Source organism: Cheilinus undulatus, linkage group 18, assembly GCF_018320785.1.
Source record: "Cheilinus undulatus linkage group 18, ASM1832078v1, whole genome shotgun sequence".
Taxonomy (NCBI): Eukaryota; Metazoa; Chordata; class Actinopteri; order Labriformes; family Labridae; genus Cheilinus; species Cheilinus undulatus.
This window is the reverse complement of record NC_054882.1, coordinates 37,249,189-37,321,277: the sequence shown is the minus strand read 5'-3', so window position 1 is coordinate 37,321,277 and position 72,089 is coordinate 37,249,189. Positions and strand designations below refer to the sequence as shown.

At 39.6% G+C, this 72,089-nt stretch overlaps 2 protein-coding genes across 3 annotated transcripts in view; both read right to left on the bottom strand.

Moving 5' to 3' along the window:
- dio2 (iodothyronine deiodinase 2) overlaps nucleotides 1-6,836 on the bottom strand; it is a 12,510-nt gene extending 5,674 nt beyond the window's left edge. For both annotated transcript variants that reach the window (XM_041813071.1, XM_041813072.1), the window contains exon 1: nucleotides 6,486-6,836. In XM_041813071.1, the coding sequence (XP_041669005.1) occupies nucleotides 6,486-6,731 (246 nt within the window). In that variant the 5' untranslated portion in view covers nucleotides 6,732-6,836. The remainder of the gene's footprint in view (nucleotides 1-6,485) is intronic.
- A 37,709-nt stretch (nucleotides 6,837-44,545) lies between these two features.
- Nucleotides 44,546-57,254, bottom strand: LOC121525946 (E3 ubiquitin-protein ligase TRIM35). Its single transcript, XM_041812173.1, has 6 exons — nucleotides 56,297-57,254; nucleotides 54,603-54,698; nucleotides 53,546-53,776; nucleotides 50,828-50,850; nucleotides 47,636-47,754; nucleotides 44,546-47,121 (listed from the first exon to the last, which is right to left on the bottom strand). Exons 1-6 carry the CDS (start codon nucleotides 56,810-56,812, stop codon nucleotides 46,553-46,555), a joined length of 1,554 nt encoding a protein of 517 aa, XP_041668107.1. The 5' UTR covers nucleotides 56,813-57,254; the 3' UTR covers nucleotides 44,546-46,552.
- Nucleotides 57,255-72,089: the final 14,835 nt, after the last annotated feature.

Genomic DNA, 72,089 nt, shown 5'->3' with positions numbered 1-72,089 from the left:
CTCACTCCTCACCAGCTTCAGCTACGTTTCCAAACGCGTGTGTGTAAATCAGTGCTCTCTCCGTCCCTCGCTCTCTCTTGCTTTAAAGGGGACTTATTTTACCCTTTTAAGACAATTTTATATTGTTCTGAGAGGTCCTCAAAACATGCCTGGGAAGTTTGTTGCTGAAAAAACACTCCAGTATTAGATTTCTGCATGTCTAAAAACCCCTCTGTTTCAGCCCCACTCAGAACAAACTGTTTCTATGTCATGATGTGGCTTAATGGATTTGGCTCTCCTGATCCTCCTCTCAGCTGAAGATCTGGAGAGGGTGAAACTTTCTTCCAAGAGGGGAGGGCCAATCGAACCTGGGGGCGGGACTAACTCCCCACATGACATCATTAGGGGAAAATCTGAGAACGGCTTGTTTCAGCACACATTTTATGAAAGGTGGAATAAGAGAGGGAGGGAGGGAATGGAATGGATAATCAAATCTTTGTGCTTTTTAAAACCGAGCATTCATGCATTAATTTGTGATCAATTCAGGTTCATTATTGGAGCATTCCTTTTTAAATTGTGGTTAATCTAATCCTTCATTGTTTCTTTCAGTACACTTTGGTAAAGCCACATCAGCAACCACAGTGATGTAAAATAAGTCCACTACTGCTCCTTAATGTCTCATCTCACTTGAAAAAACTCAGACAGCTCACTCGACAAGTCAAAAGTCATCTTCACCTTGTGAAGTTTCACATTTTCTTTCAAGATAAAAGCAGGTCTTTATGCAAACAGGAATTTTTTACCCTTATTTTAAAACAGTATTTTCTAATTTGTCAGCACTATACTTTCACAAAACACATTATTTATTTTTGAAGCACATGGTGGATAGTTTTGTCAAACTCGATATCGAAAATGTTTTCTGCAATTTTTGATGATAAAAAAAAAAAATGCAAGGATTTCTTTTTTTTACCACACAAGACTGAGACTTAATTTACTAGTTGGCAATATCCATTTTGTCTCTGTACTTCTTCAGCATAACCGCAATATTAAAGATTGAATAAACCTTCAGACTATTTTTTTTTCAGATAAAAATCTACATATACAGACATTTAGTAGTACTGTTAATCAATTATGATCCAGATGGATTAGATTTTCGCCCATACTATTAAAATGCTACACTTTGTGTTCTCCCCTTAGGTAACAATTCTCCCCTTAACCCTCAATCTTAACTCTCAGCCTCAAAATGTGCATTCCCGCAAAGTGTGAGGGCCATCCCAATTCTCCTGAGAGTTGAGTAGAGGGGTGAGTTTGAGGGCTTTATATCCCTTAATTTTGAGATGTTCCTGGAGCTCCCTTGGTATTGAGGGTCATCACTCAAAGAAAGATGGCAGCGGATGTGGGGAAGAAATCAAGCTACAAATGTATTTCTTTATTAATAGAGATCTAAAATTACAAAAACCACTCCAATATCTTAGTTTAATGTTATTTTAAAGTGTAACATTTACTTTTATTTTTATGAGCATAAGCCTGTAACCGTGCCGTCTAGTCCGTCTTCTTCTTCCTCTGAATTGACAGAATATGCAGTTTTGGCACATTACTGCCCTCTACAGTCTGAAATCATAACTGCTATTAAGGGGTGTCCCATTTCTGTTGAGGGGCGAGTTAAGACTGAGGGTTGAGCTTGAGGGTTAAGGGGAGAATTGGGACTCAGCCTCTGTGTCACTTTCAAGCAAGGGGACGTCACTGACCACCCCATCTCATCTGGACAACGCTGTCCTTTTCACCTCCCTCCTCTCGGTACCAAAAGGCTCTCTTTCTGTGCTTTTTTTAAATTACTGAAGTGGGCGGAGTTAGCTTTGAGCTGAGGTTCACTTACACTCATTCAGACCAAAGATCTCTCTCCATATTTATACAACCATTCAGCTAAAAATAAACTGTTTATTTATTTGGGGTTACCCAACATTATGGGCATGATACAGGCTTAAAAAGTTGAATACTTCTATCAGTGGTTATGGACATTTGTAAAGTTAACAGTCGATACATATCTGCAGCAGTGAGTGGGGGATATTATGAATGAATGGAAACAGAGGAAGGATAGTATTTTACAGCTCTAAACGGTCTGGTGTGTTGCAATTATTATCAGAAAATTTCTACATACATGGAGTACACTCCCTACTATTTACAAAACAGTTTTCTGCCACAGTTAAACAGATTTTCCTGGTGTGGAAGGCTATCATTATCACAAATTACAGTCACAATGCATGCTTTCAATGGAAACACTAGTACACTATTAGGCTATTAAACCTTGTGGGGTGAGTGACTGAGTAATGATATGCAGATAACTAACAAGCCTGTCCTACGAAACGACCTTTAATGTGAGCCATGGATGCGATCTCTCATTTGAGTACTACTTTTCTTTCCTCCATTTTTTGACATGAAGAGCAGTTTGGAATCAGCTCCACTGAGCTGAGCTGAATGATCCGGATCTCTTAAAGGAGATGGATTCCCGACAGACATCAGCTGAGGAAACAGATAAGATCAGGGTTCAGTGAGCTGAGCCACGACAAAACTGTACTGAACCAAACAAACCGGAAACAGACCATTCAGGAGCACTGAGCGACGCTGCTCATCCCGGCTTTAGACAGTATTTTTTCTTTTTTTAACTCTGTGCCAGCTGCTGTTTCTCTGCGGGCATTTAAACATTCTCTTTTTTAACCTGAATGTGTCCCTCTTTTCAAGAAACAAAAGCAGCTACAATTTTTTTTAATTTTCAGTCTTCGAATGCTTGGCGTGGTTTTAAGCAGCACAAAACGTGGCTGTTTAGAGGTGTTTCTCTTTGTAGAAATCACTTCTAGCCCCCCATCTAGACATCATCTACAAAGAACCTATTAGTGGTCACCAAGGATGCTGCACACTGAAGGACCATCATGAACCCTGAGCCTTTTGACTGAAGCCCCAAATATAAAACAACTACCAGACTGTCTACTTTCTGTTCCTGTTTGAGCTCTGCTCAGACTCTCTCTGCACAAGAGGCACTTGGTGTAAGTGTTGGTTTTGTAATCGGCTAAAATTAGTTTGTAAAAAACAAGCATTTTTGTTACCTGCAAAAATCCAATACTGTGCTTCCCTATATATTAATATTGATATATGTAAATTTAAAAAAACACAAATATTCCATTTGACAGTGCAATAATTTACAAAATAACATTTTCTCTCATGTTTGACCTCAAAAATAGATTTGAGTTTGTCGAAGAGGCCACTTCCTCTGTAGTGATGGGAATTTAGGCTCTCTTCAGTGATCTGGATCATTTGGTTCTGCTCAGCAAGAAGAGATGGCTCTTTCGGTTCCCGAACGGCTCTTCAATCGGGTACCAGTTACGCCCATTTGACCTGCCAGATTTAGCAATGTCATGACGTATGACTGATATTTGTGCTGGTATTTTAGTCCAAATCAGTTTTTTGAATTGATGAGTATATCATGCTATTACTTTTTAAATATACTGCCCCCCCGTGTTGTAGTACTCGAGTCCAGGACTCGGACTCGGGTCCGACTCGAGTCCTGATTTTGAGGACTCGTGACTCGATTTGGACTCGAGCGCTGATGACTCGGACTTAGCTTTCTGCGTCGGGACTCAAGGATGAAGGGGAGGACTCTAGCCTATTTTGCTGAAGACTATTTTATTCTGTAATATTTGTTGTTTTTGTGTAAGAAAACCCCGCATAACTGATCAGTGTTCACGCAGCGCCCGCTGCGCGTTCACCTGCAAGCGCGTTCACCTGCAAGCGCGTTCACGTGAGTCTAATCTGCTGTCTGTGAAAACCTGGAGGAGAGAGAGCAGGAGGAGCGGGGGAGCCTGGGTGACAGAGAGAGGAGCTGATAGGTTAATAGGTTGCCTAAACCTGTCGCTCTTCTCTGTTTTACCGCAGTAATCTTTACAGGAAATTAAACTAAAATGCAGCCAGCCTACCTTTGAATCGCGGAAAATCTCCATCAGCTGCTGAATAACTCAGACTCGTCACATTAGCTGCTGCTGCTGCACAGTAATCCTCCTCAGCCTTTGACAGAGTGGTAGAAACTCTTAAACTTTGTAGTGAGTCCCATTAGTTAAAAATATCAATCCAATGTAGAGATCTGCGTTAACATTGGCGAGAAAACGCTGATTAGTGAGCTAAACAAGGCGGCATACAGTAAACTATGATGTGTTTAATTACAACTCAGAGTTAAGAGTATCGAAGGAGGGACGAAGTTAACCCCTAAACGCCTGTTGTCGCATATTTGATACTTACTTCTATGATACCGCTATCTAATCAATATGATCAATAAATTACTCAAAAAAACTTCTGAATACAATCTGATAAATGATGAAAAATGCTCTTAAGTGGATTTTCAGTTACCAAAAACACCTAATGAATGAAATGAGATACTAAACATTTTAACACAATTGTTAAATTTTATGGAGATTTGGATTTTTTTAAATTTCAGTAGTAAGTTAAATGATCATTTCAGTCCCAAACAATTAGAATTTTCTTCATATATTTGTGTTTTCAGGCTTTAAGGGGTTAAGACCTTTTTATGATGTGTTCAAATGTCCCACGGAGAAAACTGGAATTCTAATTTTTTGTGAGAAATCTGAATAAATCCAGTCATTTTAAAGGAGGAATATTTAGTACAAGATGGATGTAAAGCATGAGTTCAGTTAAAAACATGTTGTCTCATTTTTCCACCCTAAATACACAAATAATCCTGTTAATATAACTAATATTATCAATGAGTATTATCAGTGTAACCGCTCCTCTAGCCCTTTAGAATAAAAAGTTGAAGAAATTCATACATTAATTAAACACATCAGTGTAGCCCACCTGGAATGGCATAAAAATGATTAATAATTCAGTTTAATTTGGCTCTAGTTTTTAGGTACTGGGGATTCATTTAGGGCTCAAACTAGGGCTGAACGATTTGCAAAAATAATCTAATTGCAATTTTTTCCTGCAAAATTGCGACTGCGATTTAAAATGCGATTATTTAGGTTCCTCATTTTTTCTGTTGTTCAACAAACAAAAGCAAGATATCACTCTATATTATAACAAGTACAGTATTAGATAAGTTAAACTAGGATAAATTTAGAAAAAATATCTTACTGCAATTTTGGATCATATAGCAAATTTGATATCAATTGCTTTATTGAAGGGGATGATCATTTCTCATATTATTCACATTTTGATGAAGAAAAAAAAAGCATGAGTACGAACAGTAAGATTTTTGTAAAAAAAAAAAAATTAAGGTTACTTTTATCTCGTTTTTGCCTTCTTTAAGACTTTATTTGCAACTTTTCACCCATTTTTTGCCTCTTTTTTCGTACACTTTTACCCCTTTTCAGTCTGTTTTCTCTCCACTTTCACATATTAAAGCTACCTTTTGTCATTAAATACCACTTTGTTTCCTAGTTTTTGCCCATTTCAGCCATTCCTTCTTGCCAGTCTTATTCCATTTTTGCCCTTTTCACCATTCTTTCCCCACTTTCACCCATTTTATCTACCTTATGCCATTAAATACCAATTCTTTCCGTTTTTTTGTCCATTTTTGACAGTCTTGACTGCTTTTTGCCCATTTTAGTCACTTTTCACTCATTTATTTGCCACAGTTTTGCCACTTTTGGACCATTTTATGCCAACTGTAACTTATTTTTTTGTCATTTCTCACCCTTTTTTGCTACTTTCTTACACTTGTCCTCCCCATTTTTGCCCATTTTAACCCGTTTTTGTTGCTTTTTGAGGATTTTGCCAGGTTTAACTTATTTTTAATGCTACTTCAAGCTGTTTTTGCCTCTTTTCACCACTTAGATTGTGGCTCTTGCAAAGGTATTTTTCAACATTTTGGCTCTTTGGTTGAGCAGGGTTGAGTAACACTGGTATAAAGCATAATAAGAGAAAAACAGATTGTATCAAACTGATAAATTTAAACTTTTCTGGTTAGAGAAATATTGCACTGTCTGCGATTTGAAAACTGCAGCATGCCATATTGCGATTGATTGCCCAGCCCTAACTCAAACATAGGTAATGGGGACTCGACTGGGATTTTCTTTGGTGACTCGACTCGGAATCGAACACTAGGGACTCGACAACATACATAAAAATAATGAAAAATAAATGAAGTTATATGACATGAAACGGCTCCAGAACGAGATACGACTCTTCTCGGTCACTTAAAAGAGTCGGCTCTTTGAACCAGCTCGTTCATGAACGACCCATTCTCCCTGATTAAAAAACGGCAGTTAGCAGCTGCGATGTTAAACTGTTGCTAAACAACTTGTAATCTGCCACTGATAGCCTACCTGATAGCAACTGAGCACCCCTAACCCATAAACACACCATATATCAACATTTAACAAAATTATCTAGATATGATGAGCGCTGTATTCATCTTAGAAATAATAAGATGTGACTTTTAGTCCACATTATAAAGCTTTTCCATATGAAGACAGCTATCCCTTCATAAGCCTCCACTGTACCTGCTTGTAAGCGTCCAGCAGGAAGCCGTTCCAGATGGAGCGCATCCCCTCTGAGGTGAGCATGCGGGGCCACTCTCCCGTCCCCGCTGACCGGGAGCAGCTGAGCAGAGACACGGCGCGCTTCACGAGCACCACCGAGTCATAGAGCGCGAGGAAGAGACAGTTCGAAAAGAACCCAGGTAAGATCTGAAGAGTCACGAGCAAGTCCACGCTCGCCATTCCCATTCTATCTTTGCGAGCCTTCATAAAACCGGAGTTATTCCGAACTGCCCTTCATGACGCGCAGCTCTCCGTCGAAAGTCCCGCTCTCTTCCTTCATAGTTCACCTCTCTGGTCCATGTGCGGCTCCGCACTGTGAGCCCGAACTCAGAGAGGCGTCTGAGGAGTTTTTAGAAGCTTCTTTTTTTCTCCCCTCCAGCTGCTCGGAGCTGTGCGTAATGACGCTCGGCCGCTGCAGCTCGAGAACTCTCCCCACAGAGACGAACATTGAAGTTCAAATCAAAAGCTTCACGGCTTATCTTTAAAGCTGACGTCAGATTAAGAGCAAACCCTCAGTCACCTCCTCCTTCTCGTAGCTCCCTCCTCATCTGCACGTCGACCTGAAAGTCTATTTCCTCTACTTTTGTGGTGCGTTTTGTTTTGACCCAGTTGAAAGATGTTAGAAATTGATTTCAAGAATAAGAGGATGAAAAACTAAAGGCTGTAATGATTCATGTGTGCAGTGATGGCTGCATGGTTTTAGTAGAAGGTTGTCCAAAGGTCTGACAGAAGGTAAATAAGTAGCCTATTTTTATTAGTAGAACGTTTTAAGCTTCGGGAATCAAAATCAGGAATGATTTTTGTATGTTTCAGATTTGTGTGGTAGTGTGTGTAAAATCTCACTCCTCTGATTGGTTTTATACTCTTTGTTCATGGATTGATTGATTGACTGAGGTTGGATACAAACTGAAAGATTTAAGATGTGATGCCAATGACTTAGTCCAGAGGTTCTCAACCTTTTCAGCCCGTGACTCCCAAAATAAAGGTGCCAGAGACTGGGGACCCCCACTGTTCCCGTAGGTGGTTGAACAGCCATGAACATTGAAGAAAAGTCGTGTGCAGACAAGGCTGCCCATTGGGGGGAAATGGGAGAGCTTTCTGGGGCCCAGCCAAACTGGGCCCCAGCAAAATCATGGTCAATAGTAAAGATAAGCTGTGGTATTTTATATTAATCTGAATAATAACCACTCTTATCAAAGAAACAAATGTTAATTCATTTGTTTTGTAAGTAGCCCTTTTAAAAATGTTAAAAACAGAATTAAAATGTGTTAAATATAGCAAAAATTGGTTAATAATGGCAAAAAAAGGTGGGTAAGGTGGTGAAATTAGATGTTAAAAGTAGCAGAAAGGGATTAGAACTGCCAAATATTAAAAAATAAGTGGCAAAAAATAACCAAGAAATGGCAAAAATGGGTTAAAGTGGCAAAAATGGGCATATTAAGTTGTAAACAGGGATTTAAAAGTGGCTGAAATGAAATTAAAGTGGCAAAAATAGGTGGAAATTTGGTGAAATTGATGGGGGGAAATGGGGGGGGGGGTCCAAACCTATCTGGCCCTTTGCGAAAAAGTAATTGCCCCCCCTTGTTAAATCATGAGTTAGCTGTGATTAACCACAGTTCTTGGAAAGCTGTGTTCACTTTCAGTGGCCACACCCAGGCTTTATTACCACCAGATGAATCAGAAAATGAATCAAAAGAAATCACTTAAATAGAAGCTGTCAGACAAAATGAAGTAGGCTACAAGATCTAAAAAAGAAACACATCATGCCACGATCCAAAGAAATTCAAGAACAAATGAGAAACAAAGTGATTGAAATCCATCTGTCTGGAAAAGATTACAAAGCCATTTCCAAGGCTTTGGGACTCCAGCGAACCACAGTCAGAGCCATTATCCACAAATAGAGAAAACTGGGAACAGTGGTGAACCTTCCCGGGAGTGGTTGGCCAACCAAAATGACTCTAAGAGAGCAACGACGACTCATCCAGGAGGTCATTACTTTTTCACACAGGGCCAGATAGGTTTGGATTTTTTCCCCCTTAATAAATAAAATCATTATTTGGAAACTGCATTTTGTATTAACTTGGGTTGTTTTTGTGAGACATTAAAAGTGGATGATGATCAGAAACATTTAAGTGTGATAAATATGCAAAAACATCATGAATCAGAAAGGGGGCAAATACTTTTTTCAGATACTGAATGCACATGTTTGTTGTTTTCTGAAGTAGTTCTCTAATCACCTTTAAAGAATCTTCTCACACAGGCAGTGGCGCTGCAGGTGGGAATGGACACAAACACTGAAGTCATTTATTATAAAAGTAAGCTCATCAAACAGCATAGTCTTTATGACAGATATTTAAGCAATACTGTGGATATTTTTTAATATGGTATTACCGCCTATTCCTACTTTCGTTTTCAATACAAAACCAATCAAGTAGAGCAAAAATGTTCTCAGTAGAGGTATAAATCACCAGATTCTTCACAATACTATTAGATAAGGTACGATGCAATATTGTAGCTTTGGACATCTGTACATCAGTTACTGACATCATAAAATCTACCATGATATGATTCTGATTTGGTTTAATTTGATACAGGAGCCTCTGACATCTGTTGATATATACACCAGCTTCAGAAAAAAATAGTGAAAGAAAAAATCTGTTTGGACAGTCTAATTGCAAAAAGACTTTGAGAAAACAAACTTTTCTACCAAAAAAAACCCCCAAAAACCTTCATTTCACTAACCTGACACGCCAGATGGATGTATAAAACACATCCATCTGGTAAAGCTTCAATAGGAAACGTTTGAGAAAAGGCAGAGGCTTTGAAAAAAAACTCAGAGTGTGATTGGGTGAACGTTCTGTCTGTCACATCTCTATGGGCCAATCAGAGCAACAAAACACGTGACGTAGCCGCTATTGAGCTGCATGTGCGCAGCTACTGAGGAATAACATGAAACATGGCGACTATAGACATGTAAGTACTCGACTTTTGTGGGTTTTGAAAAGAAAACAACTCACTGCTGTTCTTTGTTCTTCTTTTAACGGAGAAATGTTGTCAACTTCTGATAAAACTGATGCTTTAGCAGCATCCACGCTAATCTCTTCCTCCATAACTGCACCAGCTCTTGCTGCTGCTTGTTTACGTCACGAGCTTGATTCATGATTCTAAAGATTTTTCTTTAGTGTAGACCCTTTTAAGGCGACGCCATGATGACGTTACGATAGTAGCAGGAGGCAGAACAGATAGCCAGCATCTTGTCATCTTAAAATGTTGCCAGCCTGTTGTTCATGTTATGTCGAGGTGTTTCTGCAATTGTGATCTGTAAAATGTGCATCAAATCATTACTTTTATTTTTTTTATGTTGTTTTAACATAAATGTATTATATCATGCTTCTATGGCACATGGAGGGTGGGGCTGTTGGAGTTTTGTACACGTAACGAGCACTGAGTTGTGTGTCCGCCACATTCATCTCTCTTCCTCCTCCTCCACATGAAGCTGCATGCAGCATCAGACTGTCTGTTGTAGGGCCGCAGACCGCACAGTCTTCAACCTTTTGCAGAATCTTGTTAATCATTTTTTTATTTGGTGTTTATTTACATATCCCATCACTTTAGTTTAGACACAGTAGATTCACTCTCTACGCTGGAACGGAGAAGAGAGGGGAGGGAAATAAACGGACATGATCGGGCCAGTGAACTGTCATTATACACAAAATAAGCAGTGGACTGCTGCCCCTGCTTTATGGTGTCAGTGCTCAGCAAAAAAACAAACAATAAACAAATATATCAGATGAGACCAAAGTACAGCGGCCAATCAGGAAAATGCCTTGGATGTCAGTCCAGCCCTGTAGATGAGTTTTATATTAAACAGCAGCATCAGTCAGAGTAAAACTTTAACCAGTCAAACTTTTGTTTGACTTTTTCTGCACCAATTCATGGTCCAAAAATAATGAAGGCTTCATAGGACAAAATTTATAGACTATTGTGATTTTTCCCAGTTAATTTAAGTTAATATTCCCACATAACTTTCATTTGTTTAATTCAGTGGTTCTCAACATGGGGGTTGGAAACCCCTTGGGGGGTCACAAGACACTTAGAGAGGGTTGCTAGATGAATGATTTTTTTTCCCAATCCAATTTTGTTACTATTATTTGCCACTTTAAATCAATGTCTGCACAATTTGGACCTACCTTTGCCTCTTTTTGCACACTTTGGTCACTTGCAAAAACAGGCAAAGCAGATGGATTTACCCATTTCTGTGTTTCTCACTGGTGAATCCATCTTGCAAAGCTTCCATCTGAACCGTTTGGGCCCAGTGAGAAAGTGACGGGACCCATCAGCATCGAGGGGCAGTAGTTTCAGGTGCAGCGGAGTCGTGACTTAAGCAAGCAGCAACAAGAGGCTGGTGCAATTATAGCAGAAGAGCTTAGTGTGGATGCTGCTAAAGCACCAGTTTTATCAGAACTTGACAACATCCACATTGAGTTGTTTTCTTTTCAAAACATGACAAAGTTTGGGAACACCGGTAGTCGAGTGTTTAAGGCGTACACCATGTACGCGGGCGGCCTGGGTTCGAATCTGGCCTGTGACACCATTTCCTGCATGTCTCTCCCTGCTCTCTTCCCTGTTTCTGAGTCTATCCCATAGACTGTAGAAAGAACTGGACAAACCCTGTGTGACGTCAGTCATCTGCTTACTATAGGTGGACTCAAACGGCTCTTGAAGCCAATCTGTGGAGGCTTCCATATTGAATTCGTGGTCTCAACCAAACTTTGGATCAACCTAACGGCCCGCCCACTAAGCACGACTTCCTGTCAGCCTGCTAGCTAGCATTCCGGTTGACAGAAACGGAGCCTCTGCCTGCTGAGCTGTCTGTCAATCAAATGAGATGTGCCAATCAGCTTTCATCCTAAATATAATCCAAACGATTGTAGTACAAAAAAATTCACCCCCCGTACAGTGGGAGCACAATAAGACACTAGCTAATGAGACATGTTTGGTGTTTTAAACCAGGCTGTGAAAGTTTATTTCTATTGTCAAAACAATCTGTTTAACGTGTCCAGATGGGACTTCTAGTGTTCCTGCAGCCAGCCTCAAGAGACACTCACGGTATAGCAGTTTTTTGCACACCTGTATTGGCTTCATTTTTCAGGACCGGAGGTTGCTGCTTGGTCTATCCACTGTCCTCCTCTATCTAATAATGGCACAAAAAGGCCAAAAATAAATCTTAAAAAAAACCCAAACAAACAAAAAAATCTAATGTGTAAGGTTATGTTTTTGCCAGTTTAACCCCTTTTTTCTACCTTTTTTCTGCTTCATCTAACACTTTTTTTGCCATTTAAACCATTTTTCCCACTGTAAAATCCAGTTTCACAAATTTTCCACTCACTTTTATCCCATTTCACCACTTTTGTGCCCATTTTTGCTGCTTTTATCTCATTTTTGCCACTTCTAACCCATTTCTGCTACTTTTTAAATCCCATTTCACCATCTTTCCCACCACACTTTCTTCCATTTTTAACCCATTTTAATTCTGTTTTTTAAAGAAAAGACTTGAAAAGGGCTGTCCACGCCTGATCCTGCTGTTACCTGACAGAGCTTGAGCAGTTTAGCAAAGAAGAATGGAGTAAAATTACACAGCCCAGATGTTTGAGCCTGATTGAGACTTATCCACACAGACTCAGAGCTGTGACTGCAGCCAAAGGTGCATCTATGTTGGCTTAAAGGGGATGAATATTTATACAGCGGCTTCTTTTACATCACATATTTTCATTCTTTTGACATTACTTTGTAAAAATCTGTATTCATGTTAACATTACAGATGTTTTTTTTGTTTTTCTTTTTAAGCAAAAATGCCACTTTATATTGAAAATAACTGGTTTTTAAAATTAGCTAAAGGGAAGAACATCCACGAGGGTGAATACGTTTTATAGTCACTGTGCATAAAGAACATGCCTCTGTCCTTTAGCTATCACTGACACAGAGGCATAAAATCTACTGGATAATCCTCCTCCATTTTTAATACTCTGCCTGGCCTTTATTAAACAAAACATCTGTTGAAGATTCCCCCTCAAAAGTTTTCTTTCCAAATGCCAGCATGGAAAAAAACAGAGCCAAACCAACAAAGACTGAGCTGACATGTCAAACCCAGAATATACTGAGGGGAAACATTATAAAGAGTGCCTGTATAACAATAAAACATGTTAAGTCATTGTTTGTGCAGGGATGTGTTGGTCTGATGTACCACCATGATTTTGATTTAAAATCAAGTGACTAAAACAAGTGAAATGTTAAGTAGAAACACTGCAGCACAGATGATTTGTTGTGCAGCATAAAGACACTTAGCAGGTTTGATTTTGTTGTGCAGAGCAGAACAAAGCTTGACTGATGCTGCACAGCTGTCCTTTTATCCTCATGATGAGTTTGACTTACTGCCTTCGACATGCATGCAAAACGGCTTTAAGAGCTCTCCAGATTTTTATTAACAGCTTCTGTCATTTTTATCCAAACCACCACAGAGGGTTTTCTTCTTCTTTGTCTCTTATTGCAACAATCACAGCCCTTTGAAATGGATCTTCTTGAGTCATTTTGACTAACGGAGCTATATAAAAAAGCTTGAAGCAACAGTGGCGTGAGCAATACATAGCATACATTATCATTACCTAACTTTAAGCTGGTGCAGATTTGGGGTATTTGAAGATACTCAAAAAATAATGTGGTCAGACCGTCTGTATTGTTTTTAAGGGTTATAAAAATAGAAAAAAGAAAAGGAAATTCCTGTATCATTTTCACACTCTTTTTATAAGGATAAATATCTTCTGTTTGACCTGTGTTTCCACAGCAGAAGCTTCCAGGATGGTTTCACACCTGGATTGTTACGATATCATGAAACAAGGCCCCCTTGGCCTGCTTTGTTTAACCTTACAAAGCAGATAGATTATCAAAGAATAATCAGAGTTAAAACTACAGCTGCAAGCCGCACTGACTGGGACCTCGCATCCTGGTGCATGTCAGGATTTGTCCCAACCAAATGTGTGTAGCAAAAGTTGGGTGTAAGCAACCCGTGCAGTGTGCTGCAGCACAGCAGAGAGACCACGTAGATCCTCCAAGGACTGTCATTGCATTCAACATAATTACACTTTTTATACGAGGCCCTGCTGGTCTTAAACAGTAGGTGGTAGTATGACAAAGCAAGATAAGATATGAAGATGTGACAGAGATTCACCATGTAAAATTAAAAAAAGGGACATTTTATGTCACAGGTGTTACTGGCCTCTTACAGTAGGTCACACTACAGCAAAACTATGAGATCAACAGCTGAATTGGGGCAGACCTTGATCATACATGGGAGATTTAAGGCAAATTAGGTGTTTTATAGAGCTAAGACAACTTCTTGTCAAATGGCGTGTATAAAAGTGAATGTAACCTGTCAGAGTGATGGACAGGGTCCAATTATTTCGTCTGAATTTTTGGCACGTTAAAAAAAGAAAATAGAGCTCATGTTGTTCTAATCAATGTTGCACACTGACACCAAAATTTTCGGCCGGCATTTTTTTTTCCGGAACATGCTCGGCTTTATGCGAAATTTCGCATCAGTCCAAGTCATTTCAATGGGTGAGTGATGATTCAAAACAGTTCCCGCTGCTTCCACTGGACCCCTCCCCCCTCTCTCTCTCCCTCTCTCTCGCCCTGAAACCTCACTTCAAACACCAAAGTTTGCTCATTTATTATGTGGATATAAACCATGGAAATATAACAGATGGGTGATTCATGATTCAGATCAGTGCCTGTTGCTTTATTCTCTCTTGCTTACTCATCTCCATCCAACTCCTCTCTCTCTCCCGCTCCCGAAACCTCCCTTTAAACACTGTAGTTTGCAGGTGTGTAATGTTGATATCAGCTATGGAAATATAACAGATAAAGGCGCACGCTTACAGCTCAGAGACAGAATTAAAAAGTTGCCCTCCATCTCTTCAACTTGTCTCAGCACTATGACGCATGAATGGATGCTGAATGAAGCTCTCTGCCAGGATGGATCCAGCGGGATTTTAAAGGAGTGACGGAGACACAGGCTCGCAGTACGAAACTATTTACCACCTTCTACGAATTTTTGCAGTGAAGGCAAATAAAAACCTATCGGACCTGGTTTGCAATATCTAAGTGCAATGTTTTTTCAGATTACGGATCCAAAAAAAAAATAAATAAAATAATGGACCCAGTGTGTAAAGTTCTTAAGACTGAACAATTTGCCTAATTGTGTCACCTCCTGTTGTCAGTAAGGGGCGCTTTGATGAGACGTTTTCATGTAAGTGTTCAGCATGATATTACTGTTTTGGTATAAAATGTTGAAGTGCACTCAGATGACCTGAGTTAATACCAAATGCAGCTTTAAAGATGATTTCATATATTCAAAGAAGAAAGCCATCCAAACTGACCTGGCCCTTTGTAAAAAAAAAAAAAAAAAAAAAAAGTCATTGTCCCCAAACCTAATAACTGGTTGTGCCACCTTTAGCAGCAACAAGTAAGCATTTACGATAATTAAAAATGAGTCTTTCATATCGCTGTGGAGGAGTTTTGGCCCACCCTTCTTTGCATAATTGTTTTAATTCAGTCACATTAGACGGTTTTAAAGCATGAAAAACCTGCTTGAGGAAATGCCACAGCATCTCAACCTGATTTAAGTCTTGACTCCAAAACCTTCCCTTTGGACTTACTGTTTTCTCTGGATCATTGTCCTGCTGCATAACCCAAGTGCTCTGAGCTTGAAGTCATGAACAGATAGCCGGACATTCTCCTTCAGGTTTTCCTGGTGGAGAGCAGAATTCATAGTTCCATCAGCAAGTGGCAGCAAAGCAGCCCCAGATTTGGGCTACGTTCACACTGCAGTTAAAATTGACTCGTATCTGATTTTTTTCTGTCAGTGTGAACAGCCAAATCACATTGAATCTGACCTTTTCAAATCAGATTCAGGCCACTTTGGTATGTGGTTCTGAATCAGATACGTATATGATCTTTTGAAAGTTGACTCCAGTGTGAACAGACAAACAAAAAAATCAGATCTAAGATCTGAACTGAGCATTAATGCCTGCAGTGTGAATGTAGCTGTAAAGAGACTCAGACCTTCCTAAAAGGTCTGCAGATCTTTACATGTTGTTCTGGGTTCTTCTGTTACCTCCTGGATGAGTCGTCTATGCGCTCTTGGATTAATTTTGATGGCTGGCCAGGCTTGTGAAGATTCACCACTGTCCCAAGTTTTCTCCATTTGTGGATAATGGCTCTCAACATTGTTTTCTGGAGTCCCAAAGCCTTAAATGCTTTGTAACTCTTTCCAGACTGATAGATTATTTAGCAAGGGATGAAATCATCATTTTAAAAGTGCATTTTGCATCTTTATCTAATATCAATCTGTTTGATGATCTGATTTAAGTTTGAAAAATGTGCAACCAAATAACTCAGAAAGGGGGCAAATGCTTTGAACATCACTGTGTCATTAAATCATATGAATAGAAACAAAGCAAACAAGCTGCAGGTGTGGAAGCTCCCTTAAAAAAGTCAAGCAAAGCAAAAACCCTTCATGCAAAGCACATTTCAGTGGTTCATGGACAAAATGCAACCAACACAGGACACTGATGTTACCATGTTATGAAATGTTGATTCATTTTTTTCTGACATTTAAATAGTGACCTGAAGACTACAAAACAATAACCAAGAGCTCCAAAATGACCAAAGTAACGAAAAGTGATCATAATGATTTAAGTCCTCTCTACATCAGCTTAAAAATATTTCTTGGTCTTTTTATGGCACTTTTATAGAGAAATTGAATGACTGCTAACCCTTTTAGTAACATTTTGTGCTCCACTGAGTTTAACAATCCCCCCCACTGGCATCAGCTTTACTAGGCCACGGTTTGATGCCATGTCTTTTGTCCATTGAGGCTCCCATCCTCACTGCCTCATGCTCTGTGCCAAACCACAACCAGACAGCTTCTGGAGCCTCGTCCTCTGAATGTGAAATGCCCCCGCGGCCTGGCACAGACAGCGAGGACGAGACCATGACCTCCGCAGTGACCCACATTAAGGCCAAAGAGAGGTGAGGTCATGTTAGTCTTCTTTATAGTGTAAAGACTAACAGGAAGGGACAAGAGACGCTCATTTACAGCAGAAAATAAAAAAGGTCTTTGTATTTGTTTTGGACTGTTGAATGTGTCATGTATTGTGCCTGTTTTCAGTGATTTATTTCTCTCGTTAAAGAAGTAGCGAACACTTTAACATAGGTATCTGACTGAACTATTATAAAACACATCAATGCTGGTGTTATTTCTGACATCTGCGCCAAACTGATAAAAATCTGCATTTTATGACTTTTTGTTAGCTAAAAATGGACATCTGCCTTGAAAAATCTTTTCTGAAAAAAGCGTGGCTTATGTGACCTACCATAGGAAACCTACCATCTGTAGGTTTCTACGTCACAAACTCTGTAGCGTTACGACCTCTAACTGACTTTTCCAGTCAGAAACCACTCCCATCCTCTCCTGCACTGTTTGGGCTCTGAGAGCTCCGGCTTTAGTAACGCCGGTGCTGGAGCAAACGGCGCAAACAGGTAGTGCTCAGGACCACCACGGTCCACCACCACCACTCCACAGCCTGCTAGAGAGGTCTCTGTAGGGGAAAAATCCTCCACCTCTAAAGATCGCTCTGAGGCAGCCATGCTGCGGGACTCTGTGTCAGTTTCTGGCAAGGGGAAGTCACTGTCACTCCTAACCTTGCACGCCAGAAGGATTTGTTCACCAGTGAGAAACACGGAAACGGGCTTATCCATCTGCTTTGCAGTGTTATGTCACTCCCGCTTCATCTGGGAAACCCTGTCCCTTAAAAGAAACAACAAAAAACGTCTGTTTCCCTCCCTCCTCTCAGTACCTAACAGCCCACTTTCTGTGCATTTTTTGAAATCCTGAAGTGGGCGGAGTTAACTTTGAGCTAGAGGTTCACTTACACGTTAAGTGTGTCATTAACCCTTCCTGTTAACTGCAAATACATCCCTAAATCAGGGGTCATCAACTACATTTATACAAGGGCCAGCTTTTTCTTAAACAGGGACTCTGGGGGCCAAACGTTCAAATACGCTAAAGAAATTTTCATAATAGTCTATTTTACATATTTTTGTATAGCCTATATATTTTTATTTTCTTTCAAATGTACAATTTTTTTTTCAGAGGGTGACTGACATTTTATCTAAATATTTCTGTGGCTGTCATGTTGTCTGTGCTAATGTGCTGTGTAGTGGTAAGTGAAAAACCCAAGCAGGAAAATTGCACTCCAAAACCCCTTAAGCCAAAAGTTTCCATAGAAAGCTGCAGTTTTTTAAAATCAAGAATCAACTGAAAAACACAATTTTTTTTATTTTATTCCCATAATTTTATATGCACTCAACATTCCTATTTCAATGTTTTTTATTTATTCCCATTTTAATATTATTCCCATTTTTTCCATTTTATATTTTTATTGTTTAATCCCATTTCAATGTTTTTATTTTTTCATTCCATTTTTATATCTTTATTCCCTTGTTCCATCTTTTTTATACCATATTTTTGTGCCTTATTCCCATTTTAATATTTTATTTTTCACCTGAATTTTTATATTTTTATTCTTTGTTCATATTCAATGTTTTTATTCTTGATTCCCATTTTATTGTTACATTTCTTTATTTTCATTTCAATCTTATTCTTCATTTTCTTTCAGTTTTATATTTTCATTCTTTGTTCCCTTTTTTATTTTTTTATTCTTCGTTCCCACATTTATCAAGACTCACTGGTGAATATTATTTAACACACATTACTGCCAATAGTGACCATCGGGTGGATTTCTGAAAATGAAACATAACATCATTGCCAATTAAACTGATTCAGTCTCAGTTGTTTTTTAGTTGGTTTAAAAGCTTTAGGGAGTTTATTAAGAAAATAAAATAGAAATAGAAAAACATTCTCAAAATGCTGCAACTTTTTTCCTCTAAAATTGTTCCTAAACACATATTTTGAATTTGTTCTTGTCCCGGGGGCCGGATGGGTAGATATGGGGGGTCTGATGTGGCCCCCAGGCCGCCAGTTGATGATCACTGCCTTAAATGAAAACAGCTTAAAAGAACCAGATAAACTATACTCATCCTGCAATGGAGAAGTTTAAACACAGCAGCAGCTTACAGAAAAATTAGACATAAAAGACACCAAATGATAGACATAAGAGATTATAGTGAAGTTCTCCACTGGTCTATCCTCCTAGCTCACTGATGCTGCCATTAAATCCCATGGGTTCTGTGACATGACATCATTTTATCTTATCCTTGGTGTAAAAACATACACTATGGCCCCAGGCTTCTCCACGCTGCTCTGACCACCCGGTTCTGTCGGGCCATTTTTGCCCTCATTTTGTTGTATTGATCAGTTTTACACCTCAGAGTCCGAAATTTCCTTTCCTGGTATGTGCCATTTTCCTAGTACAGCCTTTATTCTGTGAACAGATTAAATGGATTGTTCCATAACACGCCTCTATACGGATGCCAGATGTGTACTCAGTAAACATGCTGTATCAGTCTGAGAGCAGACGGTGTGCCGGGGACCAATAACAAGAAGACTGCCTCTCTGTGCCAACATCTTTACTGAATTTTTGCTAAATGTTTGGAATAATGTGTCCTCAGTTTGACATGAAGCAACGAGTTCATTCAAAATATGCTCCTTATGATGACAAACTCAAACCGCATGCTACATGTTTATAGTCTTAAACCCTTCAACTTCTCAAAACCTTGTCTGAGCTGTTATTAAAAATGAAAAAGCATTCATAATTACATCCGTAGAGACCAAAGCAACTGCAGTAATAAACAGCTGGATCTGCTTAAAAGAGGGACAGGTCTGCTGCTCTCTGCAGCATCAGCATGCTGATTAACAAGCCCACAGCCAGGGGGGTGAATGAACCTCCCATCACGGCCAAATAAATGTGCAGAACAAAAACTCTAAACCAACAGAAGTCTAAAGCACCTCTATGGTGATTCTTCCTTCATTAATGATGGTGTTAAGAAGCTGGTGCACATGGTGCAGTGGCATGGCTTAACCTGTACAGTAGAGTCTTGCACAAGTCTCTTCTCTTTATTCTACTCCTAAATTTCTGCAGTGTGTGACATCTGCTTCTGCCCCCATCTGCAGTATTTGTGACTGCCTCTGTAAGATGCTGTTTGCTCTGTAGCTAAGTAAAGGCACATTAGGCCCACATTAGAAAGAGCAGGGCATTTATTTAGGCCAGTGGTTCCCAACCTTTGGGTCAGGACCCCCTTGGGGGTTGCGAGACGCTGAGAGGGGGTCACCAGATGTCTTAAAAATACTTTACATGAATTTCACCAAAAGTTAACAGTTTTTCAGCACTTTTTAACACCAGTTTTGCCAAATTTAGCACATTTTTGCCACTTAAAAACCATTTTTGTCAATTTGAAAGCCTTTCCATCATGTTTTCCTGCCTGTTTTTGCCACTTCAAAACCAATTCTTGCCACTTTCTGCCTATTGTTGCCTCTTTTGACCCGTTATTTCCTCTATTAACCACTTTTTCCATCCTTTTGTCCATTTTGACCACAATTATCCCATTTTTGCCTGTTTATATCAAGTTTTCATCCCATTAGACCCCATTTCCACCATCTTTTTGCACTTCATAGCCATTTCACCCACTTTTAATCGCCTTTTACCACTTTTTGTGCCCATTTCTGCCACTTTAATCCATTTTTGGTTAGTTTTTTCTGCCACTCTTATCTTATTTTTCCCACTTCTAACCATTTATGTTCTTAAAAAAATTCAATTTCAGCACCTTTTCCACATTTTAGCTGTTATTAACCAGTTTTAACCATTTATAACCCATTTTAATTGTGTTTTGATCAAAAGTTTTTTCATCTAAAGAAGGCTAAATTAATAAATACAGATATCTGTTTTTTTGATAAGAGTGGTTATTATTCAGGTCAAATATAAAATATGTTTTTCACAGGTTAACTTAACAATGGATCATGGTTTTGCTGACCTCCATGGGCCCCTAGTTTGGCTGGGTCCCAGAAACCTCCCCCTTTAGCCCTCATATGGACGGCCTTGTCTGCATATGAATATTCTTGAATATGCATGGTTGCGTTCCTCCACCTTCAGGTACAGTGGGGGTCCCTGGTCTCTGGCACCTTTATTTTGAGGGTCGCAGGCTGAAAAGGGTGAGAACCCCTGATTTAGACTGTTTTCGTGTTTATTTTGCATACACGTTTGCTAAATTAAAAATAACGATGCTATTGGTCTCTAACTTTTGATGAACAGGCAGCCATGTTGACAACACAGATTTTGCAGCACTTAAACAGACTGTTTCCCCATAGAGGCTACGTCTTACACCCCCAGTTCCAAAAAAGTTTAGACACTGTGTTTCCTCATAAACCCATATTTTATTCACAATAAAACATAAACAACGTATCAGATGTTGAAACTTATACATTTAACCACTTCATGGGAATTTTAAACAAGCTTATACAGTTGAGGACTAGATGATCAGCCCCCATGTGAAAAATTTCAGTTTTACTCAAGTTTTTCCCAAATGCTGTTAAACAGTTTTGAGTTTTTTAACAGCTTTTCCAAACAACCTAGTTTTATTTTGGATGCTGAAATTATTTTACTGTGAACACAGAAATTAAGATATTTCACTAAAACCAAAAACTACCCGGGTCAAAACTATTAGCCCCCTTTAGAAGTGACCTTTTAGTCAAGCCACAGGAAAAAACACTGTTGGTCAATGATGTGCCTTAACTTTGCAATGCTCTAAGCTTGGAAAAACAAGATAAAACCAAGGGTTATTACGCAGTTTACACTCAGTATAAAAGCCTCAGGAAGAGTTTAGGCTGTCACTTGAGAAGGCACCACGCCAAAACCAAAAGAAATCAGTTTAAAAATGTAAATACCTTCTCAAAGAGGAATTAAAATAGGTCAAAATGGTATTAATTGGTGGAAAGGTAGCGAAATGAAATTTTAAAGGTACCATAAATGTGTTAAAAGTGGCAAAAATTTGACAAAAGTGCCAAAAAATATTTAAAAGTGAAAAAACATGGTTTAAACGGGCAATGATTGGTTAACTGTGACAGAAAAATGGGCAAAAATGTGCTTATAAAGATATGAAGAGGGGTTAATAGTGGCAGTAATGGATCAACAGAGGCAACAGTTGGTGGAAAATGGCTAGACTTGGTTTAGAAGTGGCAAAAACAGGCAGAAAAAAAAAGTGGTAGAAAGGGTTTAAACTTGAAAAAAATGTGTTAAAAAAGTGAAAAAATGTGGGAGGTGGTGGAAGAAAAAGATTACAAAAGGTTGAAATTCAGCAAATTTGGTTTAAAATGGCAAAAGTGGGTTAATAGATGGCACAAATAAATACTTTCTCCATTGGAACCCAATAATAGTTTGACACACTTTTCAGCTCCAAAATGAGGTGATAGTAAGCCGGGATACTAGCACCAATGCTGCTGATAAAATACACATGCATTAATATCATCAATACATCACAACTAGGAGGACAAAGTCTGCTCTGCAGGCGTGCGTGCAGACTAACTTTTTAAAGCTTTTCTTTGATTTCAGCATTAATCTCACCAAATGACCCTGGTTTTGTTTGATATCTAACTATATTGTCGTAAAAAATTTAAAATATACAATTTAAAATTGTCTATAAAATATTCTTAGTTTATGGCATCTGATGCCCCCCTCTCGGTCTCCTGTGACCCTCTAAGGGAATCCCGAACCACACATTGAGAACCACTGTTCTATAGAGCAGCAGTTCTCAACCTTGGGGGTCGCAAGACACTGAGAGGGGGTCTCCAGATGCCCTAAAAAACTAAGAATGTTGTTCAAATTACACTGTTGGCACTTTAAAACAATTTTGTAAAATTTTAACCCCTTGTTGTCAGTTTTTTCCACCAATTTTAACATAATATTCCATTTAACACCTATTTTTGTCAGTTTTAAACTCTTTCCACCACTTTTTTTCTGCCTGTTTTTAACTTCTAAACCAATTCTTGCCTCTTAAGCTTAATGTTGCTTCCTTTGATCTATTATTGCTACTATTAACCCCTTTTTACCACTATTTATGCCCAATTTTTACTATTTTAACCACATTTCACCATTTGATATGCTGATTTTTTCTAGTTTAACCAATTTCTAGCAATATCTGCTTATTTTTTCTTTCTCAGTTAACCCGTTTTAATAGTTTAAATCAATTTTGCACCCATATTTACCAATTTAAAGCCATTCCATCCACTTTTAACTCCCTTTTACCACTATTTATGCCCATTTTTGCCACTTCAACCCATTTTTGCCATTTTTTACCACTTTTTCCTAATTCTTGCCTCTTCTAACCCATTTCTGCTACTTTTAAAATCCATCTTGAATTTTTGCATTTTGCATGTTTCTGTGGCGCCACAGAAGTGACCAAATAACAGATACACTTTTTTTTTTTAAATTCCACTGGTTGCCACAGTTTTCACCAGAGAAACATGCAGAATGCAAAAATTCAAGATGGTGGCGCCCGTGGAGGGGACCCTCCCCATGTATGAATAGATTGCGCATTCTGAGTTAATATAAAAAAAAAACTCACATTTTTTTTCAGGTGGATAAACACTTATTGGGATAGACCTACCTGTAAACATCATGTTTCATTTAACCAAGTTTGTTTGTTTTACTAAATGCTACTAGGCTAAATATTACACACTGCACCTTTAAATATGAACTATGGATATCACAGCTTAACTTTAAAATGGACCATGGTTTTGCTGACCTCCATGGTCCCCCAGTTTGGCTGGGTGCTAGAAAGCTCTCCCATTTTTCCCCCTTTTTGGACAGCCTTGTCTGCACATGACTATTCCAAATTGTGCATGGCTGTTCATCCACCCTCAGGTACAGTGGGGGTCCCCAGTCTCTGGCATCTTTAATTTGGGGGTTGTGGGCTGAAAAGGTTGAGAACCACTGTTCCATGCCTTTCTAAATCATGCTCAATGTAAAGCTTCTAAACTGCATCAGGTCCACTTGTTGGAAAAAGACCTTCTTTCCACTGAGCTGGCCCCAGGCCTGATTAAGGTACCATATCAACAACCTTTCACCTATAACTACCTACATGTGAACTTTAGAACCAATGCAGCCTTGATCGTCATGTTATGTAGACTTTAGATCTTTATAAGTTAGCTATTGAAACGAGGTTTTCTCAAAAGCTTGACTTTGAAAGCATCATTTTGTCATTGCAGAATCTAAATAAGTTGGTTTAAAGTTTGTGTTTGGAGTTTTGAAGCAGAGATACCAACACATCCTGACATGATTCAGCAGCATTACACAGGATTTGTTGACAGAGCAACATTGTGCAACCGATGAGGTTATCCCTTGAATCGACTCCATTGGAATTTTTAAAATTACAGTTACTCATGAACTCCAAGCTGGGGGCAGTTTTTAAATCAAACCAAATATTTTCATGCAGCTGGAGTGAAAATTGAACAACACATAGCAACAATTTGATCATATTTTTAAGGTGTTTTTATTGTGTTTATTGAAAAATGAATAGCTTATCCACTGACAACAGGATGCTGAGCAGGAAGAGGACCAGTGTGTGTTGGAGATAATGCTTGGAAGTGGAGGGATCAATAAACTTGACACAGTGTGCTGGACTCTATTACCAACCCCGTCACCCCGACCCTCTGCTGAGTAAATATGTAACAATGAGTAAGTCTGTGCAGATGGCATAACCTTATATAATGTTACGAAAGAGCTGGGTATCATTTAAAGAGATCTGCACCATGTTTGCCTTCACTCTGACCTTGATGCTTGTTTGCCGTCAGAGGTTTTGTGGAGTTGTGTACAATTGTGGAGGTGGTTTATCTCCACAGAAGCTACCTCCCGCACCACCAGATAAGAAGCAGATATCCTTTATCAATCCCTCGAGGAGGAATTGAGTTCTTAGACTTCTTGTTGTTGAATATCCAGTAGTGCTGGGCAGTTCATTGAGTTACAACAATGTTTTCAGCTTCCCATGATCATAAGAACAAAAACACCAAGCATTTACAGCGTCAAATGCCATGACATGCTCCTTTTGTCATGTGTGGTAAATAAGGCTGAGCAATCAATCGCAAATTAGATGCTGCAATTTTCAATCACAGAAGTTGCAATATTTGTTTAACTTGAAATGTGTCAAAAATACCAGTTTAATAAATCAGTTTTTTTGCACATCATGCAAACATTCTAGTGTCATTTTTTTTGTAATGGTTTCCAAAAATCCTCCTTTTTGGTGTTTTATGCTTGTTTTTCTTCATCAAAATGTGTGATGTAAAAATGATAATGCCCTTAAACAAAGCAAATGACATCACATTTGCAATACGAGCAAAAATAGTTAGCTTATTCTGTCTAAAACTGATGAAGCCTAGCGTTACTTCATGAAAGTCATACCCCAAGCTTGTTGCATCCTCATATTCAGATTCATGCAAAATTGCCTCAGAAATAATTTCATTGTTATCAATACACATGGTCTTTTTTATGGAATTATTTATTGCTTGAATTTGTTGAAAAATACACAAGATTAACCCCAGAATAATCGCATATGAAATCACAATATATGGGAAAAATAAATCACAATTAGATTATTTTTGCAAATCATTCAGCCCTAGGGGTAAACTGAGCTTACACACTGACCTTTTAAAAGCATGGTGAGTACCTGCAGCTTTGTGCCTCAACAGGCTAAACGTTCAGATTTTTGGTCCACAGTGAATGGAACATTCAGTTCACTTGGCATGAACAACATGAGTGTAGCGCCCATGCTCCATTAGGTACAGAGAGTTGGAAAGTGCTGTGTCCTAAAGCAGATAAGCCCTCTGCAGACTCTGCATCCTGTCTGTCGACAGGTCCCTGTTGAGATTGTCAGTTATGGTACGCTTCTGTAATAAACTTCAAAGTAACAGCGTGATCTGTTTTTTCTTTTTAATTATAAGACTACTCCCGTTTCAAGCAATGCTTTTATTCTGAATCTGGGGTCGGGGTCATAATGTCATTGTTGGAGACACTTTGCAAAAATGTCCTTTGTTTTCTTCAGGTTTTATTGCACCTGTATATTTTCTAAGCTTGTGTTTTTGAATGTAAAAAAAAGACCCTTTCCTTAATCCTTCCCTAGAGGGGACGAGGAACCCTGAAGGGCACTTTGCCATGTATTATCAACTGTAATGGCACTCTTGAAGGCACTGTCCAATTAACTGTCCAGTGGAAGAACACCCTGGATGGCACTATATCACATACTGAACAGTGGAAGGGCACCCTGGGGGGCACCTTACCATGTATTTTCCACTTGGATGGCAGCCTGGAGGGCAATTTGTCATGAATTGCAAACTAGAGGGGCACCATTAAAGGCAGTTTGTCAAGTATTGTTCACTGGAGACCCTGGGGGACACTCTGTATATAATGTCCAAGGGGAGAGTCTCCTGGAGGGCACTTAGGGTGCTTTCACATTAGGCCCAGTTCTTTCGAACCGCGCTGCGGCGCGATTCCTCCCCCTCCTCCTTCCCCCCGCTGGCTTGCTTTCACACTAGCAACATCGAACCATGCCAGGGCACACTTGCGTATTTACTCGGTCTGAAACAGCAGGTGGCGGTATGCACGTAACTGGTTTACAACCCCGCCAAGGAGGGGAAAGAAAAAGAAGCTAACATGGGGTCATGACCTGAGTGAAGATTATTTTTGTTTTGACATCCTGCAGCCATGGAGGGTTTAAAATCACTTTTAAGATGCCAGCAACTTCGCTTTTCATATCTGCACATCTACTACAGCTCAAAAGGATTAAATGGGCTCGCGCTGCACAGCTGCAGTGGTTTTTGAGGTGACAGGAGACTTTTATTGCCTTTGCACCTCATCTCACTGACTCCAACTTGTGTTCATCTGTAAGGTGAGTGACAACAGACGGTTTATTGACTGGATTGTGATGATTTTCGCCCTTTATTGAGGAAAAATGTGAACAAACTGCCACGCTGTGGAAAGTTTAGTTTAATGATGATGTTATGAAGCTGATATGAGGCTCTGTCCCGTATCCGGGCACGGTTGCATTCACATCTCATCCAAACTGTGCCAGAGTCCATTTAAATCGCGCCCGGAACCACCTCCCCAAGTAGGCCCGGGCCCGGTTTGTTTGCATTCACACTACCCAAACGAACCGGACTTTGGGCTCAAGTGCACTCGGATCCGGGACTGGGCCCCTAGTGTGAAAGCACCCTTAGTCACATATTTTCCAATGGAAGGACATCCTGGATGGCGCTTTATCCTCTATTGACACTAGGAGGACAACATTAAAGGGTATTTTTCAAGTATTGTCCACTGGGGACCCTGGAGGACACACCCTAAACCACATGTTGTTTAAAGAAAGTGCACCCTGGAGTACCAGAACCTTTCCCTCCCCCACCCCAAAGTCCACCACAGGTAAGGAGACACATCCTTCAGGTCAGGGTGTCAAAGCAAAGTAGACAAAATAAATTTGGTATCGATTTTTTTTAATTCTAAGAAAAGTGACAGAGTTTTGACTTTTTCTTAGAACAAAAAAAAAAATCCATGCCAATGTACTCTTTTGCATCATTTTTTTTTAGGTTGAACAACATTATTTTGCCTGAATATGCATAGATTTGTTGGCATTTTTTATTTAGATTTTTATTTAAAAGCGCACAAAAATAGTGCATTAAACTGTCTGATAAGGGAAGTTTTAAACATATCTGGCTCCGCCCCTGAGTCAGCGTCTGGGATGTCCTGGATTTGTTGCAGACTAGTCCACTTACCATTGTTGACAGGAAAAAAAAAAAAAAAAAAAAAAAAAAAACCTTTAAAGTGCAAAATTATGGGATTTTGAATAAGACAATTGAAATTAAATATACTGCAATATACTGGATCATTTCTTTGCATTAAACACAGGGACAGTAATAGAATAAACAAACAAATAAACAGATTGTACTGTGATAATCCCGTTAGATTAAAACCATTGTAGGGCTGTTGAAGAGTGAATGAATGGGCCTTATGTGCCAATAGTAGTAATAATTAACTAGAAATGTGTATTTTCGTGGGACACTGATTCACCAGAACAGTGACTTGCTTCCTCGGATTAGCCATTACTTTGCCTTTGTTTCGCCAGTCTGTGGCCAGTCACAGACGGCTTCAAAAGATAACCTTGGAAAGATCATGTTGACCAGACGTCAAATCAAATAAATCTCATTAACACAGAATAAATATCTCGAATTCTGCTGCTGGTTTAGTGTCTGCTGCGTAGCTCCCTGTTGGATGTTGGATGTTTGCTGTCTGTCTGTCCTTTCAGACGGGTCAATACTCTTTTCATACTCTCTGCCAGTGACCCAGCCAAACACAGGAGATCAGGAGACTGAAGCTGGCTCAGATCAGCAACAGAGAAAGAGGAAGCCTAGTTTTACCAGCATAAATAGCGGCTTTACATTTCTAAAATACAAGGAGTGTTAGTCAGGGTGCTCTGCTAACATTTACCAACCAGTATTGTTCCCCTTGTTTAGCCTCCGAGGTCCACATGGCCAAGGCGATCCAAAGTAGAAAGCTGGAAAAAACCAACATAAACATCAGTGACAGGGGCAAATAAGTTCTGTCATGAGACAAGCACTGTTCTTCTCTCTTTAGACTCAGTCACCTTAACCTTTACCGCTTAGCTCTACTCCGATGTTTGCCCCTGATTGTTGTCTCCATACGAGGTGTCCTGATTCTTGTTGGAATGAAGGGGAAGTGCAGTTTTAAATGATTTCATTGATTAAAGAAAGAAAGACATCCAAAGCGGCAGATAAGTGGCAAAAAATAGGTGAAAGTTGGCAAAAATGGGGAGAAAAGTTGGAAAATTTGTTAAAAAAATAAGTTACAGGTGGCAAAAATGAGTAACCAAAAAATTGAAAATAGCAAAAAGCAAGATAAACGAGGCAATAAGTGGTGAAAAATGGCAAAAATTGATAACAAAAAATGAGTTACAGGTGGCAAAATTGGTCAAAAACAGTAAAAATGTGGCAAAAATGAGTGAGAAAAAGACTAAAATGGACAAAAGTGGCAAAATAGTCAAAAACTGGCAAAGTACAAAAAATGGGTGAAAGTTGGCAAAAATGAGGAGAAAAAGGGGCAAAACTGATTAAAAAATAAGTTACAGGCTGCAAAAATGAGTAACCAAAATGGGCAAAAGTGGCAAAAATGGGAAAAAAAGCCATCCAATGGAAAAAGGCAGCTTAAATGTGTGAGAAGATTCAAAACATGGCAAAAATGTGGAGAAAAATTGCAAATAGCAAAAAGCAGGACAACAAAGGAAAAAAACAGGTGAATAGGGGCAAAGAAGTGGCAAACTTGGGCTTAAAAAGCTGATTAAAAATGGATTAAAAGTGCCAAAAAGGGGGAAATTGCAAATAAGGGCAATGGAAATATACAAACAAAAAAATAAAGGTAACAGTTTAAGCCAGTGGGAAACAAACTGGATAATGTCACTTGCAATGTCTAATTTCTGAGGTTAAGTTGACCTTTTTTAAGGTTTTCTTGGGGGAAACATTTCAAATAAAGACATTAAAGAGCCACAAATCATCACACAAGAGCCACATGTGGCTCAGGAGCCACGCGTTGAGTATCGCTGTGCTAGAGAAAAGGCTGTCCTTCTGGTATGTTCTGCCTGGTTAAAAAGCTTTGAGACAGTTTCTCTAGCCTCACTTAGGGGTTTTTAAAGTGAATTATGTCTCCTGTCCCCTTGACATAGTCCCTGCTCATCTCCTTCAGGATGCTTTTGATGTTCTGGTCCAAGCATCCTCTCAGTTATTAACAGCTATTGTCAGCTGGTAAGGTTCCATCCTGTTCTTTTTTTTTTTTTTTTTTTAGTTTTTGACTATATTTTTATTGTACAATTTTCTTACAGATGATTAATTAATTTTGTAACATTGTCCATGTTTCCATACAAAGATAAATACATTTGTAATATACACATATGCATCATATATATGACAAAAAAAAAAAAAAAATTACATTACATACTATTGGTATTTCCTGTATAGTTGTGAACATATGTTACATTTAGCTCTATTCTAATATTAACATATATTGTGGTTCAATATTACTTGTACATTATTTTGTTCCACCCCCTTTTTCACCCTTATTCAGTAACCCTCCACCATTAAACAAGCTCAGAAAAATGGTAATAATATTACTGACAACAGTAGTAGTTCACCTCAAAAATAACATTAAACAAAACACACACACACAAAAAAAATTAGTAATAATAAAATAAAATAAAATAACAACGATAATAATAATAGAAAATAATAATAATAATAATAATAAATTCCATCCTGTTCTAAACACGCCTTTGTGCACCCACACACATAATTTGACTTTATGTTTAGTTACTGGAACTGTGGACTGGTCTAGGAATCAAACATGGGTAAAGGGGGCTTGACTCGGACTCGACTCCGATTTTTCTTGGTGACTCAGGGGACACAGGGGACTTGAGACTCGACTGCAACACTGACAAAGAACAGCAACTGCAATAACAAAACACAACACTGAGCTGGAAATAAGACAGATCGCAAAGATGCCCCTGATACTTTTAAATTGTTGGCATGAAATCTGAGCAAAGAAACAAAGCTGATCCCCAGTATGGACTCCACGGGGCTTCACATGGTCTGTGGATGGGTGCTTCGCATTTTAAAGAGACCTGACCTGATAATGCACTACGGACTGAAGGAACACTGTTCTTAGGTGGGTCAGCACCTAGCGCACACAGCAGTGTGCTCACAGGACGTCCAGATGAAAAGGATGTGATGAAGACAAAGCAGACATGGCTCTCATAGAGGCTGTGGTACAGTGTGTTGTCTGTGTGAAATATAAACTTTGCAGCATGTTTTGATGGGATACTAGCTGTGTTGCCAGTGGCAAACATATGAATGAATACCATAGTTATAGACGGCAGTTTGAGCCCCTCCACAGTCGCCTCAATGCCCCCCCCCCCCCATCTATTTTGTTCTAGTGCCGACTGTACAGTACAGTGGGTTCAACTCAGACCTCTGGCCTCTTTCCTGCATGACATTCCCCACTCTCTTTCACCAGTGTCCCTCTCTATCCCCTGTTCTCACTTTCTAATGACAGCATAAATCTTTGAACAATTTCATGTGACAATTGTTTTTTTGTTTTTTTTGTTTTTTTGCAGTGATGCTTTATTATGGCTTTGTGAAGGGTTTGAAGAGAACAGAAAAGAAGACAGCGAAAACTAAAGAGCAGCTAGAAGAATCAAAAAGCTTATTTATAATATGACAGAATCTCCTGTGACTTGGTGTTTGGATATCCAGGGTTTTTTTCTGTGTATCTTGATGCAGCTCTAAACACATGCTGTTCTCTTTTCAGCCACCAGATGCTGCAAAGTCACTTCCTCATCCCCTGCTCTGTGGTCACAGAGGAGGCTCAGAGCAGGATTCATATTTTTGGTCTTTGTATTTTTTTTTTTTTTTTAAAAAGGAGCTGAGCTGGAGAGGATTATTATTATTAAAGGAATGTTAAACAGCAGGCATCTATACATGAATGCTTGTATTTTGAAATGCTCACCTTTCCCAATGGGTCACATTATTTAAGTAGTGAAGTGTTTCATTAATGAAGAAAACAAAATAACAGAATTGAAAAAACAAAAATTAGACTATTTTTTAAAAATGTTATTTGTTGATCTATTTTGTGGCCAAAAAGACAAAAAAAGAAAGGAAAAAACAGCTATTTTTTCCATATTTGTTAAAAAACAAAAAAATGGAATAATGAGAGTTTTTCCCAATTGCTGAGTCTGGTTTCAACCAGGAAAATACACTGACCAGTATGTGAATGTGGGTGGTGCAGGGCTGCAGCTATGGAGCAATGACGGAGGAACATCTGGTTTCACAGAGTGCGCCTGGTAGTGCCCTGCATGGGCCTATTATCTGGGCCCGAGTCCGGCCCTGGCCCGAGGGGGTGGAGCCCCAGCCCGGCCCGGCCCGACAGGTTTTCAGAATTATCAGGCCCGAACCCGTATCAAGCCCGACTTTGTTTTGTTTTTTTGTTCTTTTTTTTTTTGCGCATGATGCAGCAGCGCACAGCAACAGCTGACCTGCATATCACAGAAACTGTAGATCTATTAACATATAAACACTTCAATTCTACAGTAGAACTATTAATCAATTTGGAACATGGTGACGTCCAATTCAACAACAGTGAGCTGCTTAACATGGCAAACTCTGTTGTTTAAACACCACAAGAACAGTCTGTTTACTTGGCATCATGCAGAAAAAGAATAGCATCCACAGTTTCAGGGGCAAGTCCAGTCCTCCTTTCTTCCATCACTCTTACAGCTGCGCTGAAAGCGCACTCGCTGCTGCTACCGCTGGCTGGGACACGTAGAGCGGGAAGGGAGGGGGCAGAGCGGCTGCTGCGGTCAAGTGTTGCCATTTAAATTAGTTAAACACAAACACGACACATTGCTCCACATTGTCCGAGGTAATGATATGATCATTGGCCCGAAGCCTGGCCCTCGGGCTGTCGGGCCTAGGGCTCCAGTGCAGGGCTCTAGCACCTGGTATGAAGGCCATGAAGGTGTGAACTGGAGGGGACATGTGCCATCACTCAGCAAACATGCAACCAGGTGTACGCAAGCAGAAACTACTGAAAGATGCTGCTCTTTTTTCCGTATTTGTGCTGCTTATAAAGGACCATGATATTGTCTGCCATCAGCTGCGTGTTCTGACGTCAAAGTTCCCTCTGTAACATACGTATAACTCCCTCACCCTCACCCTGTGGCCCCACTTGACATTTCCAAGTTGAATGGCGACCTGTAAAGCCAGTAAACCACCTTCATAGATTACTTGCTGATTCGAACTGAGGTTTCTATTTCAATAAAAATTGCAACCCAAAGTTTCGATTTCACGAATGAATTTCACATAAATAAGAAAAAACTGTTTAAAGTGAAATTCCTTTATGCTACCAGCCACTTGTTAAGCTTCTGGATCACTCACAGCATAAACCAAGAAGGCCTCTGTTGACAGCTTTTCTCCTTTATTATGTGAAATCCTAACCTTGCAAAACAGATGGATTCACACGTCCCTGTGTTTCTTACTGGCGAATCCATCTTGCAAAGCTCCCATCTGAACCGTTTCGGCCCGGTTATAAAGTGACAGAACCAATCAGGAGTAACAGGAAATACTTTCGGGCACGTGTAAGCAAGCAGGAACAAGAGGCCAGTGCAATAATAGTGGAAGAGATTGGCATGGATGCTGCTAAAGCGCCAGATTTATCAGAACCTGACGACATTTCTACGTTAAAAGAAGAACAAAGAACAGCATTGAGTTGTTGTCTTTTCGGAAAATGACAAAAGTCGTGTACTGACATGTCTACAGTCGCCATGGTTTGAGGTTATGCAGTTCTCTAAGGAGTTTGCACCTCAGTGGCAGCTACGTAACGTGTTCTGTTGCTCTGATTGGCCCGTAGAGATGTGACAGACAGAACATTCAATCACCACCCTTTTTTTTCAGACCTGTTTTAGAGGTAGATCTGTGAATGGTGGCTCGCTTTAGTTTAGTTAGCTTTAGCTAAAACTAACATAACTGTGCTAGCTACATAGGTAACGTTACTATAATTGCCCTTTAGCAAACATTGCTAAAGCTAATGCAGCTAGCTTTGTAACCTTTAGCTGCAGCTTCGTTAGCATCATAGTTGTGTAATCAACGTTAGAATGTTTTATGGAGGGATAGCTCTTTTTTTCCTGTAAGCAGACTGCTTTATTGGTTTTATTATGTTTTAAAGAAATTTTCAGGTCCATATTTTAAACTTTAATGTTTTTGGTTTCCTCACCTTTACCTTGACCTTTACACTTGTCCTAAGTTAAAGTTTATTCCTTATTTTTTGAAAGTTTCTCTGATAGAAGGCGTCTGAGAGCTGCTGTTGGCAGCCACACACCTCTCAAATGAAACGACTGAAAATGACTTTGTGACCCACTTTTGGGTCCCGACCCACCAGTTGAGAGGCAAGGATTTAGAGCACTGGTAATCTGGAATTTCATCTGGATCAGGTTGATCAGATAGTTTTCTTAGACAAAATGGGATAAAAGTGAGCTGGATTACACCCATGTTTATGTTCTAGTTAAATGTAAATTCCTAAATCTGGATTATTCTCGTCCAGGTTAAAGTTTTGAACAAGTCGGCCTGCTTCAGTGTGTCACAGCTACCACAGAGGCCAACACAACGATCAGATTACTGTCAGCATTACTCAGAGATTAAACTTTGTGGAGCAGGTCTTGTGTTCTTAATGTGAATTAAACTGTGATTCTCTACAATGCAATGATATGCACATCCAAACAAGCTGCTGCACCTTTTAGTTGTATAAAAATAACTTTCTTTAAATAGTTTCTGTTTTGCTGCTTGCCTTGAATTATCCCATGACTTACTGGTAGTTTATTTAAGGAAAGCGGGTCAATGGTATTTGTGCATGTGTGCGTGTGGGCTGAGTCTAAAAGGTCAAATATATGTATATGAGCCAAATGCTTACGAGTGGTTGTGTGTGTCACGTTGCTTTGACGCTTCCAGGAGAGGTCAGGAGATGTTTCCCCTCTGATGAAGAGACTTTTGAGGCTGCAGTAAGACAAACAGACGTACAGATGAACGGCAGCAGGTGTCTAAACAGAAAAGACACCTCAGTAAGGGTCTTTATTGTATTTTTGGCCATGTCTTAGTTCAAACAAAAACATTAGCAGCACTTAAAAGTAATGAAAACCTGCAAGATGGTGCATTTTGGCACAAAAGAATCCTAAATTCTAAAAGCATTTTTGACGTTTGTGGCCAGGGCTTAACACAAACTTTTTTGCACACCGGCCACTGTGACTACTTGTTTTTGCACAGTTATTAGCCACTAAGCATTTCCACTAGCCACAGTTTTGTTGTTGGGAAACTACGAGCTGTATGACGTCTGGTATGAGATGAAACACATGCTCCATTTCCCTTTTTAATGAATATTTAGTTCATACCAATATAAAAAAAACTGACTGTTAATGCAGCTGGTTTCATAAAAATATCTAATTCTCAGTCAAACAAATCTCCACCAGAGAATGCTGAGGTTGTGACACTGATAAATTCCACTGGCCAAAGTGGCTAGTTGGAGTCAATCTGGTACCTGCCACAGCTGAAATCCACCTGCATTTGGCTAGTTGGCAGGTGTAAATGTCAAGCCCTGCTTGTGGCAAAACAACCTGCTTGAATTGAGCATTTTACCAGTGCTCTAACTAAGAATAGACATTCTGCTGTCTCTTATATTCATAAATGGGACGATCATTACACCTCTCCAAGACGGCGACTGCAAGCCTGGAAGTGACGTACGTATAAACAAGCAGAAAAAAATCCCGCTCTTTGTCTACATTGCAGATTTGATTACTAGTGGTAATGTCAAAAATATCCAAGGTAGACTTACCATGAGCCACTTGAGTGTTAAACAGCAGTGTGTGTGCTCCTGTGGAAAATAAAAGTCCCTAAGATGTCAACCTCTTTTAAAATGAAATTCTAGATTTCAGCCAAAAGTACTACAGTATCCACCAGTGGTAATTTTGGCAGCTATTTTTAATTTTAATCTAAGTCTTAGCTATTAGACGAAAAGTCTTTTAGTTTAAGTCTCTTTTTAGTCATTTCTACCCTTTTTAGTTTTAGTCTAGTTTTAGTCCATAAAACGTCCTCACGTTTTAGCCTTTACTTTTAGTCCAAGCTTTTATTTTCTTCCTTGAGGCCGGCCATGCACTACAGGATTTTAAGCCCGATTTGGGGCAAGATTTGCTTTCCCCGATGATTTTGGGGCACATCCCGAGAGGAGCCTCATCGCAAACGACTGTTTGCCTGAATAATCATCGTGTGTGTGGTGTCAGCATGATCATTTTACTGCTCCAAATTGCGTCGTAGCCTCCAAAATCCCAATGAAACATCAAACACATTTGATCTTTATGATTTTAGGTCGTAGTGCCTCTGACAGAGCACCCACAACAACCAATGAAAGCGAGCAGATGGGGTAGCGTCACAGCCGGATCATACGTACTTTCACCACTCACAACCATAAACACAACTTTAACTTAATTCCAGCCAGGATTTCATCCCAAGTCTGTCCCAATTTTTATGATTTTTGCTTCCCCTGTGACGCGTGCCAGGACAGCCTGTTCTGGAGAGACAGCAAGAGGGTATCGACAGACATCCGTGTGTGTTTGTTTTTTTTCTGAAGTCATGTGATCACCAAGGTCGTCGGCAGGTGTGTGGCCTCCAGTAATCTGACAGTCTGGCTGCCGTCTAGTGTGTGTGTTCAGAGGATTAAAGATGAAAAACCTCTTGAAACTGTCATGAAGTCTGTGGTCTCACATGGTTTTAAAATCGTTTCAGATTTAAAAATCAAATAGTGTGTGGCCGCCCTTAATCTGGTACCAAGTAATGGTAGTGTGTTCTCTGCACTCTGCCAAACCTGGGGTCCCTGCTTTCTACAGCTGAGAGACAGAATAGCTACAGCGGCATTGTTTATGACAGATTTACCACCAGTAGAGAAATATCATGGATTTTGAATGTCCGACAAAAACTACATTAGATTTTAGTCAAGTTTTAGTCCTCTTGATGAAAACTAAACTCACTTTTTGTCATTTTTAGTCATCACAGATCTATTTTTGTTTGTCTTAGTCTAGTTTTTATCATGGGAAAAAGGCTGTTGAGGAACAGCTTTAGTCATAGTTTTAGTTGATAAAAATAAACACTGGTATCCACAACCCTAGAGTGGGCCTGTTGTAACCATTTAGAGGTTTACTGTGCCCATGATCATCCACTGACAGTTGTTAATGATCTCAACCATAGTATGACGCAAAATATGCACAAACTACAACATTACAATTTCAAATGAAACCACTACAGTAAAGATAAATGAGCCAGCCTCTAGTGGTCACTCAAGGTACTGCCCTTTTTATGTATTTTATTTAAAAATAAAGCTAAAGTAAGAGATTTTCAACTGAGAGACTCATCCTCACTTTGATTTGTGGACATCATGTTCCTCCTAGTACAAAATTTAAAAGTAATAAAATGTATTTTTTGGGCTTTTTTTATTTGATGGAGTAGGACAGCGTAGATAGTCAGAAGTTGCCACAGGTCAGACCTGAACCTGGACTGAGCGTGCCCAAAGGGCTTGACCTAACCGCTAAGCCATCTACATCTGTTTAATAAGGAATTTGCTAAACATTTCTTTTTGGTGTTTGACTTTTTATTGGGATTGGCTCACTTTTTGAGCCAGCCTATAATGGTCATTTAAGGAACTGCACTTTTTATGTATTTATGACATTTCCTGCTGATAAACTCATCCTCATTTTGTTTTTTGGACATCATGTTCCTCCCAGTTCAAACTTTAAATGTTATTAAGGGACAGTTAAATATGCACACACAAAAACATGACAAAGGTAACATTTAAATGTATAGAGTCAGTCAATGTATGGATGTGGTTCATAGGGCAATGCCCCGCAGAGTCTTAACTCCTCATATGACGACAAAGTCGGCTGCAGTGAACTAAAACCTCGGTCATATTTGTTTTAAAACAACAAGGAGAGGACATTTTCCTTAGCTGGCTTTTCTCTAAATGTGCACAAGAAACATCCAACAACAATACGAATGCTTGATCACAACATTCAAGTCATTACTACACCATGTTCCAAATTATTACACAAATGATATTTTTCTCTGATTTTCCCAAATAGTCGTGCAAAAAACAGTCAATATAATTTTCAAGTCATCAACTGTTAAAGCATAATTCAGATTTTAGTAAACAAACCTCCCAATGATAACTGTTTTTTACCAAAAATTAAAAAAACCCCTCAAAATTCACTGTTCCAAATTATTATGCACAACAGAGCTGTTTTACTTTTATTTACTGAAATCAAAAACAGCCTTTTTTGGACATGGTGGCCATCCACCAACCATCCACTACTCCATCATCTGGACCATCCAGGGTTGCACGGCACTCATCAGTAAACAAGACTGTTTGAAAATGAGTCTTCATGTATTTCTAGGCCCACTGCAACTGTTTTTGCTTGTGAGCATAGGTTAGAGGGGGCTGAATAGTAGGTTTATCAATGACTGCAAGCCTCTGGAGGATCCTACACCTTGAGGTTGGTGGGACTCCACCAGCTTCAAATACCTGTTTGCTCCTTTGTAATTGCATTTAGCATCAAAGATGTTGGTGTTTAGTCCGGCTGGCCCGCCAGCCATTATTTCCAAAAACAATTTGAAATGTGGACTCATCTGACCACAGAACAGTTTTCCACTTTAGGTCAGCTGAGCCTTTCAGGAGTGCTTCTTTATACCCAGTCATGGTACTATCACCTGCTACCAACTAACCCACTCACCGATAAAACGTTCCATGTATTTTTATAGATTTTCACAAAAATTCTCAGTCTTTTCTTGCACCTGTCCCAACTTTCAGAGGTGTTGATGGAATCAAATTCACAATGTATGTTTAAAAAAACAACAATAAATTTATTCATGTGAATGTTAAATGTCTTTTCTTTTATTGACAAATCATTTCCAAAGCATATTCAACTGAATACATGACACTGAAATTTGTTGTAATTCAAAAATTTTACACAAAATCCCAACTTTTATGGGGTTTATATGATCAGTCTGATGTTGCAGTAAAGACTGGAAAACATAAACCTGTAACCCTGAAGTAACTTTTAAAATCGTGGATATTTTAGTTTTAGTCAAACAGCAGCAAATCTACCACATTTATTTTACTATTCCAGTTGTTGTATTGATACACAATATGATCCTAATGTGATCCTAGGGTAATGTGATTAAACGTTTAGTTTTGGCACATTTGTCGACCCCTGCTGGATTTTTCTGGTACAAATTTAGAGAAAAGCCAATTGAGGAAAAGCACCCTTCTTGTTGCTCTGATTGGTAACACAAATACGACCAAGGTTCCAGTTCATCCCAGTCTCTTTGGCTGTAAAGACATTGACCTTTGAGTCCGCCTCTGTATATTGAACAATTCTATACGTTCGTATGTTACCTTTGTCATGTTTTTGTGTGCACATACTTTACTGACCTTTATAACCTTTAACACCTGTTAAAAGAGGAACATTTTGTTCCAAAAACAAAGGAGAGGTCAAAAAATCAGCCTATATTATTTGGATTTAGCTTTAGTTTAACTGAAGTGCACAAAAACGGCAGTTCCATAAGTGGCCACTAGAGGCTGTAGCTAAAAATGGGAAAATCCAAATCAAATGTCAAATTTACACTAGAAATAAGACTTTTACAGCCTCTTGCAAATAATTACTTGGTCTCTGTTGCAATCAACCTTTTAATGAGAGCTGTAGACTGGAAAATTTGTAGGACATTTACCGATTTGACCTGTTTTTGGTGTAAAGTCGAGTGTACTCGGGGGTTGGAATGATAGGTAGGGAGTGACCCAAACTCAAGGCCATATCTCTGGTGTTGCTGCCTCTTAGACTTAAGAAACCCCCCGAGAAAGGAAGCTAAAGCTTCTTATTGTAAGAAACAGTTACTCGAAGTTACACGTATTTTATTTATTCTAGTAAAACAGAGTATGAGTCAAGTAGTTGATAATGCTCTGTGTGGTTGTGACCCACTAGTTAAATGTTAAAAATGTCAAATGTTTCGTGAATAAACAGAATGAGATAATATGACCTTGTTAAAAAAAGGCTCAAATTAAAAAGGGGTACAAGGGTGTGAGTTAGGGATGAATGATTTTGGAAAATAATCCAATTGTGATTTCTTTCCCCCAATACTGCAAATGCAATTTTATATGTGATTATTCCTCATTATTCCTTTCTTTTATTCCTAAACAATGGCTGAACAATTCTTTGAAAATATCTAGTTCTGATGATTTTGACTTGTATTGAAAATTGGATTCTCTCCCTTAGAGATAGGGTGAGAAGCTCGGCCAGAGACTCGGAGTTCAGCCGCTGCTCCTCCGCGTTGAGAGGAGCCAGATGAGGTGGCTTGGGCATCTGGTCCGGATGCCTCCTGGATGTCTCCCTGGTGAGGTGTTCTGGGCAGGTCCCACTGGGAGGAGGCCTGGGGAATACCCAGGACATGCTGGACAGACTATGTCTCCCAGCTGGCCTGGGAATGCCTTAGGATCCCCGGGAAGAGCTGGACGAAGTTGCTGGGGAGAGGGAAGTCTTGGCTTCCCTGCTTAGTCTGCTTCCCCCGCGACCTGACCTCAGATAAGTGGAGGAAGATGGATGGATGAATGGATATGAACTGTGGAACTGAAAGGTTTTTTATTCTCATATCTAACTAGAATGGCCGTCTGAGGTGGCAGAGCTACGCCTAAGCAGCGCCACCGAGGAACTCATGCTCCCATTGATTACTATGGTGTTCAAAATTCGAAGTCCGACAAAAACCAAACGGGTGTGCGGATCATCACCAAAATGTAATCGATTCTTCCCTGTCACTATCCCAATACTCCCTGAAAGTTTGGTGAACCCTTTACATAACCCCCTGCAGATTTCATCAGCATGGGTAATAAGAAAAAGTACAAACATGAAGGTAGGATTTTTTTGTAGACTATTCTAAAAACATGGTACTTGAGTGATTGCATGATACGTCATGCACAGCATCGTGAGAGAGTGGTATGACCCGTGATCCCGTGTTGTTGTTAGCGTCTTTGCTAACATTAGAATAGATGTGCTTTGCTTGAAGGTGGAACTTAAGACTCGTTGTGCTTCGGTGTAAAGACAGTTCATCACTGCAGCATGTACCCACAATTCTGGCTTTAGCTTAACTAACATTTTCTAGCTTTTTAAAAGGAAAATTGCCATTAAGCAGACCTGGGTCTGTCTCCTCACTCATCACTGCTGGCTGTGTATGACCCTCTCACCTCTTCACCCCCAGGCACGTAAACATCCATGCTGGAGGACTACAGGAGCAAGCTGTAGTCAAAGACAGATGATTAAATTGCGTTATTATTTTCTTAATGCATTATGGTTTCAAGATTAATCATAAGCATTTTTTTCTTCTGTCTTTATTATTATTACTTGGCCGTAGCTTGGCTTGTATCTAGTTCTACGGGGGTTGTGCTAGAAGCCTGAAACTTACTACAATGATGCCTTTCATGGAGGAGATTTGCCTCATTATTTTTCTCAATGCTGGGATGTACCAGTGATTTTATAGGAGTTTTTGAAATCTTAAAATGTATAATAGGAGCCAATGGAAGCTGGAATATAAATCATAATATCTCAAAAACCAAAAGTGCTAACATGTTGAAATTTGAGAGTGTGATTAATGATGGTAACATGCTTACATGCATACCTATGACACCATCAGGTGGTCAGTTATTAAGTGTTTTGCATAAATGTTAATAACTTGTTAACAACTCACAGATGAATACTATTATTCCCACATCATGTTCCTTTGACGATGCTGATCATTAGCTGTGCTGCCGCCTATGGTCAATTCAGAACTTCATCACTACATTTTTTAAGAATATGCATAATCAATTAACTTATTCTAACTCAAAATTGACTTATTTTACACTTACTATCACACATCTCAATTTTTGTTCTGATGTGTCAAAAAATGTTCCCTCACAAATTTTGCTTCACTCAATATTTGATCAAACTTTACCAGAGTTTTCAATAATAACTCTGAAGCTTTCAGGATGCTTTATTTTTTATTTCATGATCAATATTTAGAATATTTTGAACGTTTCATAGCAAAAAAAACAGCTTTTCCTAATCTCTGTCATTGCCTTGTATGCTGAAAATGTCAGTGATACCCACTCTTCACCTGGCTGACCCGTGAGTCCCACTAGTGAGAGAGTAAACCTGTTTCAAACCCCCGGTACCAAGATATTCTCATAAACACATACAGATATCAGTCCTTCTGTGTTTTTAACAAACTTCTGCATCATTTCCTGGAAAAATGTCATCGTCAACGTCCTAAATGTAACAAACATTTGAAGTTTCATGGCAAAAAAACTTGTTTTTCTCTTCCAAATGCTGTCTTTACCTCATGTACTGAAAATGCAGGTGTAACAGGTGGAGTGCTCACGTCTATGCACTAACAATTGCATAAACTGGTGCAGGTGTATGCTATCACATTACTAGCACAATTAAAAAAAAAAACAAAAAAAGAAAAAAAAAAACACAACCACTGGGGGCGCTTCAGTAATAGTAAAACAAGTATTTCACAGTTCTGCTTCCTTTTAAATGTTGATTATTAAAGGGATATTTCGGGATTTTTGAAGTTGGGTCGGATGAGGTGCTTGGCTATAGTAGTGGCATTAGCAGAGAAAGTCAGACGAGCGCCGCCATATCTTGTCGTCTAATATCTGTAGTCACTTGAACTGAACGTCTTCTTCGTTGTTTTCTTCGTGCATCGCCGCCATAATAGAAGAAAGTCCGCCACATAAGGAAATACAAGTAGACGAAAAATATGTGAGTTTTCAGACTAACAAGCACTGTGATTACATAACATTAACTTTAATAAATCAATTTATGATCCAAACTCAAGTTTCACTTTGCACAGACATGATATGACACAGGAGATTGGCTGGCTGGCTGGATGCCGATGTCGCCACCATGTTGCCAGAGGCAAGTCGCTACAACATTCAATACAGTAGACAAGGATTGTGCATGTTATCGGAATATAAATTATCGGTATGTAAATTCAAAATAAAAATATCCATACATATATGAAACTGTATTATATATAAAAGTATTTTATTTTAAATCATGGAGTACATCTTTTCATTTAACTTCATTTATGTTTCAGTAGCAGTTATTATTTTAAGATGAATTATTCATTATAAATGATGTATTAAAATCCATGTAACCTCGTTGATTGAGCTTTTTATTCTGAAAACGTGCCTTGTCTACTGTATTGAATATCGTAGCAACTTGCCTCTGGTAACATGGCGGCCACATTGGCGTCCTGCCAGCCCGCCAGTCTCCTGTTGCATATTACGCCTGTGCTCAGTGATATGTGAATTTGGTTCATAAACCAATTCATTAAAGTAAATGTAATGTAATTGCTGTGCTCGTTAACCAGAAAACTTGCATATTTTTCATCGACTTGTATTCCTTATGTGGTGGACTTGCCTATATTAATATGGCAGCAATACACAAACAAAACAACAAAGAAGGCGTTCAGTTCAAGTGACTTCCAGTATAAGAAGACAAGATATAGCGGCGAATTTCCAACTTCTGATGTGAAGTGGAGGTCCTTGGCTTCATCCAGGTACTCTTGAAGGAATGTCATTTGAAAATTTTGAGCAGGAAAATATGAACCCACGCTTGGATCTGTCCTGCTCAAAACTTTCTGCTCTCTCTTGCAGCCTGTTGACTTTCCATCTTTGTAAGTTCTTCTTCGGTGTACTCCGGTTCATACAAATATCCTCTCATATCCTCAGTAAACAGCACATCATCATCACTCGAGTTGAAATCGCTCATATATTTCTTTTTTTTTTTTTTTTTTAGCTTGGTGTGGCATTATTATTCCTGTAGAAGCACAGATGATCAGAGGATCAGTGCGTGGTGGAAGGAGACAAAATGCCGAAAGCTGCATCTTAAATTGGTGCCTGACACAGAGGTTTTTTTTTTTGGGAGAGATAAAGTGATTTGTATGTTTTCGACACAGCGCACAGGCGAGCCAACATATTTTCTTGGCCCATTTTTACTAGTTCTAGTTCTATTATGTTGGATTCTGTTAGTATTATGGCTCTAAAATAAACCACGGAGATAATCTTAGACTACACTGCATTCCAAATTATTATGCAAATTGGATTTTAGTGTCATTAACATTCAATTTTTTGTTTTTCAACCAAACTCATGGATGGTATTGTGTCTCAGGGCTCTTTGGATCACTGAAATCAATCTCGAACACCTGTGATATTTAGTTTACCAGGTGAGCCCAATAAAGGAAAACTACTTAAGAAGGATGTTCCACATTATTAAGCAAGCCACAGGTTTCAGCAATATGGGAAAGAAAAAGGATCTCTCTGCTGCTGAAAAGCCTCAAATAGTGCAATGCCTCAAATCATCGTACTGTGAAGAAATCTGCGGCTGATTCAGAGCACAGACGGATTCGTGCAGATAAAGGCATAATGAGGAAGGTTTCTGACAGACAAATTCATGGGATTAAGAGAGCAGCTGCTAAAATGCCATTACAAAGTAGCAAACAGTTATTTGAAGCTGCTGGTGCTGCTGGAGTCCCACCAACTTCGAGGTGAAGGATCCTCCAGAGGCTTGTAGTCATGCATAAACCTACTATTCAGCCCCCCTAACCAATGCTCACAAGCAGAAACTGTTGCTGTGGGCCCAGAAATACATGAAGAGTCATTTTCAAACAGTCTTGTTTACTGATGAGTGCCAGATGGACGGAGCAGTGGATGGTTGGTGGATGTAACCATGTCCCAACAAGGCTGTGGCGTCAGCAAGGAGGGGCTGGAGTCATGTTGTGGGCCAGAATCATGGGGAGAGAGCTGTTAGGCCCCTTTAGGGTCCCTGAAGATGTGAAAATGACCTCGGCAAAGTAGATAGAGTTTCTGACTGACCACTTTCTTCCATTGTACAAAAAGAAGAACCGTATCTTTCGTAGCAAAATTACCTTCATGCATGACACTGCACCATCTCATGCTGCAAAGAATACCTCTGTGTCATTGGCTGCTATGGGCATAAAAGGAGAGAAACTCATGGTGTGGCCCCCATCCTCTCCTGACCTCAACCCTACTGAGAACCTTTGGAGCATCCTCAAGCTAAAGATCTATGAGGGTGGGAGGCAGTTCACATCAGAACAGCAGCTCTGGGAGGATATTCTGACATCCAACAAGCAGAAACTCTCCAAAAACTCACAAGTTCAATGGATGCAAGAATTGTGAAGATGATATCAAAGAAGGGCTCCTATGTTAACATGTAACTTGGCCTGTTAAGACGTTTTTGATTGAAATAGCTTTTATTTCAGTAAATATGACCTCCTGATGCTGCAAATTCAACAAATGACAATTTTCAGTTCTTTACAACCTATAAAATGTTTTGAAACTTTGTTGTGCATAATAATTTGGAACAGTGCATTGTCAGTAGTTATCATAAGGAGGTTTGTTCAAGAAAATTTGAATTATGCTCTAAATGTTGATGACTTGTAAATTATACTGTCATTTGCACTGACTACTCAGGAAAATCAGAGAAAAAGATCTTTTGGATAATAATTTGGAATTCGGTGTTAAATGCATGGTAGCCTAATGTCAGCAGCAACTCTTCCACTGTTTACTGTAGTGATGTCACTGTCATCACGTGTCTAAAGATTATATCAGTGGTTCTTAGCTGGTCTTGTGTCCGGAACCACCACCATCTCCTTAAGGACAAATAGAGACATAAACTTCTTATATTTTTCAATCACAACTGCTTTTTAGTGTTAAAGTGGGCAGTGTGGACTTAAGATGGAACAATAGAGTTTTTTTTCCAGACCCTTCTCAGTGAAATGGCTTTATGACCCACTAACTGAGTTGAGAATGAATGGTTTATGTTAGTAAAAGTCACTCCCGAGTGAACACGGGATGACTTTGGTGCCTATGTTTATATTAATACAAGTAATACATTTGTATTTCTTGCCTGCTGTGATCTCATGGATCCTTTTTGTTGTTGTTGCACAGAAACTTTATTCTGTCAGCTGCGTGTTTAAGCCTGAGGAGACAGGAATTTAAAGGCAGAAGTTTCACAGCATGGCAGCACAGTTTAACGGCAAATATAAACACAAAAATGCCCATGTCATAATGAACATATCTGCTGAGAATATATATACTTTTTTTTTCCCAAGGACAGATTTAGCTCACTCAGTCTGTTAAAATCTCATGGATTATCTCATAAAGCACCGTGCGTCCTGTCCGTGCGCAGCTGGAAAGAGAGATCCTTTTCAAATGATGTAATCTATTAACCTTTCATTTACTTATTTATTGCATTATTTCCCTCTTGGAAATGATCACATCGATACTCTTTTTTTGTTTGTTATTACACAGAAACTTCAGCCAGTCAGCTGCACATTAAAGCCTGATGCGCTGCTGGAGGAGACAGGAGTAAAGGCAGAGGTTTCCAACACTGCAGCGCAGTTTGATGGCACATATAAACACAAATACGCTTTTCTAACTCACTCATGTCATAATGAAGATATCGGCTGAAAGCTATTATTTTTTCGTCAGGCTTCTACAGCCTTGGATTTCTCATGGTTTATCACATGAAGCGCAGGAGACAGGAGTTTGGCAGGCTTAAGTTTCTGTTTTAAATCATTGAAAAGATCGGTGTTTGCCTAATATTTCCAAGAAGCAGATAGATGTGAAAATCTGAAATAGAAACATTGTTTAGAAAAGGTTCTCCTTTACTTTTTTTGGCTGCACTCATAAGTACGAAGAGCTGCGCTTTACTGGATAATCCATGAGAAATTCAAGGCTATAGGAGCTGAATATGTCAGTAAAACATTAATTATTCTTAGACGATACCTTTGTTATAGAACGACTGAGCTAGAAAAGCAACGTGATGACATCAGCTTGACACACCAGAGGAAAGAAAAACAGCCTTGCAGCTTGTCTGCTGGCGATCAGACCCGGGTCTGCTGGCGATGGGAAAGGAGTCACTTGCTAGCGGGTTTACCCGCGTTTAAAAAACCCACTTTTACACGCTAATTTTAGTGGGAAAGCGGTATGAGTCACATTTTCACTCTTACTGCCAGAGTGGTGTCTGTTCTCTTCTGTTGAAAAGTCCACATTGCATTTAGACAGGTTGTATAAAAAGGGCCCATTTTTCCTGAAATCAGTGATGGCTGGTGTAAGTTCTCACAAACAGCCCTGACACAGAGATGCTGTTTGTGCTAAAGTGCAGTCTGTGTGAATCAGACCAGTGGTGTCTTACACTGCAGAGAACTAAAGAAAATGTCAGAATTGTTCTCCTGTTGCATCATTTATTGACGGTAGGACAGTGTGATGTTAGTCGACATTAATGGTGACTTTCCCTGCTGTGATCTTCAGAGGGTGTTTGGAGCACGTTGTAGAGAAGTAAGCGTTCAGCGTGCCGCTCCACTGCTGTTTAAATCGATGAATCAGGGTGTTATCGCTGCCATCAGAGAAAGTGAGGCACCCTCTCTCCCAGTCCAGCTGGATCTTCACTCTACGCGGCTTTCTTCTCAGTCTGAGGGGGGCGCTGTTGCCGGGAGAGGCCCTGTACTCTCCGGAGGAGAGAGACACAATCCATACGCCTCCCCCGGGGTCTGTGTCCGAGTCTGCAGCCGGACTGAGGTTTAGATCCGAGTCAGACCAGTCCTTTCTGCGCACCGTCTCACTAGCTACACCCAGAGACCAGTGACTGTTGTCTCCCACCTCCACCTCCCAGCTGTGCCGCCCGGAGGTGAAGTCATCGTAGCCCAGGATGCTCTGAGGACTCACAAACCTCTCTGGGTTTTCTGGAAGAGGCTGCTTCTCACACACAAAAACACTGGACAGGTCTGGAGACACTCCTAGACACACAGAGCCGGTGTTTGGATCCACTGTCACTGGAACTGTGAACACAAGAGAGGAAGAGCTAAGTGTCTGTTGTCTTCTTCTGAACAGATGGTGAATGACTGATGTATACATCAGTGTGTGGAACATTCTGGGCCATCTCCATCTTCATGTACAATCCTTTAGCACCTGTCAAGGGGTATTAACTTTCATTTTATACAATAGAAGGTGACGTGCTGTCCAAGCCTGGAGTGGCTAAGCTGGAAAACCAGGAGAATTCCCGGTGGGTCGGACTGCCTATAGGGCTACAAGGGCCTGTGTACACTGACAGTAAATCTCAACAGCCCACAGCAGATCAGTGTGCTCCGTCAAGAGGCCCGTCTGTGTACATCTGACTGGAAACATAAGGGTATAATTGCTTTCATTAAAATGGTGACTCCCTCCACTCCAACTAAAGTGGGATGGTCTGAACCAAGAACCTCCAGGGCTGAAAATGATGCCCACCCCCTGCCCTGGTGCTGTCTATAATCATGTCCAGTCAGCAGTGAGCATACAGAGCGATGTTTTACTCACAGAACTGGATGATCTTCTGCATCTTTTCCCAGACTTGGTACTGAACACAGCTCTGATGCTTGGCCACATCAAGCAGCACACCGGATTCTTCTTCAGGTTCCTCCACTTTGTGCTGAGCTCTGAGACAAACGACGAGGAAGAACAACATCAAAACTTCCTGATTGATACAAATGATGCAACTATGAAGATATGATGTTAAAACGACTTTAAAATGACAGAAGCTATTGACCTGCTTTGTAGAAAATTCTTAAAAAATCCAGCTAACTGATATAATACCAGGTCCTAACAGCATGCAAGCATCAGACATCGTGCCACAACAAAACATACTCACTGTTGTCATTGTATCTGTAAGATTTTAAATTCTCTTCAATGTAAATTTAACTTTCCCCCTGTAAATAGTCTGACATCAAGCACTTTTATTTTGCATGTGGAGAAATGTACATGTGGCGCTTCGTAGTTAAGAGCCTTTGACAGCCGAATCATTTGTAGGGGCATTACGTTTCAATCATACAGTACTTTGCAGAACCCAACTAAAATATGGGCTTAGTTACAGTCATGAACAAAAGTATTGGCACCCCTGGAACTTTTACAGAAAATAAACCATTTCTCCCAGAAGTTGCTGCAATTTGGGCCGCAGGTGGCTGAGTGGTTAAGGCGCGCCCCATGTACGCGGACATCCTGGGTTCGAAACCGGCCTGAGGCCCTTTACTGCATGTCTCGTACCTGTTTCCGACTCTATCCACTATCCTCCTCTAACTAATAAAGGCACAAAATGCCCAAAATAAACCTTAAAAAATGTGCATTGGAACAACACAAAAAAAAAAAAAAAACAGGAGAAAAAAGCTAAAATTAACATAATTTTACACAAAACTCAAAAAATGGGCCAGAAAAAAATTGTTGGCACCCTTTCAAAACTGTGGGTAAATCATTTTATTTTAAGCATGTGATGCTCATTTAAACTCACCTGTGGCAGTACCAGGTGATGCAATCTAGAAATCATCTGAAGCCAGTTAGAATGTATTAAAGTTGACTCAACCTTTGTGTTGTGTGCCTGTGTGTGTCACACCAAGCATGGAGAAGAGGAAGAAGAGCCCAGAATTATCTGAGGACTTAAGAAGCAAAATTGTGGAAAAATATGAACAATATCAAGGCTACAAGACCATCTCCAGAGATCTTGAAATTGCTTTGTCCACTGTGCGTAATATAATCAAGAAGTTTATAACCCATTGAACTGTGGCTAATCTCCCTGGACATGGATGAAAGAGAAAAATTGACAAAAGAATGCAACGCAGGATAGTTGGAATGGTGGATAAAGATCCTCAGTCAGCTTCCACACAAACTCAGGCTGTCCTGCAGACTCAGGGTGCAAAAGTGTCAGCTCTGACCATACCTTGTCTTTTGAATGAGATGAAGCACTATGGCAGGAGACCGAGGAGAACCCCACTGCTGACAACGAGACATAAAAAAGCCAGACTGGAGTTTGCAAAAATGTACCTGAGTAAGCCTCAATCCTTCTGGGAGAACATTTTGTGGATAGATGAAACTAAGGTAGAGCTTTTTGAAAAAGCACGTCATTCTATTGTTTACAGAAAACAGAATGAGGCCTACAAAGAAAAGAACACAGTACCTACAGTCAAACATGGTGGAGGTTCAAAGATGTTTTGGGGTTGTTTTGCTGCCTCTGGCACTGGGTGCCTTGACTGTGTGCAAGGAATCATGAAATCTGAGACTATCAAAAGATTTTGGGCTGCAATGCAGGGCTTAGTGTCAGAAAGCTGGGTCTACGCCAGAGGTCATGGGTGTTCCAGCAGGACAATGACCCCAAACATACCTCAAAAAGCACCAAGAAATGGTTGGAGACAAAGCGCTGGAGAGTTCTTAAGTGGCCAGCAATGAGTCTGCATCTAAATCCTATTGAACACCTATGGACAGATCTCAAAATTGCTGTTGAAGAAGGCCCCCTTCAAATCTGAGAGACGTGGAGCAGTTTGCAAAAGAAGAGTGGTCCAAAATTCCAGTTGAGAGGTGTAAGAAGCTTGTTGATGGTTATAGGAAGCAACTGGTTTCAGTTATTTTCCCAAGAGTGTGCAACCAAATATTAAGTTGAAGGTGCCAACAATTTTGCCCGGCCCATGTTTTAACTTTGTGTTAAATTATGTCAATTTTGGCTTTTCTGTTCTGTTTTTTTGTGTTGTTCCAGTAAACATGAATGAAATAAACATGTGTGTACCAAAAACATTTGTAATTGCAACAATTTCTGGGCGAAATTGTGTGTTTTCTGGAAAAATTCCAGGGGGGCCAATACTTTCATTCATGACTGTAAGGCATGTGATGCTGAGTAAGCCCGCCTGAGGGCACCACTGGGTGGGAAGGAGGACTGACAAAACCCAGGCTGTATTCTGGATGTCTTTGTATATCACCAGAGGAAATAATCTGATGAATTAGTGTGTACTGTGGATTTCCCAAAGGCCTCTGAACAGCCTCCAGGCATATGACTGGGAGTGAAAGGAGATGAACTAAGGAGATGCCATTGAGCTTGACCACCACTGCAGAGCGACACACATTTGTCATGTCTCAAGCCATCCTTACTCCCCTCTCCAGCTCTGGGTTGTGGCACATTGTGACATGATATCAATCCTTAACGCTCTACATGCCTAAAATTAAAGTACATATCTGTGTATTAGATAACTATTATTCATGCACTCTATGTACAGCTATCTCTACTTTGTAAAGCAAGCTAACAAGTTATATTTAATGAGGAAAGTGAATGAAAATCTTTAAAATATTACAGTCTGACACTACTGGTACATTTCCATCTCCCTCTTTCCTTGTTCTTCAACCATCTCAACCAAGCAAAGAGAAAATAGGAGCAGGAAAACAGGGGAAATGTACTACAATAGGTATCAGTGTAATCAGGCTGCTGTTGCTGGTGATTGCATGTAGTTAGAATGGAATCAAACACACAAACATTGTTAAATTGGAGATATTTGGCTGTTTTGAAAGTTAAGTATGTTGAAACTTTAATAAGACAGAACAAGTACAAACTATCTTATGAAAATGTGAACAGATATGACCCTTGACTTTTGCATCATTTTTCATATTCATAATTTGCCAAAGATGTTTTAATTTTTTTTTTTTTTACCTCATTTCCAGTTCAAAACCTCGACCTAAACCTAAGCTATTGAAGCTCACCTTGTGTAGGTCTTCTTGTAGTTCTGTTGAGACAGAGAGCAGACTGGTAAACAACAAGGCCTTTAAAAAACCAAGCACAGTTTTCCTCTGAAACAGACACATGTTTTTAAAGATATGTGATCACATGTTGTGTCAATCACGCTTGCAGACAGCCTCAAATCATGTAGAAGGTTGCTCTCCTACACAAACATGGTAGAGGAGGGTTAGTGTTAATCCAAGGAAGAATTTGGGATAATTTTGGTTTATTCTTAACGTTAAAAATCACAAAAAAGGAAAAACTATAAATAAACTCACGGAGCAAGACATCTCAAAAAAGTAGGGAGGGGCAACAAAAGAAAAGAAAATGGTACAAATAAAAAAAAAAGCTGGAGGAGCATTTTGCAACTAATTTGGTTAACTGACAACATGTCAGTAACATGACTGGGTATAAAAGAAGCATTTTAGAGAGGCAGAGTCTTACAGAAATAAAGATGTGCAAAGATTCACCAGTCTGTGAAAAACTGCATCTAGAAATTTTTAGGGATGTTCTGATACCATTTTTTCCTTCCCGAGACGAATCAGATACCAAGTTGTTGGGTATCAGCCGATACCGAGAACTGATCTGATACCAGTGGGAACTTTCTGGACTGACTGTGCAGAGTAGAAAAATATTTCAGGCCTTTATTTGACAAAGAGAATCATAATATACAGCATCTCTGTGACCCTAAAGTTGTGTTTCTGCTGATTATTGAGTTTTACTTCTAAATATTAGAATAACAATAATACAGGGGGCTGCATCACAGGCTTTCTCTATCTCTCTCTGTATATTATGCTCTATCTGGGCAGCATGACGTGATTATAGAACAGCCTGCAACTGTCTGACAGACCCTCATAAAGAGTACACAGTATGGCGGTTAGCATTCGTGTTAACATTCGAGCTAAACGATCGTAATTCAATAAAATGGATAAAAAGATGTTCAATGTCACGTTTACTGGTGTGGATCTAACAATTAAAGTCCCCAAAAGTCACACGAGCTTCAGGCTCGCTGAAAACGCTGCCGCAAGTGTTTCAAAGGCATCAATAGCAGCAATGGGAAAACACAAAGATTAGCTTAAAGAGGAAAAAGAGGCAACAATTTATAGTTTAAAAGTTATCTAACTCTGGATAAGATGTGTCACTTGTTGTTGTTTATGACAGCGCCGGTCTGGAATGCATTTTAACGATCACATCCACAGAAAAACTGTCACTTTAACACCACTCTTTGCCGCTACAGTGGGTCCTTTTCCAGCAGCGAAGAAGAATTGATTTCTGGTTTATAGCGCTAACAGTTAGCATGGCTAAAGAAAGCAAAATATAAAGCTAAATCAATCGGTGCATAAACTTGTGTACTCGCTGATACCAATACCTGCATTTTAAGCAGTATCAGACGTACCTCTGGTATCGGAATCTGAACAACCCTAGAAACTTTTGAACAATTTTAGAAAATGTTCCTCCATGTAAAATTGCAAAGACTTTGAATATCCCATCGTCTACAGTCCATAATATCATCAAAAGATTCAGAGAATCTCTGTGCACAACAGACGAGGCTGAAGGTCAATATTAGCTTGTGATCTTTGAGCCCTCTGGTGGCAGTGGATTTAAAAACAGACATGATTCTGTACTGGAAATCACTGCATGGACTCAGGAAAACATCCAGAAATCAACAATGTCATCCACAAATGTAAGTTAAAGCTGTATCGTGCAAAGAAGAAGCCATATGTGAACATAATACAGTCTTCTGTGGGCAAAAGCTCATTTATATTGGACTGAGACGAAACGGAAAACTGTACTCTATGGTCAGAGGAATCAAAAACTGAAATTCTTTTTGGAAACCATGGACACTGTGCCGACTGGGAAAGGGACCATCCAGGTTGTTGTTAGTTAAAAAGCTTGCTTCTCTGATGGTGCAGGGTTGCATTAGTGCCTATGGCATGGGCAGCTTTCACATCTTCAAAGGCACTATCAATGCTCTTTAGTATGTAGAGGCTTTAGAGCAACATGTGCTCCCACCCAGACAACGTCTCTTTCAGGGAAGGGCTTGCATACTTCGGAAAAACTGCATACAAAGCCATGCTGTTAACACGGTCGAAATTAGACAATATTTTTCATGAGACAGTAAAATGTCCCAGTTTCAACATCTGATAGGTTGTTTATGTTCTATTTTGAATAAAATATAGGTTTATGAGATTTGCAAGTCATTGCGCTCTGCTTTTATTTACATTTCCCACAGCCCCACAACTTTGTTTGAAATGTGGTTTGTATTTTTCTCTTTCATGGACCTGAATGGGGTCACAAGATGCCTTTCAAAAAATTTTAAAAAACTTTGAAATGATTTTAAATGGTAAATTTTGCCCATTAATATAAATATGTACTCAGAAATTAGCTCAATTTAAAATAGGAATATAGTCATTAGGTGAGATTTATGCTGATGCATAGAAAGTGATTAAAGACACACAGACATCACCTCTTCATCAATATCACCACAACCAGAGTCCTTACTGATGCAAATCTCACTGAATCTCTTGTGTCAAACGTGACCTTAGAGTAAATGAGCATTGCTGACAAGTGACAGGAAGCTTGGCGATATCTTTGGACTACTTTATATTGAAATCTCACTAAGAAATAAAGGGAAACTATGGATGAAGTTGTGGTGTGACATTGTTTAACATCAAGCAGCTGTCGGTTCATAGGAGAGATACCTTCAGAAAGGCGAGATCCTCCAAGCCCATGGTCTCTTCCGTCTCTCTGATACTGCTTTTGAGCACTCTAATGTCGTCACTGATCCTGTCGATCTTTTCCTTCATCCTCTGACTCTTCTCCTCCTCTTCCTGTTTGAGCTGGGACATCAGAGCGGCCTCCTCTTCACTGAGGAACTGATGCATCTTCTCAAACTCCTCCCTCAAGAACTGAGTGGCTTGGACAGACTGACTCTGAGGACAAATGGTGAGATGTCACGGGAGCAGAAATATTTTTGCTGTTTTAAATCTATTTAAAGTTTGGTTCTTCTTTTATTTGGACTGAACACCTGCTAAAATTGAGGATTGCTACAGTACTACTACTACAGTGTGCTGCCAGATATTACATATAATACCACCTGCGAGCAATTAAGACCTTTATTTTCTCCCTAAAATAAGACGTGTAGCAGGACTTGTTAGATAAATGTGGGTTAATTTAAGTGTAAGGAGAAACCCCTGATAAGAAAAAAAGAAATCCTTAAATCCACAACTAGTAAAGAGTGGGGATGTACAATATTGGATTTTTGCTGATATCTGAAATGCTGACATTTCCATACCTGTTTTTGTTAATACCAAAGTCGATATATTCACATCATTTTTAGCGTTAAAAATATGAGAGGTCTTCAGTGTTTGGAGAGGCTGAGTCACAAGAAGTGGGGAAGTAGAAAGTCTGGATTTTGGGGGAGTGTGTGACACTGGAGGTAACCACCTGTACCTGATGGTACCATTGTAACATTTTATTTTAGTCTGAAACTTGATTATTCCTGCTGATATGCACAGCCAATACACTGGCTGTGAAACTAGAAGGAAGTTTGATGTCTGCTTTTACTGATATTTAACCTTTATAAGCTAATATCTGCTGATACTGATGTCATGCTGACAATATTTTGCGTCCCTAACAAAGACCAGGAGACTGGAACAGTCAGCACACACACGTCCTTTAACATTTCCTTATCCAGGTAGAGCAGCAGTTAACATTTCCCTGCAAGAAATTAGATGCATTTGATGTGTGGAAATGTACCTTGATGTGAGCTGAAGTTTCCTCCCAGGTTTGTCTGATGGAGCTTAAACTCTCTAACTGCTCCTGCAGGTTTCTGATGGAAGATCTCAGCTCTCTCTGCAGAGAGATCATAACATGCATTATGAATTATGTTATCCAAGTATGTGGATTTGAGAGACTTGAACTGGTAGACAAATATGAATGATGGATATACAAAGAATAATCACAGTAAAGAAAGCATTAAGCAGATTGAATGTTAATCATCCTGGTGTGGACAGGCCAGGGGCACATACTTTAGCAAGAAAAGCCTTAAAAAAGTGTATTTTGCATAATATGTAACCTTTGATACTAGACTTTCCCAAACTTTACATGCTAGGGACCTTAATATATCATCTTATATAATGAAGCTCATGTTGCAAAATACTATAGTGCCAAACACAGAGGGCTTCTGGGTAAAAAAGTAAGAGCAGTAGCAGACAAAATGGAAAACTGTTCTGTGGTCAGATGAATCAAAAATTGAAATTCTTTTTGGAAACAACATACGCCGTGTCATGTGAACTAAAGAGGGGAGGGACCATCCAGCTTGTCATCAGCACACGGTTCAAACGCCTGCGTCTCTCATGGTGTAGGGTTGCACTGGACCCGATGGCATGAGCAGCTCATCTGGAAAGGCACTATCAGTGCTGTAATGTATGCAGAGGTTTTAGAGCAGGGGGGTCAAACTCAAGGCCTGGGGGCCAAATCCGGCCCGTGGTACAGTTACACCAGGCCCTCAAGATAATATCATATTCTTATTATAACCCGCCCTGACGTATACTTAAGTCATAAAAATGTGAAAAAATAAAGAGTAAAAAGAAGTAGATTAAAAGAAATGTGGGAATAAAAAGTCATTTTAGCTTTTATTTCATATTTTCAATTTTGTAGTGCACAGTTATGACTTTAATCTATTATTTTGAGTTTTATTTCAATAAATTATTTTGACTTTATCTTATATTATGGCTTTTTCAATTTATAATTCTGACTTTATCTCATATTTCAAATTTTCTATTTTATCATTTACACTTTTTATCTCAAATTTTGACCTTTTCAATTGATCATTTTGACTTTTTATCATATTTTGACCTTTCAGGTGCACCATTTTCAATTTAAAGCATATTTTTGTCTTGAAAACATGATTATGACTTTCCTTTTTATATATATTTTCCTTTTAAAAGGATTATTTTAACATCTAATTTCATGTTTTGACCTTCTCAGGTCAAAACACTTCACTTCTCAGATGTTTACAGACTGTTGTTTAAAGAAGAGGGGATGCAACACAGTGGTAAACATGACCCTGTCCCTACTTTTTTGAAATGAGTTGCTGCCATCAAATTTAAAATGAGCTAATATTTTTCATAAAATTGTAAAATGTCTCTGTTTCAACATCTGATATGTTTTTTATGTCCTATTGAAAATAAAATATGGCACCCCAACTTTATTGGAATTGGGTTTGTCAATAAAATAAGTCAAATTGTGTTTTTTTTTTTCAATCTCTTCCAATGTGAAGGACGCTGGTGATGAGCTTTTGTCTAAGCTTTGAACAGGTCAAAAACAAAGGGGTAGCGTTCCTCTCAAGCAGAGTTAAATGGTCTTAAACAGGTGTACTGTCCCTTTAACTTGTGCTGGTGCTTCATAACTAAACTATTCAGGTCACTGCAGTGTGGTGTGTGTCTGACCTTACAGTCGAGGATGGCGCCCTGTATGGAGCAGCTCTGGTGGTCTTCATGCTCGTCCGTCTCACACTGCGGGCAGATCAGCTCCTCTTCCTCCAGACAGAACATGCTGAACATTTCCCCATGCTTCCCACACATCTCCTCTCCTTCTGCAGCCCAGCCTTTCCCTCCATCTTCTGCCCCCATCACACCGTCCTCTGCAGCTCCAGGCGTGACCCCGCGTCTCCTGGGCTGCCCATGGAACAGGGTCTCCAGGAGAGAGTGCAGAACCGAGTCCATCAGCTGAGATCCGTAGCAGATGGTGCAGCCACTTTGGCCCAGCTCCTCCCGGCTCACCTGGATACATGAGTGGCAGAGTTTGTGTCCACAGGGCAGGGTCAGAATACCCACAGACTGACAGCCAGGACATTCAGACTCCTCTTCAGGCTGTGCTTGATGCTGCTCATCCTGGTCTTCATGTGGGGTTCTCACGTCTTTATCTTCTTCTTCATGATCAGCCTGAGCGGCCCTCTCAGCCATGACAGCACAGACAGTTAATTTTAGTTAGATGACATTAGCTGAAGTGGCTCTCTCTGTGTTGCAGGCCTGCAGAAGAATCAGGTCACGTTGTTCCTCAGTCCACATGCAATCTGAGCTCTGCAACAGGTTGCAAAATCACTCCTGCTGTCTGAGATGACAGGCTCCTCCCATGTCGCTGCTGAACAGCCCCCTCCTCAACGGAAGTCACAAAATGACACAGCAAAAAAGTATTTGGAGGGAAAACAAGAGGCGCCTTTTAATGTGTTTGCTTCCTTCCCTATTTCTATTTTTGCTTATATGTCAAACTTAAATATTTCAGATCATCCAGGAAATGTTAATATTAGACAAAGATAATCTAAGTAGATAAAGCTGAATTTTTAAATATGTTTTCATTTATTAAAGGTAAAAAAAGCCATGAAACCTACCTGGCCCTATGAAGAAAAGTAATTGCCCTTCCCTTGTTAAGTCATGAAGTTACTGTGATTAACCCTTTTTTTTTCAGAAAGTGCAGTTTTTATTGCAACACCAAGGCCTGATTACCTCCAGATTTGCTGAATCAAGAAACCACTTAAATAGAAGCTGTCAGACAAAATGAAGTAGGCTACAAGATCTTAAAAAAGAAATGCATCAAGAACAAATGAGAAACAAAGTGATTGAAATCTATCAGTCTGAAAAGGTTACAAAGCCCTTTCCAAGGCTTTGGGAATCCAGTGAACTACGGTCAGAGCCATTATCCACAAATGGAGAAAACTGGGAACAGTGGGGAACCTTCCCAGGAGTGGTCGGCCAACCAAAATGACTCCAAGAGTGAAACAACGACTCATCCAGGAGGTCACAAAAGAACCCAGAACCACAGCCAAAGAACTGCAGGCCCAGGCTCAGTTAAGGTCAGAGTTCATGACTCAACCATTAGAAAGACACTGAGCAAAAATGGCATCATGGGAGAGTTCCAAGGCCAAAACCATTACATCTGGATTAAATTAACACAGCATTTGATAAAAAGAACATAATGCCAACAGTCAAACATGGTGGTGGCAGTGTGATGGTCTGGGGCTGCTTTGCTGCTTCAGGACCTGGACCACTTGCTGTGATTGATTGAACCATGAATTCTGCTTTCTGCCAGAAAATCCTGAAGGCCAACGTCCGGCCATCAGTTCGTTGCCTCAAGCTCAAGCCCTCTTCGGTTATGTAGCGGGACAATGACCCGAAACATACCAGCAGGTCCACCACTGAATGGATACAAAAAACAAAATTAAGGCTTTGGAGCGGCCAAGTCAAAGTCTGGACTTAAATCCAACTGAGATGCTGTGATGTGACCTTAAACAGGCAGTTCATGCTCAAAAACCTTCCAATATGGCTGAGTTAAAACAATTCTGTGAAGAAGAGTGGGCCAAAATTCCTTTACAGTGATGCAAAAGACTCATCATCAGTTATCAAACGCTTGATTTCAGTTATTGCTGCCAAGGGTGGAACAACCAGTTACTAAGATCAGGGGGCAATTACACTTTCACTTTCACATAGGGCCAGATAGGTTTGGATTTTTTCCCCTTAATAAATAAAATCATCATTTAGAAACTGCATTTTCTATTTATTTGGGTTGTCTTTGTGAGATATTAAAATTGTTTTGATGATCTGAAACATTTCAGTGTGATAAATATGCCAAAAAATCAGGAATCAGAAAAGGTGCAAACACTTTTTTACAGAACTGTAGGTATGATTTTCAAAGAGGCAAACTAGGGGTGATGTTTGATCCAGAAGAACAACAAGCAAGATGATGTGCTGGCCTTTAAAAATCCGTGTATCATTTCTTCCTGTAGCATGCATGTTGGTTGTGGACATACACATTCATGAGATCAAACAAGGGACAGACAGGTGCAGTCCACTGTTACACACACAACTTTGTTAGGAAGCAAAACCTCACAGCATGAATTAAGAGTCGACACCTGCAGAAGGACTGCTTTGTGGAAGAGCCAGTGAGGGGTGCAGTGCTGGATGTCTCCCACTAGGTGTCATCATATTACCATGAAATGGAATAGACGTAGACTTGCGTTGAAAAAAGTCTTGGGAGAGTTTTAACAGACCTGCAGTTTTCTTGGAGTTTGTTCCAGACCTGTGGAATATTAAAACACTCTTTTCTGACCCTGAGGACAGAAAACACGTCTGAGGGTTCTGGATGGTTCTCACTGACACTGTCCCATGACAGTCAGTCACAGAATGATGGTTCCCAGAGGTCACAGTTCGGTTTGTACCTAAGATTTGGGGTAACGGTTCAGTGCAGGTTTAGTTCATCGGGGGGAGGAAAGCATAGAGCCACAAATGTATAGTTTAGTTTCCCCTCATTCATTTGTTTTAAGCTGCTGCTTGTGATAGTATGGCCTGTGGTGTATTTAATATGAAAAATAGGAGAACCAGGCAAAAACTGATGCAAAAGAAAAAGCAACACAGAAAGGCATAATCTAATATTTCCTGAGAAATTTTAAAATTAATAAAAACTAAAAATGTTAATCTAAATATGTGTATTTTGGAGCATGGTAACATATCTAACATTTCTTAAGTGTGGCGTAACACCTCATTCATTTGTTAGTGAAAAGCATCTTTGTTGGTTGTTTAAAAGCTGTTAGCAAACAGCTGCTGCTGCCACCTTGTGGGGTACTGTCATCTTTGATTGCCTTGTATTCTCAATTCAGATGCATTTACTATTATATATTTTTATTTATTTTCATTTATTATTATTATTATTTACACCTTTGATGGTCACCTTTCTGTTGATTTATTTTGATTAATTGAAGACTAGTGTAAGTTTAAGCAGCAGGACTGTTTCATTTCTATTCATCCTTTCATGCATTAAAGATCATTCATGTGTCCCGCTCTGGTAATCAGCTGGTCCGGGTGTTTACTCTGTTACATTCTGAGTCAATTCCCTTAGTGCTGTGAACCTCTCTTGAACCAATCATCCTGCAGCTGTCTTATTTTAGAATCTGTTCTCCTCAGTTGTTTCAGTGCGACCGCTGCAACCCTCCTCCACCCCAGCCACCTCCATTACATCTCATCAGTGTCCAGGTCCAGCTCCTCTGTGCATCCTGGATCCCTTCGCAACCTCCAAATCATTAGTGTCTGGGTCAGTGATACTCAGCTTGTGGCTCTTGAGTTAATTTGAGATATTACTCCCCCAGAAAACATTAAACAAGGAAGCTCTGACCTCAGAAATTATCCACTGTAAGTCACATTAATGAGTTTGTTTCCTACAGTTGGCTTTAAATGTCAACTTTATATTTTTGTCTGTATATTTCTATTACCCTTATTTGCTTTTTTTTTTTTGCACCTTTTTCATTTTTTTGCCACTTTTAATCAGGTTTTACAGCTACAAGCCCATTTTTGCCACTTGTTTTGTCACATTTTTGCCCATTTTTGCCACTTTTATCCTGCTTTTTGCTATTTGCAATTTCTTTACCCTTTTTTTGTGATTTTTTAGCCACTTTTGCCCATTAAAGCTGCCTTTTGCCATTGAATGCCACTTTTTTATTCACATTCTTGCTACTCTTTGGTGCTTTTTGCCCGTTTTAGTCACTTTTCACTCATCTTAGCCACGTTTTTGCTGCTTTTTGACCTTTATGGCCACCTGTAACTAATTTTTTTGTAATTTCTAACCAGTTTTTGCAACTTTCTGCCCTTTATTGCCACTTTTCCTCCCCATTTTTGTCACTTCTTGCCCATTTTCGCCATTCTATGCCTACTTTGCCCTTCTTTGCCATTTTTGACCATTCTTGCCACTTTTAACATTTTTTTTTTTTTTTTTTACCTCTTTAACTTTTTTTTTTTTTTTTTTGCCACTTTTCACCACTTAGATTGTTGCTCTTGCAAAGGTATTTTTCAACAATTTGGCTCTTTGGTTGAGCAGGGTTGAGTAACACTGGTCTGGGTCCAGGTCAATCCAATCTGACTGAAGGAGGAAGCATAACAAACACAGCCATGGCTATGATGGTAAAAGTGAAGCATAAAGTTAGATAGGCATCGACTTCTTGATCTGTGGCAGCGACAAGATCGTTTATATAATGTGTCCTATAAAACGTACTACAATACATCTGACAAAGAGAGGAGGACCAGATTTACCACCCCAATGTGCAGTATATTGCATTGATGCTCTAAAAACAATGCCTGGATTTGCTGATCTTGCTTCACTTTACCACCCCCTGCTGTTCTGTCATGTCATGGGTCAGACAACCATTGGCCCTTTTATACCTACTACATTTTAAAAATCCATCTTGTGAAGATGTAATTGCATGATTAAAAAAAACAAGCTGCAACTGCCCTACAAAAACGCAATCCAACCCTGAATGTTTCCAACTGTATCCACTGTCCTCCTCACTCAAATAAAGGCATAAAAAGCCCAAATATGTATATCTTAAAAAGCTGAGTGAGAAGAGAAAGTTCAGTTGCACTGTTAATTTAGTATTTTTCACTTCTTTGAGTCTTTGCTTTATTTGTGTGGGAAACAGGGTGTGTGTGCATGAGGAGCCAAAGGTCCAAAGCAGTAAGCTAAATAAGTCACCCCCCAAAAAACATTTCCTTCTGGGCGATTTATTTCACAGAAGTAGAAAAATGTCCCTGCATGTCATCACATGGAAATAAAACACATTAATTTCTCTTTCCTTTAGTTTGTCTGTCTCCACCACAGAAAACGGACTCGTCTGGGATCAGTAATGAAACATGATTAGCATCGAATCATCCCAGATGGCTGTGCTGAAGTTATGGATTTAAGTGCCCATTGAAGCCTGGTAAGTAAGCTATGAGTCACACTCATAAAACGGGAACAGCATTGTTTACTTTGCAGAAAACAGGTGCTTTAATGTGGCCCTTAACTCACAGCCTCCAGCTTGTAGTTTCCACTAAAAGCGCTTATCTCACACCCCCTCTGCTGTCCACATGCCTATCAATTATCAACATCCATGCACATCATTATAAACGCTGTAAAACACTTCTGTGGTGAAATGAGCGTTGATGCAGAGATGCTGTTAACATACCAGCAGGCGACCCAGTGGGCGGAGCTCTGGATTACATGGAAAATCTTAGTAAACGCTCTAATCTTTGTAACTATGATATCATCAAAAATAATGACCAATTTGACAAAATTACCCTTTTCTTTGTATCTCAGCTCTCCCTAAAGGACCAAGGAGCTTAGATTAGGGAAGTCTGACCAGGTTTTTAGCTTTTAGGTAAGATGAGCTGATCACTGATATTGATCATATTTGATAAAGAAGCATGTTTAGCAGTCAGTCTACGTTGCTCTGTAGTGCATTGGCACTCCCTACAGGTGGCTATGTAACCTGATAAAAGGAGCACAAAAGTCATCCTTATTCAGTCACATGATCTTACTTCCTTTCCAGAGCAGCACAAAAACCTCCCTGGGAGTAATGCAACATGCACTTATTTATAATAACAGGAATATATACAGAGTGAAAACGGTATTAAACCCATTCAACTGGCTGAAAATGCAAATATCTAATCAATAAAAGGCAATAAGTGTAAGAACATAAACTCAGCTGCAGAGTGGAAATGGTGTGTCGCCCAGTGGCCTTCGTCACATTCAGGGTTTGGCTTTCCTAACGTTCGTGGGTTGGCTTACTTCACTTTGGTTGGCGTGCTTTTTTGTTGTTGGAGGAATTAGTCAACATCATCCATTTTCTATACCGCACATCCCGTGGGGGTCGGAGGCTGGAGCCTATCCCAGCTGGCATTGGGCGAGAGGGTACACCCTGGACTGGTTGCCAGTCAACCGCAGGGCTGACACATAGAGACAGACAACCAGGCACAGCTGGAATTCCCCCCTCCCTCTGTGATCCCAAACAGAATAATCAAAGAAGATTACAGATGAATGGAAGAATTGATCCAAAGTTTGGGGATCACCACAGCTGAAGGAGGATAAATGACTCGCAGCAGCAACAGCTGACTAGTTAATAGTTTGTTTGTTTTTTTGTGTGTGTCAAGTGGACAGTCAAAGGTGCCAGATTTCAGTTTGATTTCATTCACAGTGTTAGTTTGCTTACAACCTACTGGCTGGCAGTCCTCTCAACCTGCAGAGTCACACTGTTCCTTTCATCCACAGACACTAGAGCAGTGATACTCACCTGTGGCTCTTTTATGTCTTGATTTAAGAGGGAAATGTTTTTTTGTTTTTTTTTTGCCATTTTCACCATTTCTGCCACTTTTTTTTTTGTTGTTGTTGTTTGTTTTGTTTGGGTTTTTTTGACCATTTTGCAACTGCTTTTTGCCACTTTTTTCCCATTTTTGCCCTTTATTTACCTTTTTTTTTGCCACTTTTTGCCCATTTATGCTACCTTTTGCCGTTAAACACCCCTTTTTTCCTGTTTTTTTTTTCTTGCCATTTTGCAACTGCTTTTTGCCACTTTTTCCACATTTTTTCCCTTTATTTATCTTTTTTTTGGCCACTTTTTGTCCATTTAAGCTATCTTTTGCCATTACATACCACGTTTTTCCTATTTTTTTTTTTGCATATTTTTGCCACTCTTGGCTGCTTTTTGCCCTTTTTAGTCACCTTTCACTCTTTTTTTTGCCTCAATTTTGCCATGTTTTGACCATTTTTGCCACCTTTATCCCATTTTTGCCCTTTTTTGACCTTTTTTTTGCCACTTTGTGTCCAAATAAGATACCTTTTGTCATTAATACCACTTGTTTCCTTTTTCCCAAATTTTTGCTTCTTCTTTTTGCCACTTTTTTATCCATTTTTGCCCCTTTTTTTTACAATTTTTTTTTGCCACTTTTTGACCATTTAAGCTACCTTTTGCCATTACATACCACTTGTTTTCTTTTTCTTTCTTTTTTTTTTGTTTACCCATTTTGGCCACTCTTGACTGCTTTTTGCCCATTTTAGTCACTTTTCACTCATTTTGCCCCAACGATTTTGCCACTTTTGGACCATTTCTGGCACCTTTAACTTATGTTTATTGCTACTTCAGGCTGTTTTTCCACGTTTCACCACTTAGATTGTGGCACTTGCAAAGGTATTTTTCAACAGTTTGGCTCTTTGGTTGAGCAGGGTTGAGGTAACACTGTGCTAGAGTATTAACACTTTCCTACTTGACTTAGAAATGTCATCTTTTGTTACATGTTTTCACACACTATGTGTGAAAGACTGGATTTCATTTCACCTAAAACACCAAAGTGCACCAGAGTTTTACTTTAGGTGCACGAATAATGCACTGGATTAACAGGCAGTAAATGAGAAAAACCCAGCTGTAGAACAACATCTTTCTCCCTCTAACACTTTCTCCCTCATTAGGAGACAATTCTCTCTTGTCTTTTCTCTAAAAAAACATAAAATGGAGAGGCAAAGTTGGCAGCAGTACTGGAGTGTGCACCTGGGACTCCCAGAAGGTGTTAAAACACCAGGAGCCCTCTCCCACAAAGCGGAGCAGGATCATATTAGGCTAGCAGCTAGCAGGTGCAACCTTCACATTAAAGCCAGCCTCCCTAATAAATGCTTTTATGACTGCATCTGTTTTTAAGTCCTGCGGTGGTAATGTCAGTGAGAGGGAGGAATGCTTCTCAGGGTAGCAAGCACAGGGGGGGCTTGTCTATTAACTGCATGTACAAGTGGTATAAAAGAGCCTAAAGATTATAGAAAAACACACTCAGGCTCTTAAAATGAAATATAAATACAAATTTGGGAACCATTCCAGTCCTCTCATGCAGCTCTGGCCCTCCACTGGAAAGCAGGCTGCAGAGACGGATTGTGCAGTGTATCCAGATGTGAAGCCTTGAGCTAAAACATGCTAAATATAAGCGTAATCAAGGCCACCGCCACTATGTGCAGAGTCTGCGGATTTTTGAATATGGTTTCACCACCGTGACAGAAAGCATTAACCTGTTTCAGACCTCTGAATTTCTGCCCATATCTCTTATTTGTATTTGACAAAAGACACTGTGGTTTCCATGGACATAACAATTGTCCAGCCATGACTTGTAGGTCAAACCTGTGTCATATAAAGAGCTTCTCTCATCCAAGCTATTTTTTAAAGTCATGCTTTATTTTTACTAGCTGTGTGACCAGCATCACTGAGACAACATCCATGTTTTATACAGTCTGTGATGTAGCTTGTCTATTACATGCGAGTAATTGTCTGTCAACCAGGACAAGGTTGCAATGATGCCTATCAACCCTAGCTTTCAAATACATTCTCTTCTGGTTCCAATTCCAAAAGGGGTATGGTCTGGACCAGTATGCTTCATTGTTGCATATAATTTGAAGTTTGTTCTGTATTCACTCAAGGACATTTGCAAGTTGACAGAAATTGAAGGAAATGCTCTTAAATGGGTCAAAATTTCTTGCAGGAAAAATCCCAGAAGTAAACAAAGACTCCTGACTGGCTGTGACTGCTCCAAAGACACTTTCCAATTTCAAAACAAAGAGAAAACTAAACAGATTGATATTGGCCCTGCTCAGTGGTTTTTACATAGTTTGTATTCATCACTGTGGGCAAATCAATATAGTTTGGAAATAAGAAGTAACTTCAGCTTGAAAATAGTTTGTTGACGTACTGATTTGAACCACCAGATTTACTGTTGTGTATATCCTTTGCATAGGATATATTTCATTAAAGAAGCTGGGATTTATGATTAAAGTTGAACTTTCAAAATAATGAAAGCAACATCGCTGTTACATTTCATCAAGAGATATTTTTTCTCTGATTTCCCTAAATAGTTGATGCAAATGACAGTCAGTATAATTTTCAAGTCATCAACTGTTAGAGCATAATTCAGAATGTATTAAATAAACCTCCCAATGACAACCTTTTTTTCTTTTCAAAAATAAAAAAACTCAAAATGCACTGCTCCAAATTCTTACGCACAACAGAGTTTCAGAACATTTTATAGATTGTAAAGAACTAAAATTGGTCATTTGTTGGGTTTGCAGCATTAGGAGGTCATATTCACTGAAATCAAAGTTATTTCAATCAAAAACATCTTAACAGGCCAAGTTCCACGTTAACATAGGAGCCCTTCTTTGATATCACCTTCACAGTTCTTGCATCCATTGAACTTGTGAGTTTTGGAGATTTTCTGTTTGAATTCATTGCAGGATGTCAGAATATCCTCCCAGAGCTGCTGTTCTGATGTGAACTGCCTCCCACCCTCATAGATCTTTAGCTTGAGGATGCTCCAAAGGTTCTCAGTAGGGTTGAGGTCAGGGGAGGGTGAGGGCCGCACCATGAATTTCTCTCCTTTTATGCCCATAGCAGCCAATGAGGGATTCTTTGCAGATGAGATGGTGCATTGTCACATATGAAGATAATTTTACTATGGAAGGCATGGTTCTTCTTTTTGTACCATGGAAGAAAGTGGTCAGTCAGAAACTTCATATACTTTCCCGAGGTTATTGTCACACATTCAGGGACCCTGAAGGGACCTACCAGCTCTCTCCCCATGATTCTGGCCCAAAACATGACTCCACCATCTCCTTGCTGATGTCGCAGCCTTGTTCAAGCCTCCATCCAGGGTTGCACGCCACTCATCAGTGAACAAGACTGTTTAAAAATTTATCTTCATGTATTTCTGGGCCCACTGCAACTGTTTCTGTTTGTGATCATTGGTTAGGGGGGCTGAATAGTAGGTTTATGCATGACTGCAAACCTCTGGAGGATCCTTCTCCTTGAGGTTGGTGGGACTCCAGCAGCACCAGCAGCTTCAAATACCTGTTTGCTGCTTTGTAATGGCATTTTAGCAGTTGCTCTCTTAATCGCATGAATTTGTCTGGCAGAAACCTTCCTCATTATGCCTTTATCTGCATGAACCTGTCTGTGCTCTGAATCAGCCACAAATTTCTTCACAGTACGATGATCATGCTAAGGTTTCCCTGAAATGTCTGTTTTCATACCTTGTCCAAGACATTGCACTGTTTGAGGCTTTTCAGCAGTAGAGATCCTTTTTCTTTCCCATATTGCTGAAATCTGTGCCCTGCTTAATAATGTGGAACGCCCTTCTTAAGCAGTTTTCCTTTAATTGGGTTCACCTGGCAAACTAATGATCACATGTGTCTGAGTTTGATTTCAGTGATCCAAAGAGTCCTGAGACCCAATACCATCCATCTGTTTAACTATTGCCTAAACTGTATTAAACCTTTAAAAACAGATATGTTTTTATTTAAGTTAGATATGTTTTCTTACAGCATGTAACCATTTTGGCTGTGTAGGTGTGTAGGCTGTGTAGAGGAAGCTTGACCCTTCCCAGTGGCTTATGTAGACTCACCAATGCATGAATTCACATACTTGTAAAGAGTATGTTCGAGACCTCAGGGTCTGCCAGCTGCACTTTTATAAAAGATGTTTGTTAATTCTGATGCGTCAGCCTCGTTGGAGCCATCATTAATTCACCAGAGCCAAAGCTGTTTCATAGAAAATAACAAAGACACATTTTATCCTGTTGTAAAACATTTTGGGTGACATCATGGACACTTCCTGACTTTACTAGCTCTTGTTTAGATACCTAACTTGATGATGGGCACATGTGGTCGTCCACTGAAAGCCTGTGTTTGTGTTCATGATGGCAGCATTGTGGTTACCTGACCCAGTATGAGAAACCTTTCTGTCTGAGATCATGTTTTAAGCGGCGGTCTCGGCTTGTGGTCCTGCTGCTGTTTGTGTTCACGGGGATTTTATGGTGTAGCACCTGTTTGTTTGCTTAAGCTATGATTCATTAGCATCTGTGCTGCATTGTTATGGATGGTTGTCGGACATCTTGTTCTTATTTGTTGTAGTTTGTAATGATTCATTATGGAACAACGATGCAGTCATCATTGAGCTGCTCATGAACACTGTGGTTTTTATGACACTGTATGCTCTTTAATCACTGTCATGGCTTTTTTTTTAAATAAAGACTTGACTAGAGCGTATGCAGAAGTCAGTAAACCACCAATACTTCAGTTTCATCTCACTAAAAACCCATTCAGTGGTAAAGATTGACTGCTTTGGTTAGAAATATTAAGAGGATTGTGGTTGGATACTTTAGATCATTGGTTCCCAACGTGAAGTCCGGGGGTGGCGCCAGAGATCTCAGGGCGGGCACATCCAGGCTCTCAGGAAAAGCTTCTAACCTTGCAAAGCAGATGGAGTCGCCCGTTTCCTTTTTTCTCACTGGTGAATCCACCTCGCAAAGCTCCCATCTGAACAGTTTGGGCCCGGTTAGAAAGTGACAGGACCAATCGGTGCAATTATGGTGGAAGACAGCGTGAATGCTTCTTAAGTGTCAATTTTATCAGAACTTGACGACATTTCTTTGTTAAAAGAAGAACAAAGAACAGCATTAAGTTGTTTTCTTTTCAAAAACGACAAAAGTCATGTACTGGCATGTCTACAGTCGCCATAGTTCACGTTATGCAGCCGCTATGACATCACGTGTTTGTTGCTCTGATTGGCCTGTAAAAGTTTGTCCAATCACTCTCTGAGTTTTTTTTCAAAAGCTCTGTCCTTTCTCAAACACTGTCTATGTAAGGTTTACCAGATGAATGTGTGAAACAAATCCATCCGGCGTGTCAGGTTAAAAAGCTTCTGTAAATGTTACAATCTCATAGATAGCGTCAATAGAAAGGTGCAACAGCTAACTTTAAGAGGGGGAAAGAGAGGCTGTGATTCATGGTTCAAAGTTTATTTAACTTAACATAAACCTGTGACACTTCTTGTCTTATACAGTGCCTATAAAAGTATTCCCTCTTGGATGTTTTACCCTTTTACTTGATTATATAAATCAATCAGTCAATATTATTTGGCTTTTTTGACAAAAAAGTTCACAAAAACCTCTTTAGTTCGAAAGTGAAAACAGATTTCTACAAAGTTATGTCAATTAAAGGAAAATATGTGGAAAAAATAAGTGACTGTATTAATATTCACCCCCTTAAAACTTATCACCTGAATGCGGAGAATGTGTCTCAAGTGATTCTAGTATGAAGACATCTGTGTCTGGAAGGTCCAGTTAATCAGTATCCCTGGCTACTATTACACCATGAAGTCAAAAGAACGCTCCAAGCAACTCAGAGAAAAGGTTATTGAAAAGTATAAGTAAGGGGATGGATATAAAAACATTCCCAAGGCTTTGAACATCCCTAGAGTTCAGTTAAATTCATCATGTAGAAATGGAAGGAATACGGGACATGTGTAGAGACTCGGCATACAACAACTGTTGCTGGTTTTTCACCAGTCAAAGCTTTATGGGAGAGTGGGAAAGAAAAGGGTTAGGGTTAAATCTCAATTAGAATTCATGAAACATGTGGGAGACTCCATGGTGAAGTGGAAGAAAGTTATTTTGTCTAATGAGGCTAAAATGGGGAATCAGACAAGGCGCTATGTTTGGTGGACACTAAACACATCACCGCAAACACACCATCCCCACTCTGAAGCATGCTTGTGGCAGCATCATGCTGTGGGGATGCTTCTCGACAGCAGTTTAAGGACAACACGGTGAATATTCTGGGGTGCACAGACATCGATCCAATAGAAAAACTGTGGTGGACTTAAAAAGGGCTGTTCCCGTCTGATCCCTGTGCAATGTGACGAAGTTTAAGTAGTTTTACAAAGAAGAATGGAGTATAATTGCAGTGCTGTGACTGCAGCCAATTTTCTTATTTATTTATTGACCATGATTGATTTATAAAATCAATAGAAGCGGAAAACATCCATGGAGGTCTCCCTCTGTCCTTCCCATTCCTCTCTTTCTGCAATCAGAAAACACATAATAATTCAACTTAATCACCAAAAAGAGAGAATTCTCTTAGAAGTTAAAGAGCAGTCCTCTGAGGAATGATTCATGGCTCTTTGGCATAGCAGAAAATGAACACAATAAAAAATTGCAATGGGCCATGAGAACTGCATGATTTGCTCATGCCAATTAATAAATAAATATGACTCATCAGTCGTCAGGTAAACAAAAGGCCGTCTCTATCGTAGGCTAGATGTTTCAAATGTATCACCCTCCAAGTTTTTAAATAAAAGGTTCTGCCCTTCACAGACATCATCAGTGGGATTTTACCCAGATGGATGTGAAACAAGTTTACTGGATGCCCATGGGAAAACAAAAAGATTGAATGGCAACAACATAAATTTGCCATAAAGCAATGAGAAGTTTGTGGTTGTTATAATGTCAAGGAATATTGAAGTCTGCAGCTCTGATAACGCTAATCCAAGAACGAATCAACATTAAACTGAGACATATGTGAATGTCTCAAGATGTCAGAGTTTAAAGTGGAAATTATCAGAGAGCCTGAAATGCAATCTTTCCTTTGGCCTTCTTAAACAGACGCACATAAGCCCATGTTGATCCTAACTTTGGGTAAACAGAGTCAAATGTTTGTGTTTCAGGGTTTAAATGCTCTGCCTTTAGGATGCACAGTAGACATCCCGCACATTCTACCAGTTTGTATTTCCCTCCATGCTCGCTGAAATGCTCATCATAACCATCTGTTTACCTCTGAGGGCTGAGTATCAGACTCTCTGTGTCTGTTTACCCCACTGGAGTTCTAAATATACCTCTCAGTGTTTCAGAGAGAGCAGCCCCATGCTGCCACGCTCAGAGGAAATGTGAGACTTCAAACGGAGGGCTGGGTACCTTCTCATGATGAGTCACAGGATTAACAGGAGTCTGTGAGGATGGTCATCACAGCTGGGTGGCCTTCAGAGGAGATGACCAAATGAGTGTACAACCATTTCTAGACTACCATTACGAAGCAGAACAAACAGATTCAGCAGTGTGCAGTGGAAAATCAATAACTTTAACAGAAACCCTGTGCTCCACAGCATAATGATCTAAGGCGGGGGGGCTTTTGTTTGCTCTGAAGTGGTCAAAATTACATTGTGTTGACTAAAATCATGATTAAACACTTAGTGAATTGTTTATATGAAGGGATTTTGATGAGAAAAACATGCATAGGCCTTTTTCATTTGAGTTTTATTGACAAAACAATTAAAATCAATGTCAGTATTTGAGAGGTATGTAACTTTTTATTTCTTTCCAGATGAAGTATGTGGAAAAACTCTACGATGTGCATTTATTTTGAAGGAAATATCTCCTTTTCTTTGTTTTGTCGGATCTTTAGTTTAACGTCAGCCATAAACTTCACTTTAAACATTTGGTTATGACCTAACATTTAAGTAATTCGGGTTGTGATTCCCTTTAAGCTCTAGACCAGTCATTCTCAAAGGGAGATTTTTTTTGTGTCGCCACATGTGTTTTCAGAATTTCTTTTCTACAATATTTAATGGGACATTTACATCTGCACTACATATAGCCACAATAGGGAGCTCCATCCTTTCACACTCAACCTCTCCACCATAATAAAACACAAGTTTATGCACCAATCCGATACATTTTGGTTTAGCTTTATATATTTCTTCATTTAGCCATGCTAACTGTTAGCACTATAAACAAAAAATCAATTCTTATTCGCTGCTGGAAATGATAACGTATAATTATGTAACATGACGACACATGAAGCAAATACTCAGAACTATTTCTTGAGTAAACCACTGGGCGGAGTGACACAGTGCAGCAGCCATGTCTGGAGTGTAGTTCCTGCTTTGCATTTAGCTTTAAAAAAATCTCCGTCTCGTAATGTTCCATGATTATTTCATAGCGTGGTGAATGTGCAGTTCATTACTTGTCCACGAGAGCATTTTGGAGTTGTTGGATTGAGTATTTGATGAGTTTGATGAGGGAAAGCCGGGATATTATAAGAATCCATTGCGATGGCAGAGCAGCTCCAAACTCAGCAGCACCGATCTAAAAATAGCTTGCACCGACAACTAAAGGTAACGAACCTATTAGTAAGACTATAGGAATAATGGCAATGGGCGAATTTGCCAAAATGTTGAAGTATTCCTTTAAAATAAATGAAAGTTAAGTTGTACTGATGATCTCAGTTGTAACCTCCGCTAAAACAGAATATCCAACCAGAATATTTTCTTTGGAATAGTGCCAATGAAAGACAAAAGCGTCCAGTGTGGATAATCCAGTACTCTCCTCTCATCGATGTCTCTTCCCTGCAGCTGAAATTACATTTTGTTGCTGCTACTATACGCTCTTAGCCGGGGCACACAAGCTAGTACTCCCACTACGGAGAAGTAAGATGGTGTTTTTTGCCACCATCCAAAACAACCCATGCCTTTTTGCATAACATAATTCTGTGTTAAATGCAGTTCCACGTCAAGAGAAATGCTGTTCCAAGAAGTATTTCTGGTCCACCCTGCAAGTGATCCTAGAATGCTATGTTGCCTGC

Coding starts and splice junctions, on each gene's coding strand:
- LOC121525946 (XM_041812173.1), bottom strand. CDS start 56,812: ATGGCTGAGAGGGCCGCTCAGGCTGATCATGAAGAAGAAGATAAAGAC. Junction 54,699..56,296: donor GCGCCATCCTCGACTGTAAG/GTCAGACACACA, acceptor ATCTCTCTGCAG/AGAGAGCTGAGATCTTCCAT. Junction 47,755..50,827: donor TACAAGAAGACCTACACAAG/GTGAGCTTCAAT, acceptor CGTTTGTCTCAG/AGCTCAGCACAAAGTGGAGG.